At 40.6% G+C, this 72,089-nt stretch overlaps 1 protein-coding gene across 1 annotated transcript; it reads right to left on the bottom strand.

The window, feature by feature from the left end:
* Positions 1 to 19,405: 19,405 nt before the first annotated feature.
* On the bottom strand, positions 19,406 to 23,655 carry LOC124258307 (cell death abnormality protein 1-like). Its single transcript, XM_046692391.1, has 5 exons — positions 23,568 to 23,655; positions 23,016 to 23,327; positions 22,433 to 22,705; positions 20,062 to 20,334; positions 19,406 to 19,730 (listed from the first exon to the last, which is right to left on the bottom strand). Exons 1-5 carry the CDS (start codon positions 23,629 to 23,631, stop codon positions 19,597 to 19,599), a joined length of 1,056 nt encoding a protein of 351 aa, XP_046548347.1. The 5' UTR covers positions 23,632 to 23,655; the 3' UTR covers positions 19,406 to 19,596.
* Positions 23,656 to 72,089: the final 48,434 nt, after the last annotated feature.

Genomic DNA, 72,089 nt, shown 5'->3' with positions numbered 1-72,089 from the left:
AAATAACAGATATCTTATATTTGATGCCCATGTTACATAACCAATATTATCTAAATTAGGTAGCATGTTATATGACTTTCTTGGTGGACGCTGTTCATGCATTTTCAGTATTTTGAACCAGTATTTTATGCAACGAAGGTGAGAGTTTATATAAAGTGGGTATCTTCCACATTCTCCATATACCATATAGTTTGGTGTGGTAATGTTAACATTAAGGAACTTCTTACATGCCAATAGATGTATCTTTTCAATCGGTTCAAAAGTCTTGAAACCCCATATCTCCGCCCCATACAAAAGCATTGGTTGCATCTGTGCATCGAAAAGTTTAAAAAACATCTTTGGTGTTATTGGCGCTAATGGATATAGTGATGAAAGCAGATACACCAGAGCCTTTTTTGCTTTTGCTGATAAGTCAATAGCAGTTTTACCTATATTCAATGTATAATTAAAAAGTATTCCAAGATATTTGTATTCAGAAACTATTTGCATTGGAATGCCGTTATGAGACCATTTTTTGCCATTAGCGATTGGTCCTCCCCTTCTAAATACAACAATATTTGACTTATCAAGATTAACATCTAATTTCCATTCTTTCGAGTAATTCTCCAGAATGTCTAATTGGTTCTGTAAACCTACCACTGAGTCCGATACTAATATCACGTCGTCAGCAAACAGTAGCATTAAAATCTGCAACATATCAGGATATAGTTGTACACCATGTTTGCCTTTATGAATATTTCATTTTCCAATTCGCTAATGAAGAAGGAAAAGAGAATAGGGCTTAACAAACATCCTTGCTTCACACCCAGTGTGCACTCAAAATAGTCAGTGAATCCCCCATTGCTACGCACACAAGCCTTTACGCTGGCATAAATACCTCGTAACATAAATAACATTTTCCCATCTAATCCCGCCTGCTTTAAACAAGCCCACAATTTCTGTCGATTTACAGAGTCAAATGCTTTCCTAAAGTCAATAAATGCTACATATAATTTACGTTTTCTTCTTATTAAGTACTTTTGCACAATTGCATACAATGTAAAATATGATCAGATGTGGAATAACCTTTCCTAAAGCCAGCTTGTATTTCAGGAATTTTATCTCTAATATTAGCCCACATGTTTAATCTTTTGTTGAGGATAGATGTAAACAATTTACCAATACTACTCGTCAGAGATATGCCTCTGTAATTGTCAGGGTTATTGATGTCACCCTTCTTATGTAGAGGTACTATGATAGCCTGCGCCCAGGTTCTTGGAAAGTATCCAGTCTTAAAGACATAGTTAAAACATTTATGTGAAAATGGCAATATAATGTCTTGGGAAGCTTTTAACATCTCCACTAAGATCTTGTCCGGACCAGGTGATTTTCCGTTTTTAAGATTTTCTATGGCATCGACAATTTCGGTTTCGGTTATTATTGAATCAAGGATTTCAGCATCAAGTTCTGTATAACCACTGGTCTCCAAACTAGCCTTAGATTCCTGCAAGCTAACTGTATCATTACATTCATATTCTTCATGAAAATGTGAAAAAACAGAACGGAAGTGTAACAACCACTGGTCAGTTGTTATCTTACAAACCACATTATCTTTACTTTTCAAAGAACGAATCTCCCGCCAAAATTTATCAGAATTTTGAGTGAAAGTGCTAAGTTTTTTCAATCGGAGATCTCTTGTTTTGCTCTTATATTTTCGACATGATTCTTTATATTTATTTCTCAAAGTACATAAAGTCTTTCTGTTGTAGTCGTTTCGTAAGTCTAAATTTCCTAAGCCCTCCCTCGCTTCACGCTTTGCAGACCTACACTCGTCGTTTAAGGGTTGGCGTCTTAAAGTCTGACATCTAAAAGCTGGTCTTTTCATACATTTGGCTGCATCCAGTAGATGACTTACGAACTGGCTAAGAGCACCATCTAGATTAGTATCTATATATTCAGTTAAACTGTGAAAAAAGGCATTAGCTTTGCCTGTTAGGCAAGCTATAAAGTGATCTGATAAAGCACTGTTCCACCTATACGTTTCCGCGAAATTAAGTGTTATACCTGGTTGTTTATCTGACAGCGAATTAGGAGAGTAACAAAAAAGCTCCAAGGGCTGGTGGTCAGATTCAAGACGTTGACCCACATTTAACATAGCTATTATGTCGAGCTATTATTAAACTCAGCTAAAGAGATAAAATAGTCATTTACACTACTTCCTTGTGCACTTATGAACGTAAATTCACCTTTAGCATCGCCAGGTACTCTGCCATTAACAATGAACAATCCATATGTGTAGCATATATTTAACAATTTTCGACTAAAAAAGCGTTTATCACACTATTGCTGGATTTCCTCTCGCTGACAGGACTATTATCCCCATCAATAAAGGAAGAACCAATAATATCGTCAGCCTCGTTTTCAGCCTCAGGTGAATACGGATTGTTCTCACTTGCAGTTCTAGCATTCATATCGCCACAAAGAAGAATTGCACAATTACTGAAGGAAGAAATATTTTCAAATAAGAATTCCTCAAGCTTATCGAGTGCACAAGAGAAGTTAACCGTGTGATAATAATTTGATCCCGTGGGAGGGATGTATACGCAGATAAGTATAATATCCTTGGTAAAACCAAAAACATTTTTGCCAATCTTTATACAAATAAAGTTGTCCACCCCCATCGTGAGTATCTGGAAAGGCTCACTTTACTCGATAATCTTATGTTGATTTTGTTGTAAAGTTATGTAGACTGTGATACATACGCATACACCACCGCATAAGCGACCATATTTTGCCAGTTTAACAGCAGGTGCAAAACATATATCGAAGTCCGCAAACCAATGCTGTGGTGTTGTACAAAGGAAGGTTTCTGTTAGACACACAATGTCAAATGAACTTATATAGCTAGCAAAGTTTGAGTCTTGATATTTACCCATGAGTCCGTTTACATTCCATGATAGAATGCGCAAGTTTACCCCCTCATTGACAGACGTAAATGTGTTGCCATTACAGAGGCTAAAGTCATCAACGTTATCATTTTCACAAGTATCGCTGTTAAAAGTTTCCTGGTTACTGACACCCGAGCCTTGGCCACACCCCTATGGCTGTGAATTCCGTTCTGGCGTGGTGCGAGAGCTAGGGCGTCGTGTTGTCAGCGTTCTTCGGGTTGTAGTGGATTCATCGAGTTGATTTCGGGTTGTACGACGTGTATCCGGTTCAGTAACTAATTGCCATACTTGAAGTATCCCCTGAGACCCGTACCTTCAAGTTCCTTGAGCTGCTGTCTTTGTCTGGCTGTTAGATCGCTAGATATTCCATATCCTGCATTCTTTAGTGACGTTCTCGCTTTGAGTGCCTCAATTTTGTCTTCCGTGTCCTTGAACTTGGCGATCAATGGGCGTAGTCGATCGGAACCTGGACGTTTAGCCCCCAGTCTATGAGCGCGACTAAGATCCGACGCTTGCCATTTCTTTATCTTGACGAATTTATTCATCAAGTTGACCACCTTCTGTTTGCACATCACATAATCCTCATCACTGCATTCGGTTACACCATAAATGATCACGTTGTCACGTGTATGGGGCCTTATGGGATGCGTTCTCAGAGAACTGCTTTCCATCATAATGTACGTGATGTTGCCATAGCTGATGTTAGTGATTTGCCAAAGAAGCCACCATGGTTGTTTGACCTTCCACCAGTTTATCTTGATGTCCTGGAACAAGCAAATGAATTTGATCCGGCGCCTCGTGTTAAAGCTCTTGCCGAGGAACATATCCGAAGTTTACAGTGGATCAATGCAATGCAGATTTACACTGATGGATCTAAGTGCTCAGTGTCCGGTCGTGTTGGTGCAGGTATCTTCATAGCCACTGATAAAAAAGAAATATCTATACAATTAGCTGATCACTTATCTGTATTCTCTGCTGAACTTGCAGCAATCATTGAAGCTTAGCGGTGGATTCATTTTTTGAGACCTGTATCAGCGGTCATTTTTAGTGATTCTGTCAGTTCTTTACAAGCAATTCAGACAGGTGCCTCTTCAGCAAGACAAGACTTGATCAATATTATCCTCGATCTTTTTAATGAATTAAGTAAAGATCTTTTAGATGTTGAGTTTTCATGGATACCAGCTCATGTTGGAATATTTGGAAATGAAAAAGCTGATCATTTGGCAAAAGCTGCATTAGATTTTGATGTCTCAGATCAGGATGAGACAATATTGCCGTCTCCTGTAGAATTATGCACCGTCAGTAAGACCCATGCTCGCCGAAATGGCAACAGAGATGGACCTCATCCTTAAAAGGACTTCATCTTTATGGCATTGAGCCTTTATAGCTAAAGCAAAATTATCCAGAAACAATCGTGAGAAGAGGTTCTTTAACCAGACTTCGCCTTGGGCATTGTGGTCTTGGTGCATATCTAAACATTATTAATAATGATATTCCTGCAAATTGCACAGTGTGTAATCGCTAGATGATGTGGCTCATTTTTACTGCATTGTCAAAAATATGTAACTCATCGTAAGGCGATGGTGGGATCTTTGACAGCGCTTAATATTGACATCTCATTGACTGGACTGTTGTGTACAAGTAATAACACTCGCAATGATGTTCAGAATGTCATTCTTGCTTACATTAAAGCGTGTGGCAGCTTAACTACTTTGTAAAAGTGTATAAACGTAGCAAACCTTTATGATGGCCAAGGTGTAAATGGGCCCAGTTGCCCGAACACATATCAAACTTTCAATTATCTATCTATCTACCATAGGACTCATAAACAGAGCAAAACCTTCTGTAAAATGAATCACGTTTTAATTCTTTGCTACATGAAATTGCTATTTTCATGATGCGTTTCTTTTTGGGGAGAGGATATGTTATAGAAGAATCAGGACAAATGTTTGATTACAAGTTTATGCATCTGAAATGCACACAAGAGGGATTATTTGTCAGTCAAGACACGGTGCGTCATTTGCTGCATTTAGTAGTGGACGAAATGAGAGTACGAGAACACCCAACTGCATGTAATATTCCATAGACATCGGGAAGCCTCCCTGCATGCGAGAGGCTACCTCACTAATGACGACGTCTTAACAGCGGGAACCTCCATTACCTTACCGTGGACCTGTCCTCACCCCTCGTCATCGGCGTGAACGTCGACAGTTTACCCTACAACACCAAAACTGGCGATACAGGCAATGGTGAACTGTTCTGTTCTGCGGTACTGCGTATCAACTGCAGATAGCAGAACAAGAATATGGGGACGACGTGGCCAGCGTTACTCAGACCAATGTGTTATGGAAAGAGACTCATGGGGAGGTGCAAGCATCATGGTATGGGATAGGCCTGAACCAGAGAGCGGGTCCTGTGGTGTTCCAGAACCTTGGTCCAGGTAGAGGAGGCGGCATCACAGCGGTGCTCTACATCAACCAAGCTCTCAGACCCCATGTCATACCACATTTTCCAGCATGATAACGCCTGGGCCCATACTGCCAGAGCTGCACGGGACTTCCTACAGCAGGACGGTGTCAACATTATGCAGTGACCAGCCCTTAGTCCTGATTTAAACCCAATTGAACATCTTTGGGATGAAATTCGGACTGAGACTGAATAATGTCATACCAAGGCCGAACACAGCGGATTTATTGTGCCAGGCCTTTCTCAGAGTGTGGTTCCAGGTGCCAATGGCGTTCATCGATCGATTGGTGCTCTCCATGCATAGACGCTGTGCTGCAGTTATTACCGCTCGTGGTGGTCACACTAGATACTAAAGTCAAGAGTCTGAATGGACTGCAAACGTTCACGTAATGTCTTGAAATTGTATCTTGTGAAATTGAGTTATTCATTGATGTGTCAGGATATTGCACACAATAAATGTTTTTGATCCGCTTATTATGTCCATTTCTGTAATGATTTGATTGCTGTGCCTATCTAATTTTGAATTCGTACTGACTTTTCTTTTTGCTGCTGAGTATATTTAATATTCCCGTAAATCTAAGTAGCAACAGGCGCCAAAGCTACGTCACATCATCACATCACATCATTAATCTTTATATAAGTGTCGGCTTACAATTTCAAACTATTCTTCCGATTATTATTTATCCGTAGTATTGCATAATCCATATAATCTATGAGGTCAACAGTCACATTTTTTCATATAAACACCGTCCTCACTGTCCTACGCATATATGGCTACATACATAAGTCTTCCCAACTAAACAGAAGGCTGCCCTAGGTTTACACACATAGTGTAGTGTAATGTCTGTCCACTTGTAGCCACTAATTCATTTCGAGTCTTAACCTGTGCACACACGCCTGGCTATGCACAACAGACGTGAATTGTATAACTAGGTCAGTGGGTTAGTAGGCCTACCTTTCAAATAATTTTGCACAACTATAGTGTAAACCATGCTTGCAAAAAAAAATCACTAAGCTTTACAGTTATTTACACGTGCAACCACAACAATTAATTTAATAGTAGTTCCATTAGCATATTCCCACAACCACTACGACCACCACAACCACAACACACCACAACGACCACCACTACCACACACAACCACTACACACCACCACCACAACAACCAAACACCACCGCCACCAGCAGCACACCACACACTATCGCCACCAGCAGCACAACCACACACTACCACACACCTCCACACACCACCTCCCCCCACCACTACAACCACCACCACCACCACAACCACTACAACACACCACCACCACCACCACACACCACCATCACCAGCACAACAACCACACACCACCTCCACTACCACCGTGTCCATCACCACCATTATCACCACACACTACCATACACCATCTCCACCACCACCACCACCACCACCAACACACACTACCACACGGCACCACCACCACAAAAAACACCACCACCACACACACCACCACCACTACCATCACCAAACATCACCACCACAACCACCACACACCACCCCTCCACAACCACCACTAAACACGACTATCACAACCACACACCACTGCCACCACCACACAAACTACCAATCTCACACACCACTACTACTACCACTACACCACTACCACTACCACTACACACCACCATCACTACTCACACACCCAACACCATCAATTCCACTAACAACCACTCAATACCATCACACACTAACAAAACACACCACTCACAACCACAAACCACCACCACCACCACACACTACCACGACCATCACCACCACACACCACTGCCACCACTTACACACCACCACACACCACTACTCACGCACTATCACTCACTACACACCACCAAGCACCACCACACACCACCATCACCACTACAACACACTCACGACTATCAACACCACTAACAACTGCCACTACTATCACTACCACACACCACCACACACCATCACTCATGATAAACTACCACCACACACTGCCACCACTATCACCACCACACACCGCCACCACTATCAACACCACTACTTTAACAACTACAAGTACTTATCACACACCAACACAACACACTACCACCACCACTACTCACCACCACCACTATCACCAATGACACCACTACCACAATCACTACTACTCACACACCAACACCACTATCACTACACACTATCACTACTATCACTACTACTACTACTACTACTACCACCACCACCACAACTCACCAATACTACATACACTACTACGTACAAAATACATACCACCACCTACAACAACAACACACACCATACCAACTCCACCACACACTAACTCCAATTCACCAAAACCACCACCATGACACACTCCTATATACACCACCACCACTACTACACACCACTTTCTATGACGACCACCACAACTACAACACACCACAACACAACCACCACTACTACTACACAAACTACTACACACCACCACTACCACTACAACCACACACCACCGCCACCAGCAGCACACCACACACCATCGCTTTTTCACCAGCAGCACAACCACACACTTCCACACACCTCCCCCCACCTCTCCCCACCACTACAACCACTACCACCACTACAACACACCACTCACCACCACCTACACACCACTATCACTAGCACAACAACCACACACCACTTTCCACTACTCACCACCAGGTCTTATCACCACCATTATCACTCACACACTACTATACACCATCTCCACCACCACTACTACTCACTCAACACACTACTACCACACGCCACTACCACTCACAAAACACTACTACCACACACCAATCACTACTACTATCACTAACATCACCACCACAACCTACCACACACCACTCCACATAACTACCACCACCACGACCATCACAACTACACACCACCGCTACCACCACAAACCACCACCTCCACCACACACCACCACCACTCACTACTACCACTCACCACCACACACAACCACCATCACTTACCACACACCAACACTATCAACACTACTAACAACCACCACTACTATCACACACTAACACAACACACTACCACAAACTACAAACTATCGCTACTCACTACACACACTCACTGCACTATCACCACCACACACCACCGCCACCACCACACACCACCGCCACCACCACACACCACCATCACCACAACACACCACGACCATCAACACCACTAACAACCGCCACTACCATCACCACCACACACCACCACACACCATCACCATGATAAACTACCACCACACATCACCACCACCATCACCACCACACACCAGCACCATCAACACCACTTACAACCACAAGTACCATCACACACCAACACAACACACCACCACCACCACCACCATCACCACCACCACCACCACAATCACCACCACACACCATTATCATGACAAACTACCACCACACACCACCACCACCACCACCACCTCAAAGCAGCACCACCACCACCTCAAACCACCACATTCATCACCACACACCACACACCACACCCACGACACACTACCACACACACACCACCACCACCACCTCACACCACCACCACCATCACCACATTACTATCACCACCACACACCACCGCCACCACCACATAAACCCACCACCGCCACACACCACCATCATCAACACCACTAACAACCGCCACTACCATCACACACTTAAATACCACACACTACTCACTACTATCACTACCACACACCATCACACACCACTACCACTATCACTACCACACACTACTTACTGCTACTACCACTACTATCACTACAACACACTACCACTATCAACACTACATAAAACTGCTACTACTTATCACCACTACACACACTACTACACACAATCACTATGATAAACTACTACTACACACTACCACTCATCACTACTCACACACTAGCACTATCAACACTACTCAATAACTACAAGTACCATCACACACCAACACAACACACCACTACTTACTACACTCACTTATCACTACTACTCACTACCACAATCACCACTACACACCAAATACTACCTATCACTCACACACCACTACTATCACCACTACCACACACAACTACACACTATTATAATGACAAACTACTACCACACACCACTCACTCACTACCACTACCACCCTGTAAAGCACCACTACTACCAATTTCTAAACCACTACTCACTATCACCACACCCACTACTACTATCACTACTATCACTACCACACACTACCACTACTATCACTACCACACACTTACTACCACGACACACCACTACTACCACACACTACTACTACTACTCTCACACTCACCACTACTACTATCACTATTATTATTACCACCACATACTACTCACATGACTACTACCACACAAACCTACCTACCGCCACACACTACTCACTATCAACACCACTAACAAATCGCTACTACTATCACACACTAACACAACGCCCTAGCACTAACATCACTACTCACACACTAATCAATCTCACACTACAACTACCACTATCACCACCTGATCACAAATTACACACCACCACCACTCACCATCATCACACACTTACACTACTATCACTAGCACACACCACTACTACGATACACCTACCACACACCACACACTACTACTACTACCACTTCAAACCATCACTACTATCACTACACACTACACACCACACTACTCTCAAACCACTGCACTACTACACACTACTACACTACTGCTACACACACTACTATCAATCAACACTACTAACAACTCAAGCACTACTATCATCACACTAACACAACACATTACACAAACTACCTTATCACTACCTCACATCACTTCACTACCACTGTCAGTACTACCACCATCACTACCACACACCTGTACCACAAACTAACCAAACCACGACATACTACTACCACACACTAACACTACTAACACACATTGCACTGCTCACTACACTACAAACTACTACCTCCACTATACGCACCTCACTCACTACTGCTATTTCACTACTCACACACCTAACAACAATACTATCAACACAACTAACAACCACTCACTACCATCACACTAACACAACACACCACCACAACTACAAACCACTGCCACCACTACACACCACTCTCGCGACTATCACTACTACACACCACTGCTACTACAACATCACCACTACACACACCACTGGCCACTATCACTACCTACACACACACTACCACGACACACTACTACTCACACACTACTCACTACTCACTAACACTTACACTACTACTCACTATCACTACATTACTTATCACTACCACACACCACTGCTACTCACTACTACACAAACCTACTCACTTACTCACACACTACTATCATCAATACCACTAACAAATCTCCGCTACTACACATCACACACTCACTAACACACTACTACCACTATCACTACTACACACTATCACTTCACTACCACAGTATCACCTATCACTACCACACACCACTCACCATCATCACTATACGCTACTACTACTACACTATCACACACCACCACAAACCACAACCAACCACGACACACTACTACTCACACACATCACTCACCACCACTCACACTACTACAACACTATCACCTCTGTACCACCACTACTATCACAAATCACACACCACCGCCACTACTTACACCCACCACCTCCACTTTCACACACACACACTACTACCACCACACTACATACCAGCACTATCATCAACACAACTAACACTACTCTCACACTACTCACCACTATCACCACACACTCACCACTACTATCACTACCACACACACCACTACCACCACCACTACAAACTACTACCTCCACCACACACTACCACAAACACTATCACTACTACTACCATCACCACTTTACACATCACCACACTACACACTACCATCACTTTACACACCAACACCATCAACACAACTAACAACCACTACTACTATCACACACTAAACACAACACACAACACTCACAACCACAAACCACTGCCACTACTACACACCCACTGCGACTATCACCACCACACACCACTGCCACCACACTACACACTACACACACACCACTGTCACTATCACTACCACACACCACCGCCACTACTACACACCACCATCACCACAACACACTACGACTATCAACACTTACACACCACCACACAATCACTATGATAAACTACTACCACATACTACTTACTCACTATCACTACTCACACACGAGCACCATCAACATACAATTAACAACCATATAGTACATATTACACACTAACATAACACACTACTCACTGCCACTAACATCACTACTCACTACCACTACCTACTACTACTACTACTACAATCACTACTCACACACCAATACTCATTATCACTATATACACCATCACTACTATCACTACTACACACTACCACACACACTATTACTATGACAAACTACTCACTACACACCACTACTCACTACTACCACTCAAACCACTCAAAGTACCACTAACATTTCTTAAACTACTCACTCACCATCAACACACACTACTACTACTATCACTACTATCACTACTGCCACTACTACACACACTACTACCACTCACAACACACCACCACAACCACATGTATCACTACACACACCACTACTCACTACTATCACTACCACACACTACCACAACCCCTACAACCTATACACACTACCACTATCAATACTACTAATAAATTCACAACTACTATCACACACTAACTACTAACACACTACCTACTACCACAATCACTTTCACTACACCTCACCACTATCACTACCACACGCCACCACTACCACTACTCACCTTCACTACACACACCACTACTCACTACCACTACACAACTACCACTAACCACTACCTATCAATACTACCTACTAACAAACCACAACTACTATCACACACTAACACAACACACCACCACTACTACCAATATCGCTACTCACACAGCAAACCTTACATCAATACCACTAACAACCACTACTATCACACACACTAACTACAACACACCACCACTACAACTATTAAACCACTACACATGACACCACTACATCGCTATCACTCACCACCACAGTACTATCACAAACTACACCACAAACTACTAACACTATCACTACCACACACACCACTCACTGCTACTCACTACACAACAACCTACTACTACCTACACAAACTACCATCACTCACTTTAACAACTGCTACTTACTATCACACACTAACACAACACACCACACCAATTATCACCACCACACACTACACCATAACCACACACACCACCATACAACCCCTACAACCTCCTACATACACCACTACCATCACACTCTACTAACAACCACAACTACTACTCACACACTAACACCAACACACCACACACCACCACAATCACCTAACCACCACTATCACTACCATGCACTCGCCACCACTACTATCACTCCACTCACACACCACACACCACACCACCACTACCTACAACCACCACCAACCACCACCATCAACACCACTAACAACCACAACTACCATCACACACCAACACAACACACCACCACCACCACTACAAATATCACTACCACACACCAACATAAATACCTACACACTACTACACAAACACCACCACTATCATCACACACCAACACAACACACCACTACAACCACAAACCACTGCCACTACGACACACCACCATCACGCCATCACTACTACCACAGCATTATCACAACCACTTACAAAACCACCAACACTATCACTACCACACTACACTACCACCACACCACTACACACAACACTCACTACCACACACAACCACCACTATCAAACTACTAACAACTGCTACTACTATCACATCACTAACACAACACACACCCTACTCACTATCACTACTACACTACCCACTTACAACTACCATACTATCACCACCATCACCACCACACACCACCATTATCACTATCACACATTACCCACCACTACCATATCACTACCTACACACTCACTACACACCACGACACACTACCACCACACCACACACCACTACACACACTACTACTACACACCATCACTACACACCACCACTACTATCACTACCACTACACACTCACTGCCACTACCACACGCCACCACTACTACTACCACAGCACACACCACCATCATCAACACCACTTATCACCACCACACACTACTACTAATCATCACTACTACACCACTACTACTACTACACTACCACACACTACCAGAAACCACAACTACGACACACTACTCACCACACCACACACCACCACACACTACTAATCCACTCACTACCACCACCATCACTTCACACTACCACCACTACTATCACCACCACACACTACCACTACCACTACCACAACTACTACTACTTCACCACATACCACTCACTCACTCACTACTACTACTCACTATCACTACTCACTAACACTATCACTACTACACACCAACACCATCAACACCACTAACAACCTACTCACTACCATCACACCACTACTACAACACACCACCACTACAATCCACAAACCACCACTATCACTACACACCACCACGACGATCACTCACTACACACTACCACTGCCACCACTACACACCATCACTACCACCACACAACCAATTAACATCACCACCACACACACCACCGCCACTCACACACCACTCACCACACACCACCATCACACACTACTCACTAACAACTGCTACACTACCATCACACACTAACAAAAACACACCACCACCACCAACACCACCACACACCACCTCACCACCACCATCACTAACACCATCACCAACACCATCACCACCATCACCACACGCCACCACTACCATCACCACCACACACCACCACACACCATCACCATGACAAACTACCACCACACACCACCACCACCACCACCACCTCAAAGCACCACCACCACCACCTCAAACCACCACCACCATCACCACATACCACCACTACCATCACCACCATCACCACCGCCACCACAACACACCACTACCACCACAACACAACACCACAACCACCATCACCACCACACACCACCACCACCACCACCACAACCACCACACATCACCACCATCAACACCACTAACAACAACAACTACCATCACACACTAACACAGCACACCACCACCACCACCACCATCACCGCCACCACCACCACCATCACCACCACACAGCAACACCATTAACACCACTAACAACCACCACTACCATCACACACTCTAACACAACACACCACCACAACCACAAACCACCGCCACCACGACACACCACCACAAACCACCACCACCACCACACACCACCACCATCAACACCACGAACAACCGCCACTACCATCACACACTAACACAACACACCAGCACCACCATCACCACCACACACCACCACACCACCACCACCACCACCACACACCACCACCACCATCACCACATTTCACCACTACCACCACCACCACACACCACCACCACGACACACTACCACCACACACCACCACCACCACCACCACCACACACCACCGCCACCATCACCACACACCACCACTACCATCACCCCCACACACCACCGCCACCACCACACACACACCACCACCACCGTCACACACCACCACCATCAACACCACTAACAACCGCCACTACCATCAGACACTAACACAACACACCACCACCATCACCAACACACACCACCACCACCGCCATCACCACCACACTCCACCACCATCATCACCACACACCACCACTACCATCACCACAACACCACCACAGACCACAACCACCACACACCACCACCACACACCACCAACACCACACATCACCACCATCAGCACCACTAACAACCACCACTACCATGACACACTAACACAACGCACCACCACCACCACCACCATCACACACCACCACCACCACCGCCACCACCACACACCAACACCATCAACACCACTAACAACCACCACTACCATCACACACTAACACAACACACCACCACAACCACAAACCATCGCCACCACCACACACCACCGCGACCATCACCACCACACACCACCGCCACCACCACACACCACCACCACCATCACCACAACCACTATCATCATCACCACCACACACTACCGCCAGCCACCACCACCATCACCCCCACACACCATCACCACCACCATTACCACCACACACTACCACCACCACCACCATCACAACCACCACCAACCAGGTGGCATGTGTCCTTACTCAAACGGACGACTTGTGTTTTTTCAACATGGCGTCGGACCACGCTACAGAGGACGCGAGGGGGATTCCCCCTCGTGACGTCATTAGCGTGGTTGCCTCTCGTATTCAGGAAGGCTACCCGATCTCTATGGAAGTACGTGCAGTTGGGTGTTCTTCTGCCACTACTAAATGCAGCAAATGACGTTTGGACAATATGCTGATAATGATGCCATTTACATGGGCCAGACAAGACACAATTTCTGAATACTGCAAGCCCAACATGAAACAAATGCATATGCTTTCATCCATGACTTCATCCAAGATGCTAAACCTAAACAGAAGAAGTGAATAACTACTGGTTGACTTTTTTCAAACGTATTTATAAGATCCTTAAGTCCTAATTAGGTGATATTAAGTCCTAATTAGGAGATATTAAGTCCTAATTAGGAGACAGTATCACCTAATTAGGAGATCTAAAAGGGAGATAGCGGAGATCTAAAAAGGACCGCCAGTTTCGTCGATGGGGTAATGTGGGTTATTAAATAAATGACAGTATGCCAAAGTCTTTGATATGATAAGTAAAACCTGTCACCCAGAAAACTACATTTAGGGGATAGATATAGGGCGGTAATACAGGGATATGAATAAATATTTTGTCTGACCTTAATTGAAGAAATAAATTCACATAAATACCTATGCTAGTTGTTGGGAGATGTATTATAAAGCTGATATTTAATAATAGTGGACCTACAGACAAAGAAAAAGGGTGAAAGACTTTACCATTCAACTAAATGTTGTGCTGGGAAGGAATCGGTACGGTGGTGTCATGGTGCTCATGTGTGTTGATTTCATAGCACATTTTAAGATATGGTTCCGATGTAGGGTTATGTCCAGTATGAGTAAACGAGGTGAGGGGTTTACCTCATGTTCTTGATATGTTGTCAGGTCTGCGAATTTGTGGGTGGGGAAGATGTGTGTTTTACGTTTTGTTATAATTTCTTTGCGGAGTTTTTAATTTTTTATTGAATGAAAGCGCTGATAGCTGTGTATATGTTGTGGGTTGGAGGGGGGAATAGTTGTTCGAGGTTGGCATGTTTAAGAGTATGAGTATGGGGCTGTGAATTGAGCTGTTGTTTGTGGATGGTGCATGTTTTATAAATGCGACTTATGTCCTCAGTGGTGTGGCAATGATTGCAATTATCTGTGTGTCTTTATTTATTTATTTATTTTGAGTAGATAGGAGTTTTTGTAGGAAATGCCACTGTGGATTCGAGAAAATATTTTATCCAGGAGGGTCGTGGGAGACAAATTTTGGCACTTTGTTAGCTGCCAGTAATTACCAGGGCCTAGATTTTCGAAGCTCTCTTAGCGCTAAGATAGTCGTAAGTGCCATACATTAACATTAACTTCCGACTGTCTTAGCGCTAAGAGAGCTTCGAACATTTAGGCCCAGGTATGTAGGAGTCATCAGGTATCCGTTATATTGTGATAGATTTGTTTTTGGGAGGGTGTTGACGTGGGTGATGTTATGGATTTTGTTGTCACTTTTCGCTATTTCTTACGAGGGAGGACCACTTGCTGGTAGAACAGCCAGGTAATCAGAGAGTGGTCCTCCCTCGTAAGAAATAGCGAAAAGTGACAACAAAATAATGATCGTTTGTTAAACAACTTTTTTATTCGGGTGTCCAAAATTATGAGACAAATCATTAGAGTTGGTCTGTCGATATTTCATGCGAATGTGCAAAACTTGGTTTTGTTGTATTTATTAGATTTTGTGTTAGTGAGCAATTCATCGGTCTCAAATGAAGTCAAACAGACTATAAACTAAACTTACACAGCATTCACCTGATGAAGTAGTATTATCTCTGAAACGTCCTGATAAAGAATAAAAAAAGTATAGTTATGAAAAAAAGTCATGTATTCATATAACTCCTTAGAATGGACCCGTGAATATCTGGGTTCTAATTGATCTTCAGTACCCCATGCTTGTCGTAAGAGGCGACTAACGGGATCGGGTGGTCAGACTTGCTGACTTGGTTGACACATGTCATCGTATCCCAGTTGCGTTTATCGATGCCCATGCTGTTGATCACGAGATTGTCTTGTCCAGACCCCAGTATTTACAGACTGCCGCCATAAAGGTGGAATATTGCTGAGCGTGGCGTAAAACTAAACTCGCTCACCAACTCCTTGGAATAATCAAAATGAACTATGTCCCGTTATATTTTTAACATGATGTTACCTCATTTGCAAAACCTTAACGCAACATCTAAAACTGATGATTATTAGGACTAATACGTGCTTACATATCAGCATGCTGTATGCCCTCATTCTAAATACTTAAATCCATAGGTTGTCAACTGGTAACATTTTTTACGGCTCAAGATGAATGAAGGCTTTTCATTATTGACGACGTCTCAACGTTCCAGAGTTTGTGAAACAGCAAACAAAGTGGTGTAAAACTTAACCTTCACGGAAAAATGACTTCACGGTCTACAACTAAGATGCAAGTATATTTATGCATCTACACCTTCGTGGCACGTGGCACTCGTACATCTGCAGAAATACTGGATGCACACAACGGAGTTGACGGAGGTTCATTCATGCCTTCCAATCGGGATGTACATGACTGTAAACTGACCGTGTGACGATCAACTACATAATGGACAACAGTACTTCACTGACATCCTAGACGTCTTCATGGACGACATTTCGAGGGCACAACGTCCACGTAACACTGATAATTTCTTACCTCAAGAGACAGCAACAACTCTACTTTTCGTTGGATCTTAAATGTGGTTTGACTAAGTATTCCGTTTCGACAATTCCTGACAGGGATTCCACCACCACCCATCTCTCCATGTTCCTTTTAAGTACACCAACAGTTCAGAAGGAGACTTGATTAAGCTTCAAGTTTTGATATCAATGGCAGCAGTAGTATAATATGACAACTGCCAGACAACACATACAAAATGCTTAAATCTTCAACATTTTATTAGTAACTTAAATACAATAGGGTTACAATAGGGTTACAGCAAAATGAATAATGATGGCGTAGAAGTCTTAAAGAGTAATTCAAGTTTCTGTTGCAGTACAAACTTAATTGCAATTTCTAAAAAAACCCAAAACAATAAAGCTAAATATAATGTCAAATTATTGCCGAAGACTAAGCATAATGTCATCCTAACTTCAAGCTGAAATTTTACATTGTCGTCTCTGCTGAAATATATCTAACACTGATGTCGCCAGCATCATCTCTCAGATATAACATGCCACTGGAATCGCTTACGATATTGTCAAATGACGCAACAGTTTCATATTCATGAGTACTTTGAAGAGGAACACACTTGTCAGGCGTATCGGCGCAATTACCATCCATCAAGTGGTTCTGCATAATGGATTGCTCGCGTGGTCTCACATAGCCAGGTGTAGCAGCAGATTCACTCCTGCTCCTATGTGTCTCAGTACCCGACATTCTGTGTTCAGACTGTTCTAACTCGGATTCGTCTATCTCCCAGTATCTATGGTATTCAGTCACGCCAGAGTCACGTACACCTGATGGGTACGATGGTGCTGTTCCGGGATTGCCAGTCTCACCGCGGCTTGTGTGCCTGTGAAAGGATAACAACAATACAGAATCAGCGGAATGAACATGTAACAGATGGGAACAGTCATGTATTAGTGTTGGATTCATGAGTGTTGTCTTAAGTGTGTGACGTAATAATTCTAAACAGATATGTTTGATTGGCATTAATGAAGTTGGTGATATAGAGATGACAACACTTTATGGATAATCAACTTCTTCATTTTTTCAATAGCGACGTTTTGGTATAGATTCTTATACCGTCATATGCTTGAAAACGGTATAAGAATCTATACCAATACGTCGCTATTGCGAAAATATAGAAGTTATTCATCCATAAAGTTTTGTCATCTCAATTATAAACAGGTGTCATACACTCCAAACCTGCACTGGAATGTCATGCACGCGGGGTAACCCTGATTTTGTATTGACATTGTAGGTAAAACGCACCCTAAATAATGACGTACCTGTATCTGGATTGGTGATGATGTCGACATTGAAAGATCAGTATTATTGTAACCAAAACAAACAGTAAGCCTGAAAATGCATAACCCAAAGTTCTATCCAGTGATATTGGCACAGCCTCTGAAAAGACAAATGAATCAAGTGTTGTCAGAAGCTGTATGAACAGTGTCCAGTAATATCGAGGGACAATTTGCAGCCGACATACAGTACTAAAATATACCATTACAAGGAAAAGGAAACATAATACTACAGTCGACTGAATATGTTTTCATTTGTTATCGAACTGATATTTAACATAGTGATAGATAAACGGGTATTTCTGTAATTCGGCTCTCAGTAATGTGGACTTTGGAGATGACCATTGAATAATGTGGTGGTCACATGCTGTGAGACACTTGGTTTTGTATACCAAAACTGACTTCTCTAAGACTAGATCATAATAATATTATACCATTTGATGTAGGAACATCGCCGCATAGACGCTGCCCTTTTTCGCAGCTGACACACTGCCCGCTCGCGCTTTGACAAACCGAGTCCTCACAACTTCTACTGCATAGTTTGTCACAGCGCTCGCCATAGAAACCTCGGAGACAACCAGTCAAACAGACACCTGTTGTTTCATTACAACTTCGGCCCATGTATTGTATACAGTGAGTGGGGCATGGTTTGTCACACTTGTCACCCCATGTTCCATTTGAACAGGCATGTCTTGGAGGAAAGGGAGCTGAAACGTGGAACATAAAAGATGAGGTGGAACTTGAGTTGTATTGGTTTCAGGTCTATATTTTCATAGATTCAATCCAAATATGTGCCATATGTTTATTCAAATGGACGAAGCTGTGTCAGTTATCTGATACTGAATGCGTTGGTTGAATCCCGAATCCCATCAAAAGTACTAGAATCTGTACTTTACTGAGAAAGTGAAATCCCAGGTAAAACGTGTTAAATTAGCATGTTCCAAAATATTTATGATACAGGTAATGCAGCATCGCTTGGTGTAATCAATATTTTTACAAAAGCTTTCGATATTGCTTGGCGATTGGGATTGTGGAAAAAAATGCAAATGATTGGTATAGAGGGTAAATCCGGAATCTTGTTAAATCAATGTATAACAATATAATAATGGTGTATCATACAGGAGGACAATTTGTCACCATTATTATTCTCCATTTTCATAAATGAGTGAGTGAATATGGTTTTACGCCGTTTTTTTGCAGTATTCCAGCAATATCACATCCGGGGACACCACAAATGGGCTTCACACATTGTGCCCATGTGGGAATCTAACTCGGGTCTTCGGCATGACGAGCGAACGCTTTCACCACTAGGCTACCCCACCGCCCCTTTTCATAAATGATAATGAATTTCATTTGCTTACTTCAGACTGTAATGGTGTAAATCTAAACTATATTGAAGACGAAGATTTGGTGATATTTGTAAAGTTGTTAATTTTATTATATGCGGATGATACAATATTATTTGATGAATCATCCAAGGGACTGCAAGATGCGCTAGACACATTTAAGGACTATTGTGACTCATGGAAGCAAAAACTTAATATAAACAGAAATAAAATAGTAATATTTGGGGGAGGACCATAAAAAAGCAGAAGAATTAAATTTAATTTGGAGGGTAAATTACTTGAAATAGTTGATAGTTATACCTACCTGGGTATAACGTTCCATAGAAACTGAAAGCCCGTATCAAGTATTAAAACTATAAGCAAAAGTGCTTCAAAAGCTATGTATAATTTAGTGAAAAAAGCTAGAAAGTTAGACTTGCCTTTAGACTGTTTATTGTTAGCATTTGACATAATGGCACTACCTATCTTGGCCTATGGTGAAGAAGTCTGGTCTTTCGAAAACCTTGAAATTTTGGATAAAATACATTTAAAATGATAAAGACACATTAGAGGATTAAGACATTCAACCCCTCGTCTTATGCAGTATGGAGAACTAGGAAGATTCCCTATTAGAATTATGATATATAAACCATTTTTAAACTTTTGGCACAAGCTAACTCACCAAGAAGGTGTTTTTAAGCTTTCCAACTTAATTCACAAATGTTTATCACTTCAAAGAACAATACATATAAAAGATAATCCTGGCTCTCGCACGTTAAAAATATATTCGACAATACTGGACTCTCGTATGTTTTTTGAAAATCCCTCAATTTGCACAGCCCAGTTGCTGGTCTCAAAAGTTGAACATATTCTTAAATTTCAGTTTATCCCAAACTAGCACAATGAAATTATTTCTAGTCTCAAGGGAATTTACTATCAACACCTGAAGCCATTTTCTAATTTTGATGCATATCTCCTTCCAAAACGTATTTCTTTACCATTATTGAGTTTTAGAACATGTAACCATAGTTTACCTATTGAGACGGGCCGCTGGTATAATATTCCAAGAGACGAGAGAATGTGTCAGCTATGCATTTCTAAACACATCGCAGATGATTATCATTATATTTTTCATTGCAAAGCACTAGATACTTTGAGGAAACGATATTTACCCACCCATCTAACCTCTTTTCCCAATAAAACAAGCTTACGAAAATATTATCTGTAACACTATCTCGAGACATAGTCAATCTATCAAAATATATCCTACATCTATCATCTCACCAATGTTAATATGTTGTTTTCTGCCATCTTGAATTTGAATTTGTATTTGTATATATGTTTACAATATATGCTCTTGTACCACCAAGGTAGTTTATGAGAATAAGGAATTGAATTGAATTGAGACACGTCTACTTTAAGTTTGATTTTGTATACCAAAACTGACTTCTCTAAGACTAGATCATAAAATTTATTATACCATTTGATGTAGGAACATCGCCGCATAGACGCTGCCCTTTTTCGCAGCTGACACACTGCCCGCTCGCGCTTTGACAAACCGAGTCCTCACAACTTCTACTGCATAGTTTGTCACAGCGCTCGCCATAGAAACCTCGGAGACAACCAGTCAAACAGACACCTGTTGTTTCATTACAACTTCGGCCCATGTATTGTATACAGTGAGTGGGGCATGGTTTGTCACACTTGTCACCCCATGTTCCATTTGAACAGGCATGTCTTGGAGGAAAGGGAGCTGAAACGTGGAACATAAACGATGACGTGGAACTTGAGTTGTATTGGTTTCAGGTCTATATTTTCATAGATTCAATCCAAATATGTGCCATATGTTTATTCAAATGGACGAAGCTGTGTCAGTTATCTGATACTGAATGCGTTGGTTGAATCCCGAATCCCATCAAAAGTACTAGAATCTGTACTTTACTGAGAAAGTGAAATCCCAAGTAAAACATGTGTTAAATTAGCATGTTCCAAAATATTTATGATGTAATGAATCATCGCTTTGTGTAATCAATATGGATGCCGATAATATGTAAGTTTCCTACCTGTTGGAGCTATTTGAACTGCTGTTGACGGAGTTTTCTGTGATGAACAATTTCCACAGTCGGGTCCAAAACATCCCTCTTTGCACTGAACACATTTGCCGTCAAACTGATCACAATTCCCATCCAAACACCCTGTGCTACAACTCACTGCACATGTGTCTCCGTACAATCCACTGATGCAACCCTCAAAGCATTCTCCATTCAGCTTATCACAATGAACAACGTCTCTAAATGTAGCGCATCCAGGTGGGCATTGTTCCTTACACATCTCGCCCCATGTCCCGCCTCCGCAATGGCCCTTGTTGGTGGTTGCTAGAGAAAGCATGACTCATTAACTTTGGTTACTATGGGTATCTATAACGAAGTATACAAGGGACAAAATCTGTTAGCCTGATAAGATGCAATGAGACTGAGAAACAAAATTTTAGGACAAATACATGTAACAACTTCAGCAGTATCAGTTAATATCAATACCATGAGTGTTAATGTCTACGCGGTTCTAAAGATTTCAGTGAACCCATATACATATGTACATATTCAAATGGAACTTACCCAGATATGCCGTTGAAGTAAGCAGATACAGCAATGAACAATTAAGTCTTCTCATAAAAGCCATGGCGAATTACAATGTAAAGCGAAATCACATACAATTGACAAATATATCCTTTCATGTCCTTTATGTAGCTGACGCATATGAATCGAAAATAAGGAAACAGAACGTCACGTGTTTGCTTGATCGAGCTGGATAGGGAAACTGTTGACATGGTCATATTAGAGTCAAACATGAAGTATACTTTTAAAATTTGATTGACAAACTCTTCTGATAACTTATAATTCTTAAAATTCTGATAACTTAACATCCTCACCGTGAGGACCAGGGTTACATCGTCGACAACAAGTCGTAAGACCTAACTAGCGGGATCTGGTCAGGCTCGCTGACTTTGTTTGACACATAACATCGTTAACCAGTTGCGTAGATCAATGCTCATCACATCGATAACTGGATTGTCTGGCCGAGACTCGATTATTAACAGACCGACGCCATACAGCTGAAATATTGCTGAGTGTGGCATTAAACAACAAACAAATGGGAACTTAACATACTATATACTGTTAATAGATACGCTGTGACACTTATTACTGGGATGACATGAGCTTATTCACTTCGAACATTATACAATGGTTTCGCCTGACTCTTGCGAAGTTCTACATAAAAGTATCGAAGGTGTGACACTAGGTTCTTCTTCAGGAAGTGTTCCTAACTTACTGTTTATCCTATGTTGTGTAAGCCATTCTAAAGGAAACAAACATAGAGTTGATCAGGGAAGCAATGTTTTATTAACATTTCGCTGTTAATTGTGTATACATAGGGATGTGTTTCTACAAGGTTTTCCGATAAGTTAAATATTGTTTGTTTATGGTTAGGCCTATACGTTGAAATTGAGATTGAATAATGCTAAAATATATAGAAGCAAATACGATAGGGTGGTTCTGTGGACGAAAAAATCATATAATTGTATTTTCGAGACAAAGTTTTAGTAAATATTTTATCATAATATTTTCATCACGTCTGCTGTATTGATACATCAGCGATGTTGGTGGTGATGCGGAAGTAATGAGGCAGCGTTGTATACGTGCGCAGACAGTGACGCAGTCATAAAATCAGACGCATTGATCAATTCAAATTGATAGTGTCTAATGTTTTGATTGTCCAATCAAATTCGAGTATTTGTTGCAGGTGACGTCACTGTGAAGAATCGTTTCCGGAGGTTGAACGATGCAAGGACCGGTCATGACTAATCGTAGTTTATTCTGTTCTTTGCCTGTCTCATATATGCCTGACCTATAGTTAATATTGCACCCTGCTAGCTATAGCAACAAAGTAGCAACCGGAAGTTCTAGCAATGAGGGCATGAGCGACTACCGTATGTATCGAGCCAGGGTACGCTCGCCTTGGTTATGTGTCAGTGGTCATCATATTATATACTCTGATTGTGCGTGTCGTTTTGACTGCACGTGTTTTAGCTTTTAACATTTCCAACAGATATAAAACACGACCCCTCCAAAACAAAACCCCCAAAACAACAACAGACAGGTACTCTGAAAAATATGTGACAAAATCGAGTACAAAATCTATGCTTAAATGTGGTTTCATGTGTCGTATAGGCGAAATGTATCAGAATTAGTGATCTCATTGTGAATGCGTTGTCTTCAAATTGGGAGACCTTAGCGAGAGGTAATCAATGTAATTTGTGGAGTCTTTGACTCTTCGTTGCAAACTCTGGAACAGGTTTCCGATCATATTATGATCAGCCCGCACAGGGCGCCCACAGCAAACAACCATTTGTAAGATCGATATTGGAAACCAAACTTTGAGAAATCGAGAGCAAACAGCCAGACCACGGGATTTCAACTTACGACCAGGGTACCCGTGACGACCCGAGTTAAAACTGGTCTTCAGCAACCTATGCTCGTCGTAAGAGGCGATTGACGGGTAGCCAGGCTCGCTGACTTGGTTGATGTATGTCATCGTATCCCATTTGTAGTTTTATGTTCATGCTTTCAATCACTGGATTGTCTGGAAAAATTCAATTTTGTGTTACTTATTCTTTATCTCGAATAACTGAGTCACGTTTTATGTTCGGAAATTACCGATGTTTTGCGAACGCAATCGATTGAAGGGAAATATTGACTAATTGCCTAACTCTGGTACTCTTTATTATCATTATTATATGGTATTTATATGGCGCTATAGTCCATCCCATGTGCATGTTCAAAGCGCTATATTTTTTCCCCGGGACACATACCACAGTAGTTTGTCCAAGTTTACTGCACGTTGCTGTAGCCGCAGCACGTATTCATGTGGCCACCATGTGTTCATTTACCAACGAATACGTCGTTTCTTTTAAGAGCACAGGGTTGTATTGTACACTAGGGGTTGAGAGAACACTGAAAGAGTCTGCACACAAAGTTGACTGGTGTCTTCGCAGGAAGGCGACTTTTGGGGGCGTGTAAAAACATGGGCCGTTTTTCGAAGAAGAAGAAGAAGTTTATTCTCATAAATCACTTTGTGTGACATAGAGAACATACAGGTAATTTACAATATGAACAGTGTGAATTTATACATGGCAACAATAACAAAAAAGAAATTACAATTATGCACATAATAAATCTCATTTGTACAAACATAAGCCCTCCTTGATGTATCTGGCTAATTTCACGGCGGGTGGTTTATAAGTGGATTTCATAATTGAGGTGAATTTATCTATTGATGGACAATTACAAAAATATTTGGTCAGATATTTATTTCTTAGGGTTGCTAGACATGGACATGTTAAGAGGAAGTAATATTCGTCGCCCACTGCTTCATTACATATTGTACATTGTCTGTCGGATCTCACAACGTTAGTCCATCTTCCAGTTTCTATGGGTAGTCTGTGGTCAGCTGTTCTCAAACGTGTGTACCATATGCTAAGATTTGGAGATAGTTCCATAAGATAAGAATTTAGATGAGGTAAATCTTTATAAAGATTGTAATATTTACCTTTTGAGGAAGCATTTACTGTTGCATTCCATGACTGATAAAACTCGTCAATAAGAATCCTTTGACTTTAGTTTGTAAAGCATTAGGAGAAACAATATACTGTGACATCCACATATGATATAAGCCAGTATCCCGTAGGATATTTTCTATTGCCGTCAGCAGGCTAAAGTTATAATTAGGCCAGGTTGACTTCATGGTATACATGAGAGAATATATTTTGTATGACAGCTTGTCTGGGAAGATTAACATTTTACACCAATGACAAAGCATTCAGATTTTTACAGATATATTTAGCGGATATCGACCCAGCACGCCGTATACAATGTAATCAGGAGTTGTCATTTTAACCTTGAGAATGAATTTACAAAACTTTAGATGGGGACGTTCTATGATTTGTTTATTTTCATATCCCCACACTTCTGAAGCATACAGTAATACGGGTTGTACAAGTTGGTCAAACAGCTTTAACTGGCATCTCTAACATTCTTATATTTCTCAATACTGCATACGTGGCTCTGGAAGCTTGGGAATGTAGTCGTTTAATACCTTTACAAAAACGTCCATTATTGTTAAACAAAATACCAAGATAAACGTATTCTCTTACAACCTCAATATTTCCATCATCAAGTTTGAACATGGGAGTTTTTTTACAACTTCCTATAGAGAATATTACAACCTTAGTTTTTGATATATTAACTTTCAGTTGCCATATTTTGCAGTATTCTGAGAAGATATTTAATGCATACTGAAGATCACCACTGGATTCAGCAAATATTACAGTATCATCTGCCTGTAACAATAAAAACAACATAATGTACAAACCTATATGATCTTCAAACATACTCTGAGTTGACTTCAAGCCAATATGATTATGTTCGAGATCATTCAAATACAGGGCAAATAAAAAAGGCGACAAATTTTCGCCCTGTCTGACACCAATATTACAGGAGAAAAAAGGGGATTCAATCCCATTATGTGCTATACAAAATTTTATATTTTGATACATGTCATGGATAATGCGAAAACATTTCACACCAATATTATTCCTAATCATTTTTTGACAGAGACCATAGCGCCAAACAGTATCAAATGCTTTACGAAAATCTATAAAGATACAAAACAATTTCTTCCTCATATTTTGGTATATATCTATCAGAGCTTTAAGAATATATATATCATCTATTGTGGAATACGATTTCCGAAACCCAGCTTTTGAGTCACTTATCAAATTCGCCTTATCTGAAAACCTTTGTAGGCGCTTGGATAGGATTGCTGTGAACAGCTTGCCTAAGCAACTAACAATGGATGTTCCCCTGTAGGTATCGGCGTCGGCTTGGCTACCTTTGTTTTTAAATATGGGCTTTATGTAACCATCTGACCAAGCTTGGGCAAAAACCCCGTGAACTAGTACCAGGTTAAGCAATTAAACATAGGCTGGTAGCATTACATCAGCAGAGGCTTTGATATATTCGTTACGTGCATTATCTGAACCACAGGCTTTGTTATTTCTTAAATCTTTAATACATGACATAATTTCAGCATCAGTGGTCCGACTGTCTAACACGGACATGTAAATTGAAGAGACATCATTCGTTTCTATATTATTGTTATGTACATCGGTATTCATTCTTTTAAATGGTTAAATAATGTATTGATTTCAATTTCACACGGCTGGTTTTCGCTTTTACCAAATGATTTCAAGATACCCCAAAACGTTTTAGGGTCACTGCTTTTCGTCTCGCGCAGCCGCTGAGTACTTTTGTTCTTAAATAATTTGTAAGACTTTCTAATAGTTTTTCTATAGTGTTTACTGGCCGAAATGAACAATTCTCTTTCGACATTGCCTTTGTGTAACCCATATAACCTTTTGCGCGTATGGTAATTCTTTCGAGCCAGTTTACATGATTTATTAAACCACGGTTTATGCTTTGCTTTACCCCCTTTTGGAATAGCTTTACACCAATATGTATTTTTGGCTGCGTCTACAAGAGCTTGCGACAAGACATTCGTAATTTCATTAACACGAATTGATACATTACTGGTATCAATAGAGTCAATTAGCACATCGATTTCATGTAATGCATTACTATCTACCTGGTTTACACAAACATCACATTTACAGGATTCCTATGGATTCAGTTTTACACGTGTAGTACCCTTGTCACTGACTTGTGTGTATGGTTACATACCTTCAACTCACATCTAAACTTAAAAGAAGAAAGAGCACAATGAACATCTGACAATATTCCATCAAAATCACATATTTCCAAATCCACAATGATAGGAAACATTTCAGCCGTAGCAACACAATAATCAACAACACTGGCATTCTTGCAAATATGTTTTCCGATATCCCCGTCTCTCCCAACTCTCCCAGTGACAATTGTTACGAGTGGAGAGATCACACAACAATTTAAAATAGTTTTAATAATGGCAGTCTATACATATGTAAAATGTGCAAAACAAGTATCATGGTATATGTTAACAGTTATACTTTGGTTATCACAAGGATATTCAATTGTTCCTGCTCCATCACATTCCTCAGAATAATAACACATAGAATCCTTCACATGAAATTCACTCAATACCGACATGGCATATTCAAGTAAACAGTTAAACTTGCCGACATGGCCAGTCCGTTCAGTTCACTCCCGACCTGGGCACTGATCACTTTGAGTTTTAACTTCCTTGAGAAAATCAAAAGCCTAAGCTACAATTATATAACCTTATTGTTGTTTCATTACCCCAACTTACATATAGACAAAGGAGAGTGGTCACTGGTAAGCATAGCTCCTAGACATGGTGAACAGGTATTGTAGGGAATATAAATATATTTTAGAATCACTTCTAATTTATAAATTTATATACACAGATTTATAGATATATATTTATATATGTATTTATATGTATAAGAGATTATCATAACACAATATACACACCATTGTTTTTACACACATCCAGACGCTTATAGCCATAAGAGTTTACAGTTTTGTCCATGGTTTGTCTCGCAATGTTGATGTTATTTTCACTCAGTGTTTCCACCTTAGAGTACATTAAAGATTCGTCTATTTGGTCATTATCCTTAAAAAGTCATCAAAAACTATATAATCAGGTAAGTCCTTAGTGCGAGCATTAAAGTCACCAGTTATGCACACATAGTTGGTAAGTGTAGACATATTAACAATATCAAGTTCGAGTTGCGTAAAGTGTCCTTTATCTGCATATTTACTGTTTTCTGGCGGCATATAATCACATCCTAGGATTAAATCAGATGGGAGTTTGAGATAAGCCTTGGAATTTTTACGCCATAGAGGTATATCATTTGTCCTTGGGATCACAGATATTTAGTCTCTTAGATGATTTGTTATAGCTACTATGATTCCTCCCGATCCATGGTTTGACAGGAATTGAGGACGGGTATTTGTGTAAACACAGAACCCGGGGATATCGGTGACATCGATTTCACACAGTTTAGTCTCAGTTAGACACAGAATATCATGAGTGAGTGAGTGAGTATGGTTTTACGCCGCTTTTAGCAATATTCCAGCAATATCACGGCGGGGGACACCAGAAATGGGCTTCACACATTGCACCCATGTGGGGAATCGAACCCGGGTCTTCAGAATGTTGAGCGGACGCTTTAACCATTAGGCTACCCCACCGCCCCAGAATATCATGATCGTTGATGGTGTTAATAAAGTGGGGGTTGAGGAGTTTCGATTTGATACCACATACATTTAGAGAGAGAACAGAAAGAAAGTTACTTGATACAGGTTTAGGTACTGTATGTTCAGCGTCTCCCTATGTGGTTTATATTGCTGTACTGCTTCTGGACTTCGTGCGTAAAGGGTGGACATTTGCAACAATGGGTTCGGGTGTTTATACAAGAACCCTAATCCCAGAGGAAGGCGACAACCACAAGACGTTCATGTTCATGTTATTCATACATATGTACAAAATGTTATTATAATTATTTTTATCTCACTTCCACTTCCACTGTCCTTAATTATTTAAATATGTACAAAATAACAGTGTATCATGGTATCATTTTATAAAATATTTCTCTTTCCACTGTCCTTCTTAATCATTACAATATCTACAAAGTATCATCTAACATGCTAATTTAAGAACATATCATGCACGGTCTGCATACCCATACACAGTTATCTGGTTGGAATCCAACTCCTACTTGAGATCCTCAAGCTTCCTTTGCAGATCTCTGTACTTATTTTTCTTCGGTGGGAGGCGCTGAACGGCGGCATATTGCACCAAGCTGATTTCCGTGGATTTCTGCTCTCTTAATAGGAATAGAAGGAATTGGAAATTTTTTGAATGGGCCTTGTCAACCAACTTCTTAAAGCGCCCATGCCAACCTTCAAGGTTGTTTGTTCTTGGGCCCGTTATGGTGTAGTGGTTCCAGGTTATCATCGGGAGATTGCCCTCTGTCCAGGTTGAGGTGACATGGTCTGCCAGACTATGGCATCGTTGGTCAGGGATGTTCCTGGTTGGTTGTTGTGGAAAACCCTAAAACCCTGTCGTCGGTTCCATAGTTGAACCATGATGAAGGGTTCACCAGCATCTGTTGTGTGGAAACGGTCAGGAATGGCCAGGTCTCTGCGATGAGTCGGCAAGGGTGGAAGTGCTGACCGACGTGTTCGGTAAAGGGTGTGTTTCTTGCTCTGGAAGGTCGGCATTGATTGCACCAGTGAGCGGTTGGCATCGAAGTGTGTTCACGTAGAAATTAGAACAAATTTAGTCGTCACCCTTACGCTAATCCACCGTTAATCTCCCGGTAAGTCCTTACATAAACATTACTGTAACTACACTAAACATCAAAGGGTGCCGTGTTTCGATTCGTGCGAAAAGCTAAAACTAAAATGTCGCGAATGAACCAGTTGACTCCAACGTTTTTACACCCGGTCCCAGGTGGGCTCGATCCCAGCATCTTAAACTCGCTGGATCTAGCCTGGCGCCTAAGTCAGCTCGCCCACCACGCCCCCGTGCTTCAAACAGTTCAAAATGAACATTTGAGGTGTTCAGTAAGATAAATACGTTCTCAACTGGTCCCTTGGGACCAAAGGGTTGATGTACCCTCTACGGTTGTTTATGTTCGTGCGCTGAGAACATGAACAAACATAATGAGTACATCAACCCTTATCTTACCTTCATGCAAACTACTTTAATATTACCCGCTGCCACGGTAACCGCCGAACTCTCCACACAGAAGCTGTATATGACGTATGCAGTACACGGAGTTCGAAAACCGTCCGATTAACTGTTTTTGAGTTCACTATGTACACATTTATTTGACCGACTTTCCCTGCTTTATTTGAACAATTTTATACATTGAAAGGTCTGCACACTCAACTTAAAACATAATTAACTATTTTTATAGCAGATTTAGCTTTTGAGAATATGTTTCACTGATTTTAAAAATCCAGTCGAGAGGCATACGCCATTTTGCTTACATGTCATATTGTCGGTAGTTAGATTATCGATCTCAAAATAAAATAAAATAAAATGATATTTTTTACATTTAACATGGCGGTAAGATAAATATGTTGTAAACTTCTCCCTCGGGTAATACTGTCGGATGTACGCCTCTTTGTAGCAGTATCATCCCTCACCTACCGGTTCGGACGACACAGCTACAAAAAGGCGTACATCAGACAGTATTACCTTCTAGAGAAGCATACAGGTTATAATGTCCCCTTCGTGACCAGTGAACAACTTATTATGTACACACATACACAGGTCTACATGCAAGTATTCACATGCTCTGGTATATGGAGAGATATTAAAATATCAAACCCACAGGCCAGGGTGCAGCAAATCATCCCTGTTATGGCGATCTCCCTTTATTTGCCGGCGGTCTAAAGCCCGTTTTTATGTTTGTATTGTTAAATATGATATCGCATATATTCTAACGTTACATAATAGTTATAAACAACGTCTGTGACAGTCTAGTTTTCTAGACTAACAGTCCTTTGATGACTGAATTTTATAAGCATAACAAAATGTATATATAATGTTTGCAAAACGTTTCTAGTCATGGTATGGCTGAAATACTGCCGATGTGACTCTAAATGTCACTCACCAAATCAGATGAAAGATGCATCTCCTATGCTCTCACACAGACAACAGTCTACGGTTGGAAGGACCGACGTTCCATGTAAAGACATAGCAGAAAGGTATGACATGAGATACAAGCTCTAAATAAACAAAGCTTTCAAAGCATGGTTTCGTCAAAAGGGACAACGCCACTCTGAACAGTAATTCAGGTATTTCACAGGGCGTCAGCTTGATATGGGAGTGAGGGTTTTTTGCCGCACATGCGGCTAAGAGGCTTATTTGTATGAAATAAGTTCCCCAGTACCCCTTAAAAACGGCGAGGGTCTATCGAGAGGCATCCTTCGATTTGCCGCCAGCCTAGACCCAAAGTTCTGACTACTGACTGATAGGGAGTCCCGGTGGTTTGATGGTAGAGCGCAGGCCTTGTTATCCAGCGAGACGGGGCATTGGCGGAAACTTTTGCAAGTGAAACAAGCACCGCCATTGCTAAGTTAAACAAGATGTATGGCCGTCGTTGCTAAGCCAAACAAAGATGCCGGCCAAGCAAGATGGCTGCCGAGCTTAGCAACGCTTGGATCAGTCTTCCCGGCGTTGCTAGGCGGTCACCCAGCCTAGCAACAGTCAAACTCGACAGCGCTAACACCGGGAGGTGAGTGTTGTCCATACTATGTCGGATATCTAGTGAACCAGGGAAACATTGATGTGGGATAAATGAGACAACTGACTGACTGACTGAGTTTGGTTTTACGCCACTTTTAGCAATATTCCAGCAACATCACAGCGGGGGACACCAGAAATGGGCTTCACACATTGTACCCATGTGGGGATTCGAACCCGGGTCTTCGGCGTGACGAAAATGAGACAAAACAAACTAACTAATTCTCTGGCTGTGGCCTGTCACGCGGGTATTGAATACAAAGCAAGCACACAGCCGTATTAGGGTTGCTGGCTGGTTGTAGCGAAAAAGATGTTTGAAACCAGTATTAAAACCGGTCACTGTTAAAAGTTTCAAGGGAACCAGTCTGTAGCTGAAAACAATTTTTAGAAGCCACTATCAATTATTTTAAAATCGGGTTACATAAGCTTGGAAAGCGAACGGGGTTTTCGGACTGGATTTAAATGTAGCCGTAATATTCGGCGACGACTTTATGGAGTGGATCTGCCATGAAATCGTCCAAGTAAGCTACGTAGAAGGTGGAGTATGGGGCGGTGCGTTCCCTGGTTGTCAGGCTATAATCGATTAACGTATCCATGAGACGTAACAGTTCGGTGCCCACGAGACCTAAACTGTCGTACAGGCTGGTTAATTTCCTTCGACTTATGACTCGACGCAGGGCGGCGTAAATATCGAGGCCACCCCGACGCGTCTGAACAACCATTTCTCGATCAATCTCCACATGTTGATAATGAGATACATAAGACGAATCTTTAATAAGAAGGGGCAATACTGTGTCGTGTTGGGATGATCATCAATTCCTCTCGGACAAATCCCCTACCCGGTCCGTCTTGCAAGTACTACAGATTCGGTTTGTCGTCTTTGATGTCCACTCGGTCGATGTGGTACGTTTTCATGGAACATACAGGGTCTGTGGCGAGACGTTTATCCCCTCCTTTGAGTTCCCGGGCTGGTATCCATGATCACGTACAATTAAGGTTGCTGCCGTGCAGTCGATCATCGTCCATGGATCGCATGTCCAGCCACAGTACGTACTTGGTCGTCAGCTACTCTACCAGCTTCACGGAGGCGAGACCGAGGTCCTTGACGATTGCATTGATTTCCAGCGGGCACTTGATCGCCGGTAACTTTTCGATCTCGTCCCACTGATGGTAAGCGCGCATGCATTGGCTGAACAGCTGGTTGGGCACTTCCTCGACGGTCACCTCAACTTTCATGATCTCGGGTTCCAATACTTTTTTGTTGACTCTTCCAAATGACGAAAATTCTTCCACCGGCAGGATAAAAAGATACCCTTCATCGATCGCACAAATACGTTCAGGTTAATGTTCCACAGGGTGTCGCTCCTGTTCCCAGCACGCGATCGTACAGAATGGCTAACATGCTCGAATACTGGTTGCAAATCTGTCGAGCCAATTCCGGATTCATCACCTTGTCGAACTCCAGCGAAATATTGTTGATGGTGTAGCGACCCTCCTCTCGCCGCTCTCCGTCACGATCACGAGGCTGTAATCATTAAACGCGAGTTTGTATTCCAGCCTGTCGCCCAGCCTGGCTTGGTTAAACGGCATGTGACCCTCCAGCAACTCGAAGTCGAGCGGAATGCAGAATCGGTTCCCGAATGCCTCGGCGATGACCACGCTTTTTTTCGCCATCGTGGTGAGTTTGGCTTGGTCGAAACCGTACCCCACCCGCAACCGAGTTGACGGACACTCAGCCAGACAAATCCCCAGGTACTTCATGTTTTCTCAAAATTTCGTTACCGCTGATTTTGATGGTCGTTTTCTTAACGATGGCGCGACCCAGGTTCCCCACGACTTCTCGCTGATCATCGTCGGATTCCAAACTGATCTGGAAGGAAAGGCGAGCTGTGTACAACCCCAATATGTAGCCTTCCCCAGAACGATGACGTCGTCCGCGCCCAGGTTGGGAAACCACACCAACAGCGTTTGGTTCTCGTCGATCGTGCTCGAATTGTTGTTGATCGTCACCGATTGTCGCACGGCTTTGAAAGGATCGAGTTTTCGTCCGTAAGCCAACGACATCGTTTATATTGAGGGTATGTTTTCATATCTTCAATAGAACCATGGCTGAAGGTGGTGATGATATTCCCATGGACGATTTGGGGGGCGATAGAACCCCCTTGCTCGACGATGAGGAGACCTCGTTCACGCAATGAGACATGGGTGACGATCTGCTAAAAACGACCGTGAATGATTATTACGATGCCCTGAAGCAAAAAGAAAATATAGCTCCTCTTTATCGCGATCCTTCCAAGTTAGAACTCGATCATTAAGGATACTGCGAGTGAAAGATGCTCGTGGCATCGATCTCATGCACGCCCGTACGAGAAAACCTCTCGCTTTGTCCACACTGGCCAGTCGCCACGGTGCGGACTTTATCCGTGACAAATTATAACAAAAAATAAGCGGGAAGTTCGACAAGGCTTTAGGAGATGCCAAAACCGAGCTCGATGCTGTGGCGGGTGCAGTCGGTCGAAATGATTTGAGAGACGTACCACAACGTGCTCAGGACGCATCGAACGACGTTGAAAAAACCTATTGGCCACGTACCTGAATGAACGCTTGCCCGGGTTCGAATTTACCTTTTGGGAACTACGAGGGCTGGACAAGGCCATGCGAACCATTTACAGATTGCTCGTGGACAACATAGCCAAACTGGACTCGCTCGATGAGCATATCGCTCGTGAAAAAACAAACTCGACAAAGTGGAGGACCAGTTGGAGGAGGAACTTGGAAGAGGAAAAATTGATCCAATTGGAAGTGGTGTCCTCATTCCGAGATGAGCTTAGATACCAGATCAGCTGCGTGCGTGAAACCATCGACCGACAGTTGAATGAAGACACCACGTTAGCCAACAGAATCTGAAATCTGTTCCGGGAACAAGGGATCACCATCGCCAGCGTTCTGACGGCTTTGGGCATCATCGTATGGACCTTGGTCTTAACGCTGATAGGCGGCGGCAGTACGACACCAGCACCAGCACCACCCAAAAATGGTGGTGACGTCAGAGACTGGATAAATATACAGTTGAAATCGCTCGAGAAAGCCCTGGCAAGACTGGCCGGCAAAGCCACAGAAGCCCTGACCGGCATCTTGGGCAGCATCGTGTCCTGTCTGGTGGGCTTGTTGTCGAAAATGGTCACGTGGCTCGGTCAGAACCCGTGGGCGGTCGTCGTCCCCACTAAAGAACTTTTATCCAAATGAGACACAATCCGGCGTCGATCCGACCGACCGCGAGCGCCGTTTTGCGTGGGGATGCTCCAGCTTTTGAACGGTGAAAGCAACACAGCCTTTAAAATTCATCTACGATAATCTCGCCATTCATTACTCGAAAGAGCAAAGTCCTGACGTAATAAACCTCGTTTCAGTAATTATTCTCTGATTTCTTTCACAGTGCTTGCTCCACTACTTGGCATTTCCGGAACAAGAGCAAACTGATGGTTGGCGTTATTCAGTAGTTCTTCTCTGATTTCTTTCACGGATCACGCTCCACTGTACGGAATGCCCAACCCATGGTTCATACCTGGTATACGCCAATCCATGTTTGGATCGATTTCGAATACGTTGCAAATCCATTCGTACACACGACGATCGTACGGATTGTTCGTCGCGTTCCACACCTTGTACTGCGGAATCGGGGTGTTGATTTCTTTCAAGATGCGTATATTCTGGTAGTACATGTGGAAATAAAACATGGACCGACTCAGCCCATCACGACACGTGTCGTTCAAGGTCACGCTGCAACCCGTCGTCGCGCACCACATGGCGAAATTGAATTGATTCTGCCAGAACTGCATCGGGTTGTGAAACCATGCGTGGACTGCCTTGACGTTCGTGACCGGAAGCCTATACTTTTCAAATACATCGATAAATCAAGCTCGAAAGTGGAAACACTCCTTCGCATCCCCCACGATCTTCATGTGCGTGAGATCGGTAGCACTTAAATTATCGCTTTTAGGATAAATCACTCCCGTCTTGTACTTTGGTGTAGCCATATTGAAAGTATAACGCAGTGTCCTGTATATGTGTAACATGTACGTCACGCTCCCGGGAATCACAAACGGCGAGCCCGTTTAACTGCTGCATGCAATCGACAACACATCGGGGGACCTCGAAGTCGTGCTCTGTGATCTCACCTACTGCCCGCGATGGGCGAACATCAAGGGAACAACAAGCAATTCATCAATGGCAATCGCAACGAGTTGTCCGATGGTTATTACAGCATGTGCATGCTCAACGACGAAATATTCAAACCCATGGGAGCCAGCCTCAAGCTCAATGAGTGGAATGGCACACTGATGTTCACGAATGGGGAAAAACCCATCCGATTCGGTAGGCCCTTGTCGAGAACGCTCGAGTTTCAGTCGAGCAACGTACAACCCCGAGACACTGTCACAGGTTCGAAATTACCAAGCCTCGTGGTCTATCATGACATGTTCGTCCTTCGTGCTTACCTGATCGAGATGAACGAACACGTCATGATAGACCACGAGGCTCGGTAATTTCGAACCTGTGACGGTGTCTGAGGGTTGAACGTTGCTCGACTGAAACTTAAAAGTTCGTTCATCTCGATCGGGTAAGCACGATGGATGCCCTTCCATGCTGCTGAGATCTGTGCAGGTGAAAACAGAAAAGTGCAACGATGGCAGAACGGAATCGTTTCCGACCTTTAGTACAAAAAGTTAACATGGGGAAACATAACGGAACGACCGTCCTTTGCGGACGACCCCATGGTCGAAGGCAAAATATACGGTTTAGAATTAAGAAACAACATGTACAGGCGAGCGGAAGTCCGCAGTGGTGGTGGTGGTAACCTAGGAGATTCAGACGATGTCCTCACCAGAGGTCTCTTAAAATACACCCAGTACAATCTCGTCCTCAACGAAAATAACAAACGGATGATGGTCCCGGCATTCGGTGGCAATCTAGGCAATTTAGACAATGTTGAGACCCGAGGTCTCTTAAACAACCACACGTTGTACCAGTTCGCCCTAACCGATGATAACCAATGGACGTTGATCTCCTCCCAAATCGACTGGCTACTCAATATCACCCTCGTTTGTCCCTACGTGTTTGTGGAGTCGAAGGATCATTATTTAACAAAAGTCCTCAATAAGGGGATTCTCATCCCGGCTTACGTGCCCTCGCGACGAAGGAGTGTGATCATGAGCCTCATCCCAAATAAAGCGGGTCATTTGCTAGTGAGTTGACCTGATAGTCGAAATACGAGTTTACAGTCGGTGCTCGAATTCGAAGACACGACCGATTTCACGCAAAGGATTCCAAACAATTCTACGCTTTATATCGAAGTCTTTCTCGGGGAGGCATCACCCGACCGAGATGTTGAAATTATAACGGGAGTAAACCTCCGTTGGCCTTGAAAACATCAAAATCACGTGTGCTCGATTTACATACAGAAAAACGTCAATGCTTACGCAGGTCTCGAAGGAGTCACAATTAACTTGGAGAATACAATCACGCTCACAAGGATTTTTCTACCTTTAAAAATCCATCTCATCAGCTTAAAGTTTAAGCACGAGAAATTGTCTGAGAATCAATTGAAGACTCTTTCATAATACGAGCATAACCATGGGAGGCGTGTCAAACCTGAATCAAATCGCGGGGACATGCTAGGATTCGACCAACCCGGTACGGAAAACGCCTTGTACATCCTGCACTTGCAAAACAACGTGTACCAACGTCGAGAAGTCATCGTCAAATTGAACTTGATCATCAATATCATCCTGACCTACCCCTATCTCGTCATTGATGAGGATGGTGATGTCATCGAACTGATAAATAATGGGGCTCTACTTGATAGTTTTAGTCAATTCAACGAAAAGACAGTGTACGTATCAATGTTACTAGATCAAACGGGTAATATGTTAGTCACCCGTCCGGAACCCCAATAAAAACTGATGTAATTGAAAAAAAATCATAATTATGAAATCCAAGAAACGTGGATCAGAGCGATACAAGGTTCTATAGTTATTATTGAAGTTTATCTAAAAGATGACCCCGCAAAAGATGTACCAATTCTAAATGGGTTAAAAATACGCTGGTATGATCGCTATCATTATAAACGTTGTCGTATTTTTATACAACCAGGAAGAGCCCCCACCACAAGCCTCGAGGGGGTCATGGTTTTCCTAGAGCCTCTCATTTTACTCGACTACATTAATTTATCCGAGCACATGCACCTCATCAGCTTAAAGTACATTCATCAAATATTGACTGCGGATCAATTGAAGCTTATTTCCTACCTTTTAATATACTCGAGATGGGATTGTATCCGGCCATGGACGAAGTGGCCCAAACGCTCAAAACCGTGGATGGATTTCGTTTGCGACAGATCAGCGAAATTAAACACCAATTGGAACGAGAACGCGACGTGCGACTCGGATTGCACAAAAAAAACCATCGGGCCGTCAATGCCATCGACGGTGTGGACACATCTCTCGTGGCAGCAACCATGGGATTAGGCGTAGCAAGCGTTGGCTTATTAGCCACCATCGTGGCCGCACCCATCATACTCGGGTTAGAAATAACCGCCGGGGTATTGGGGTTGGCGGGAGTAGCCCTTAAATTCATTTCACGTCGTCTGCAATGGAAAGCGCTGAAGCATGACGAGATCAGGGTTCTGGCCGAAGCCAAGTTAAACACGATCGACGATCATATTTCCACCGTGATCACCAATAGCAAAATCTCCGCGGAAGAGTTTCGTTTGGTGATGTCGGAAATCGCAAAATACCACCGAATAAAAGAAGAGATTCGAACCAAGACTCGGAAAACCGCTGACATCGGCGTAGACTAGAAAAAAGGCTCATAGAACAAGGACAACAAATCATTCAAACCTTCCTTACCAAGAACAAAGATCTCATCAAAGATTCACCTTAAACTGTTTTGTTGATGTAAACATAACCTAGTAAAAAATAATAAACCCCCATATTACTACTACTTTTCAAGAAGCCCACAGTAGGTCAACCCGACCATAGGCAGTCAGGCGAGAGCAGCTAGGCAACAGCTACTGTTTAGATCAATGCACATCAAGCAAACTGTTTTTTGTAGATTTTAACATTGCTATATATAACTCATACGCTTTCCAAGCTTATGTACTCCGATATTAAAGTAGTTGATTGTGGCTTCTAAAAATGTTTTCAGCGTCTGGTTTCAAACATTCTTTTCGCTACAACCGCAATACGGCTGTGTGCCTTGCTTTGTATTCAATACCCGCGTGACAGGCCACAGCCAGAGAAATAGTTAGTTTGTTATGTCTCATTTATCCCACATCAATGTTTCCCTGGTTCACTAGATATCCGACATAGTATGGACAACACTCACCTCCCGGTGTTAGCGCTGTCGAGTTTGACTGTTGCAAGGTTGGGTGACCGCCTAGCAACGCCGGGAATATTGATCCCGGCCGCCACCTTTGTTTGGCTTAACAACGACGCCCATACAGGGCCGCCGTTACTAGGCTGGACCATCATCTTGTTTAACTTAGCAACGGCGGTGCTTGTTTCACTTGCAAAAGTTTCCGCCAATGCCCCCGTCTCGAACTCGCGTCACTAGATTATGAAACCTGCGCTCTACCATCACACCACCGGGACTCCCTATCATCAATAGTCGGAACTTTGGGTCTAGCCTGGCGGAACATCGAAGGATGCCTCTCGATAGACCCTCGCCGTTTTTAACCCCCCCTCCCCCCCTCTATTACTACTAGGCCAGATAGATCTGAACGAAAATTTGTTTTAACGCCGCTTTAAACATTTACTTTAAAGCCTGCAGGCTTAATATGGGAGGAAATTTTGAGGTGACGCATGTGTATGTACTGGAGTCTTACCCTTGATCATAAGTTTGGGTACGTTTTTTTGAGACACACCTCTGTACAAATCGACTGAGTCTGATGACGTTGCAGAATGTTATTACTGTGGAAACAAGTTTTGTTTATGAAAAGATAAACGGTACGTGGAATAATTTCTATAGCAGCAAATCAAGATCTGTTAAACTCACTTTGCTTTTGGTACTTTGGTACCATTCTGGATAACAAAACCACTGGAGCAGTGAAACAATTTCAGCACGTGCATAGATTTATTCACTTACTACACATGCGCACCGTTAATTGAAAAGGGCGACGTATCATAATGTCTCCTCGTCGCGAATTAAAATGTATTTTGATATAAATTTTAAACAGGGCGACAATGCAACACCGCCTTCGAGTTGGCAGATGCATTTTAATTGCATTCATATCTACTAGGACAGAGAACGAACAGTGAAAGAAGGATAATTCGAGCAAGACCAATTTAGCTTAAAAAAAGCAACAACTACCCAAGTGTATCTGTATCCAGTCATACGAAATGGAACAATGATATCCTTAAAGGTCACATGCAACCAAAAAATCAAACATAATTAAAACACAATTATCACTTATTCATGACATATAATATACATTGCTGGTTATGAAAAAAACATATAAACAAAATTATAAGCGTACAATCGCAAATCAAAAGTGCAATATTGTGCACTTGGGTTTACTTCCCAAGAAACGAAGCAGCCGGGATACCGAACCCAGTCAGAGCGGGTGGGTGTGCACTCAAGTGTAACGGCTGGTTCATTTGCAGATGCCCTCACGGCTCATTGTGTGTGTATATATAGAGATTTTGGTTTTTGTAAATACATGCTTATTTTTGTGTATAACATTTTGCAATCAACAGACATCATAACATGTCATGTGTTCAAGTATCACACCTGCCTGTCTATGTAATTACATAATGTGACAGAGACCGAACTCGGGCCATAAATCAATGCGTTTTGTTTATGGTGTATAGCCTGATTAGTGTTAAGTTCAAATTGCATGTGGTCAGTGATCGCAGTTGTGTATTGAATATTGTCATTAGCAGACAGGCAGGCAGACACACAGGTGTCAATAAAACAAGACATTGAGTTTTGTCTGTGACAACGACATATCTATATCACAGTTAGAAATTCTGTCAACGCTAAATAATGACATTGCTTTTAAGTATCGAACTGAGAAAGTGACTGGGTAAGAAGAACGTGTGGTGAAATAGACAAATGAAATTATATAAATAGTTTATTTACTGTCATAACATATAGAAAGCTCGCGCCTATGAGATATCAACAAAACATTATGAAAATAGCTCACACCAAAGCCTTCACCGAGTATTCACCGGAAAACCCGCTTCCAAGTTGCGCGAACCTATTTCACTGCGCACGTGCTATGAAAAGTCGGGGGAAAATTAGTGAATCGTTTGAACTCCGATTTCGCGCGGTTGTTTTCATCGCGTTATTTTTCAACTTTATAAGTTGAATTTGCATTTTTAATGATTTGTTGCGGTAAGTCCACACCGAAAGGTATCAGAATCTGCAAAGTTGTGTTTTACGTTGCATGTGACCTTTGACCTAGACGACCTGCTGCATATGAGAATCAATGGAAACTACATAAATCTAGCCTTTCAAACTGTTAATTCAGTATCGCTAAATAAGTTTCTGGGGCTTGATTTTGTAAACTGACTATAGAAAATGTTGCACTATTGTAATGCAAATGAGTATACCCGAATACATATCAGACATAATGAAAGTAAAGTTTCAGAACAGCCATTTTTGCTTCAGTGTTTTATCTTGATTCGGGATGACTCACACACACCAGCAGGTTGTTTTCGTTCCTTTCCTCAACAGATCGTGTCAGCATTGAGAACATTCGTGAATGATTGGCAGAGAGAGTGAATATTTAATGTATACAGGACAAAAATAGTTAGGGATATGTGTAAATTTTGAAATTATGAATAATGATGTATTTATTCATTGACACATTGATAAAATATCAATCATAAAAATACCAATATCCCTAAGTTATTTTGTCCAGTATATTTGTTTATGTTATTTAACTCCAGAGAAATACTCTTGTTTACATATTGAATAATCGAATAACCTAATTTGGACATCCAGGGATACACAAGACGCGCACCGATCTACGAATTAAAATACGATGAGCACCAGTCACTGAGCCTAACCAATCGGTCCGTTGCTCACCCCTTGCAACCAGCACCTGTTGATGAATACCATTTCTAACATAAATGTATGTGCCTTTAGTACACAACCCTTCATTCATATGTGCAGTGAAAAAGTGCTGCTATTGAAAATATATATCTATCATACTGATATAATGTTTATTGTTTTCTCAAGCACACAGACTCAAATGGTCTACTCCCATTTGTGAGAACTCCCAGTTGTGAGACAGTGGAACAGGTACTTAGCAAAGAAAACACACCTTACTCCCCTATCTGATAGAATGGATTAACCCCAGCTAATTATGGATTAGCTATTTAACTGAATCTTGTGGAGGTAACTTAATGAAACTCAAAAGATAAAGTAATTAACCTACTCAGATAAATGGCTTTAAAAAATAAACACTTTGTGTAGGTAACTTCGTGATCATTTGAAAGAGAACATAATTTACCTACTCAGATCTAGCAATAACTGTTGTAACAATAATTAATCCAAATGTATGTATTAACCTTTGACTGCTCTTTCCGATCACCATTATGGCAGGCCTTCAACAAGTAGAATATATCACCAGTTCAGGATAATCTTATTCAGTAATTCAGTATCTATTGAAAACAATAAATGCTCTTCAACGAGCAATGTCTTCTGTGTTAATTAACTCATAAATGAACTATGCCTCCTGCGGGTACTCTTCAGCAACAGGACTGTTCCCACTTTCATCGTAGGGATGGGGAAGCACCACCTGTGTGCACTGAACCATTAATTAATGTGTCTCACAACTGGGAGTTCTCTCAAATGGGAGGACACCACTCAAATGCATGAGATTACACCACACGGGGCGTAGAAATACTTGGTACGCGTTTTTTGGTGTGTCATTGTATATATCATAATACATAATCACAAAATCTTTTCAAGTTGTATACAAAGCAGGACACATCAGCACATGTGATATTTCCTTGTTGAATAATGTATCACACATGATTCCTTTGACATCTAGTCATGAAAGGAACACGTGACAGAAACATGACTTTCATATCCCCGTTATCTGTTTCCCGTGAAGTCCTGGCCCAGCTGCCCTCGTGCCGATATGTCCCATCAAAAGCCCTTTGTGACCGTGTCATGATAATGTTTACTGTAACTGAACGGTAATTAAATGCACGAACCATCATCCAGTATCTTGTTTCTAATCTGTTTTCATCAAAACGAGATGATGCACAGTACACGATGATGTGTTCAAGCGAACAGTTTGGAAATGTGTTTGATAAGAGAGAAGCAGCATAATAATGTTTTACCTACATTCGGCCTTCGATATACACATCTGTATGTGTTAGAATGAACTGTGATGTTTGTCAATGTGTGCTTATAGGAGTTCCATGATATTATGATTAATAATACCAAATATTGTTGAATGATGTTTGCATATAAATGAACTTAATAAACAATACGTGTTAAAATGTACTGTAATGCTCTGAGTAGAGAATCAGTAGACTAGGCAATGTTTTACTTTAGCTTGTGTGGTGAAATGTTTCGCTGCATAACCAGCTCTAAGACTTGTAGTAACCGTGCATTTAGAATGACATTCATAACATATAGTAACGGGCGTATCCGCTGTTGTCGTATACAGGAAAGTATTCAGCCTCGAAGGTAATTTTTGTATTGCTGTACTGAGTGGTTGCCAATGCTGTCAACATATAAAATAATGACTTACAGTGGCACTCCATTACAACACGTTTCAAGCTTCAGCAAGTATTCCGGATCTTATTGTATAGCTTATACCCATAAAAACTGGTGTCTCAAGCCCATTCACGTTCTCCATCCTTTGCAGGCTACCTCTCTAACACGCGACTCATAGATCTAATGAACGTATATTAACCTATAACCATTTGTTGTCATTCAGTTCCAAAAAAAAGTCAGGCTGGGTGAAATATAATGTAGAAGGTATATGAGTGAGGCAGGTACATACAAATCATTGGCATTTTCTGGCAAAACGCCAGGAACGAATTGAAATCTTGGTAAGCATACTCTCCCAAAAGAGAAACGCATAGGTGTTTATTCACGAATTTAATCTGATATTTTTAAAGTGAGATAACATATGTAATTCTGGATCAGTTGCAAACAAATGTCTGTTAACTTGTATAGCCGATATGATTTTGAAGGGCGTTCCAAGTTGGACATTGTCTTCAATATCTGCTAGGGCCACGAAAACTACTCTGCATCGTCTCTGAACGGGCTCAATAAGTCTTTGAATTCGACCGTGTGGAATTCTGGTCCTTTCCTCTGGCCCTGGCAATGCCGACAGTAGATCTAACGTCTGGGGCGCCGGTTGACATTTACGCGTCGGTCGAGGTCATCCTATAAATGTTCGATTTGGAAGGCCATTGAAGCACTGTAAGTAACGTTTTCATTCTGATTACACTGAATAGTGACTTGTGAAGAGTGTGAGGCCTGGCATTATCTGGCTGGAACAACTCCCTCTCTCTGATTGGAACCATGTGAATCCTTAGGATATCATCTTTGTACTGAGTGAGTGAGTTTACTTTTACGCCGCACTCAGCAATATTCCAGCTATATGGCGGCTGTTTGTACTGAATATCAGCAACACGTCACAATATAATTCTGGAAACTCAAAAGTCCAGAAACAATCTGTACTGTAATTGTTTCTGACAAAGGATTTGACAAAATTCAACTTGCAGCTGTCATAAATATATGCTAAGGATGAAAAAACGAAAAATAACCCTCACAATTTAAAACCGCACGTCCAAGGGCGGGCCCATGGGCGAGAATGTTTAGTTTCGCTCAGAATACATGTTGTGGAGGTTGTAAATGAATGAAAGTATGTTAATAGGTATTATGACAAAAAGAAATCATTTTGACTTAATTCTGCTAATTCAGAGCGTTATTAAAAAAAATTCGCCCATCGGTGGAAAAATTTGCCCATGGCCGAGAATGTTAACTTTTGCTTAAAGTACATTTTTTTTTCATGTATTGGAGGTTGTAAATACATGAAAGTATGTTTATAAGTATAACGACACAAAATTTAAATTATTTTGACTTAATTCGACAAATGGGTGAGAATATTTACGTTTGCTTAAAATACATGTTTCTCCTGTTTTTTTGGGTTACAAATGTATAAATGAATGAAAGTATGTTTTTAAATATCATGGCACAAAATTCAACTCATTTTGACTTAATTCGACTAAATTAGAGCATTAATAAAATATCTCGCCTATGGGCGAAAATATTTTTATTTGCTCGTTTTTCTTTATATTGCAAATGTATGGTTAAAATACATGAAAGTATCATGACAAATAATTCAATTTAACTAAACTTCATTCACCTGTGTTACAGTAATAATATCTCGCTCATTTTGGTTCGAAGAAAATAGGCCTAGAGAACTGTCCTCTCCTCTAAACTGATTTCTTGGTTAAAATACAACAGAGGTGTGTCAATTAGCACCACCACATGCATTTCAACATTTTTAGCGTTATCATATCAAACGGACATCGCCTTCTTTATGTTTCAAGTTGTAATATGAGTGTTCCATTTATATTATTATATGTTATATGGGTATTTAAATAGCGCTACAGTCCATTCCATCTACATGCATACTCAAAGCGCCTTTTGTTTTTTCCCCCTCTATCATTGGATGTCAATCTCAAGGGCACATCGTATATTCCATCTCAACTCCCGTCTTATCCTACATATTATACAACGATGACGTGAAAGTAAACTGGTCTAAACAAGCGTTTAATTACGACATCTTCTCTTGAATCACTAGTGTGTAGTATAGGTGTAATGTTATGATATAAGGCAATTTTGCTGTTGAAATGAAGCCCCTTTTCTACATTCCCAACATAGCCTCAATCAAAAGTGTTTGGTGTCTGTTCGGTCTAGCTGAGCCCGGGCTATTAAACAGAACTCACAGAAGGATTCATAAACTAATATTATATCTACCAACATACCACTTTATAAAGTATCAAAGCGATGTATTTTGTACAACAACAAAAACACGCTCTTCAAAGTGAAGCTCTACATCCTCTACATAGACTCTTCTGCACAAGAATTCGGTCAAACTTGGCCCGGGCTGTCAAAAGCAAACTTAAATATGACAGGTGTATCCTGAATTGTAGTTAGAGCCATTATTTCGTAGCATTATTCAATGCCATATTTGATTCTGCACCATACCTGAGCATGGTCGGCTGCAACCTCTGTTCCCTTGCATGAATAGTGTGGAAAACATTCACTCCAAAGGTATTACAATTATAAGTATCTTTAAGTATTTGGTGTGTAGATTTCGCCCTCACAAGGGATCTATATTATCATTCCACTAGTCTAAAGGATCTTTTTAGTAATGTCAGTGCTCATTTTATTCTTGGCTATTTAAGAGAAATTGAACTGATAGATAAATTTTGAAATCGGTATGTGTTTTAAGTTGGATTGATATTATGCCCAACTGAGAACATAGATGGTGGTGACAATAAGATGGTTAAAGTAGTGTAAAATATGTCCTTCTTCCAGTGAAGCAGAAGTCCATTGTTGGTCAAAGTACATGATATTGTCTAGTGTTTTAGAATTTTGATTGGCATGAGTATTTTAAAGATTGGCAAGCATGACCTACAGCCACTGATAACCAAAGGAATGGCGTAAATCCTGCTGGAAAATCATGTAGTAAGCAAAAGCTCTGTAAGTAACCTTGATCCCCTGTAAGGTGTCAAACTTTGGTTGTTAGTGGTTTATAGTCTGGTTTTAATAGGTAAGAATGAATATATTGAATCTACTGGCTTCTTATCTTAATTATGGTCAGGTTGGTTTTATTTTAAAACTGTGATATACCCAACTATTTTTCTGTCTTTTGTCGACAGATATTTTAGAATGATTACCTTGTTTTCATCGCTACATGTCTGTAATATTGCCGACGCGAAGTAAAATGTAAATTCACTCACTCACTCAAGTATATGGATCTTATCTGAGTAGACGTCTTGGATTCTGGACTTATGCCTATGATAAAGTTGTGGAATCACAAGGCGTTTCCACTGACAATATATTAATATACAATCATGATTCAATTGTATTTATCAAAGGAAATGGGGAAGGTTTAAATGCTCTATTTGTAGATTGTTCATTTGCTTTTGATTCAACAGTCCATGGTTCAGTTAGCATTTGCATATTTCTAATGAACCCACTGATATTAATAACTACGATAATGGGACTTGCTCTTATTGAGAAGGCACTGAAAATTGTAGTTTGTGGTCTATGGCTCAGGACAGAAACAGGACCAGCCAATCTTTGTTGACATTTAGAACAAAATTCCACACGCAGTTTTCAGTCAGAATGGGGTCTCACTACCGCTACATCATATGAACAACGCAGAATGTCTTCTCGTCCGATATGTATATCATTGATTAAGTTAGGCGATGACCTCTCTTTAGATTTCTCTTGTCTTTGTGCATCACTGGGTCATAAAAATAATAACAATATACCCAAACAAAAACAAAAACAACATTGATCAGATGAATGAACTAATATTAGGTTAGTATAGCTAACTAAAACGTCATCATCACCATAAGAAGATTTATAAAGCACCACATCCAGTCCAAAAGTAGGAACAACTCCAGAATGAAAAGTTAGACGCTGTATGTTTTCTTATAAAAATATGTCTTCAGTTTAGATATGCAAATCTTTAGATTGTTAATTGCCCTTAACAGACAGATACGTTGGAGCTAGGTTACTGCGACACTTGAAATCAAACAGGTTGAGTTTGTATTGGATTCTGTCTGATATGGGAAGCCAGTGTAATCTCTGTAGAACAGGAGTTATGTTAGAGTATTTCTGTGACCTGGAGACAAGTCAAGCAGCAAAAATCACATGGCATTTGCAAAAGTTTAGTTAGGGAGTCATCTTAATACAACCTCGGCAACAGAAGTCAAAATCAAGAATGCAAAACAGACAGAGCATACAGCCGATCCTACTTTACGTCAGAATGGAAAGTACACAAGACATTAGAAATTGAGGGGCTTGATCTGTCCAAAAAGACATGAATGAAATACATATTTCGTTGTCACGCCATCACATGTTTTGATTGGCTAGAGTTGGCAAAAGTTCAGGCAGTGTATTACTTTCAGAATACATGTCCATTACTATCACACTTATAGTATAGTATACAGCATCTCTCGCTATAAGCGGTAAGAGATCGACTGACAACATTGTGACTTGCAAGGTGCATCTATTTGGATAGGCTCGTTTTGATAGAAAGTTTTGAGCGACAATAAATATCACTGCATTAGATATCATGTCACATTACTTATTAATATATAAAACACAACACATGTCTATGAATGGTTCACACACGGCCCGTACATGGAGGGTTCAACCCGCGAAGATCCGGGTTAGAATTAGCCTTCAGTAATCCATGCTTGTCGTAAGAGCCGACTAACGGGATCGACTTTGTTGACACGTCATCGTATCCCAATTGTGTAGATATATGCTCATGCTGTTGATCACTGGATTGTCTGGTCCACACTCGATTATTTTTAGACCGCCGCCATATAGCTGTACTATTGCTGAATGCAGCGTTAAACAACATCCAACCAACCAACATGGAGTTTGTGAACTTGGCATCCTTGGCATCCATCACAACACAGGGGTTAAATAAATTGGATTGAAACGATGGTTAGGCCACATTAAATACATTTCTTGTTAATCATCACTCTTTTTTTAAAAATGGGTAGGCAGGACTGATGTTATTTTTCAATATGTTTTTTTGATTTTCTGTTCAATGTTTCTTGGAACGCCGGCAGCTGCATAAGAAAATTAGGGTCGGGCCAAATTTTAGAGTCGGGCGGTAAAGAGTAACAAGAACCTATTTTTATGTGGCCTTACAGGAGCCTATTTCAGATGTGATATGACGTAAGTGCTGCATATACGTCGAATTTAAAATGCTACCTTTTGAAACGCAGAAGGTATTCCCAGCTGAAGCCTTTTGTAGTTTAGGTGTCTCACGCCACGCGAAGACCCGAGCATTATTTGTAGTGACAAAGGAAAATCTTCACTCTTTAGAATGTAGCACGTTTATAAGTTTAGACATGCTAATAGTATTCATACGATTCATAGTAGCGGATTGAAACCTTTACTATTTGATTTCAATCTGTTTGTTATTGGTTTCGAACAATCACTGTTGCTCTGAGTCAACAATTCAAACACCGAGTATGTCACAACCAGACCTTACTCTACGCCGGTACTTATGAAATCAAAATATCTGCATGCTTTCCCTTTAAGGTGGTTCTTTTCAAATGACAAATATTCTGAATATAACGAATACAGGCTGTCCATCGTTAACGTTTTGTGCATGATAAAAAACATACTGACTCATCCGCTGCCTCACTTACTAACCACTGACATCACTTTGTGTCTAGTGTTGACTGTCCTTTATCGAATTGTGCATGTTATAGCGTAAAAGCAGAGTCACCCGCTCAACACTGACGAATAAACCATTCTTGCTAACCCTGTGTACAGAGCTGATACACTGAAAAAAAGACCCGGGAAACTTTATGAATTATGTTGCAAATGGGCAGTACAAGGTAGTTAATGTGGGCGAATACAAGCATATGTAACACACCTATTCACCTTGTGCAAGTGTCCTGTTTCATCCTCTGTTCAAACGGCTGTACAGTGGGTACTTATTCGGATGATTTGGATTGGACTGTTAACATTCTAGCGCCGCCAAGGCAACTTGAGTTGTATACTCCCCAGGAAGTTGAAAATGAATTGATTCACTGAGTAAAAATATCTAACATCACTTTTAATAATTTTTATTGTTAGTAATTACAGTAGTCTAGTAGGAGTTGTAATCTCATTAAATAGCCGGGATTACTCAACAGCATAAGCGACAATGAAAAGAAAACATGTCGAATACATCAAATACTGGTTATAATATGGCAATTACCTATTGTTAAACAATGTATTCAATATTGGTCAAGAATCTGTAACCTTTGGGAGTAGTATTTTAATTTAGAGATGCATCTGGATCAAATGGGGTCACATAACGTCCTACTCGTGACAAGGTAAAGAGAAGAAATACATTTTCAATAGCAATGATATTGGCCTTTAATCCCATTTACGGGCGTGTGCAAAGACAGTTGCTGCCGTCTGTGAAATATACTTGCAATGTATGAGCTGAAATGTGTATCACTATAACAGTTTTTAAGGTTCTGTAAATTCATTCCATTGTGAAAATGTATTCATATTGGTGCGCATAACTCGGGTGAATGCAGAAGTTAAGATGTCAAGTATTTCAGAAAAAAATACTTTAAACCAATAGGTACAAGCTGGAATGACATATGTTCACTACATCTAGCATCACCAGATTAAATAAATCTGAGGGCAAGAAATCTCTTATGTCAACTGAACACCAGTCAACAAAACAGCTACGAGTAGTTGCCTATCTACAAGACATTAAAATAGAGTTATAGATCATACAATGCATGTGTATTTCAATGAACTCAACGCTCAATCCAAGCTATGTACGGACCCTGTACATTTTGCAGTAGGACGTCACGTGTTTTCTCCCCTTTGTCTGTTGAATGGCAATGGTTATGTGACGGAATCATTTACAGTTGTGGGAGGGTTCACTCGATAATGTAACAAATGGCAACTGAAGGGTAACCGTATAAAGGTAGCTACTGGCGTCATTCACGGCTATACTTCAAGCTAACCTTCGATCACATTTGAACACAGTTGTAAGTATTACTGATTCGTTAACTTCCACCGTTTCGTTAAAAATGTGAACTACGTGTTCTGATTTACCACTCCAGTTGCATTCATCGAAGTGAATATGTTTGTGAAACCTCCACAATAATTACCTAGAAGTGGAAAGTTATATATCGTCAGTTACCAGTTAAAAACTAGAAGTATGTCTGTCGTAAACGCCTGGTAAAAACCCCATCGATTACGAGGTTTGAATTAAGGTTGCTGTGTGGGTTAATGGTGTACAGCGTAGCGGTTTTAAGATCATAAAACGTCGTATCTATGAATTTAACAACATTCGGGATAGTATTCCTCTGATGATATATATCACGGTTAAATTATCATTATTTTGATACACACACTGCACAAACACAAACTAAACCCGGGCACTTTCTTGATCTGTTCCAAGATGTCAACAGGGACTAAACCAAGGGCACCTAGAGCAATGGGGAGCCTGACGACAGTTTGCTTTTAGACATTTCAAAAGCGTTGCTGTCCATAAGAACAGAAAATTCAATGACATAAATAGATTCATTGGGTTCATCAATAAGAACAGGATCAGGCTTGTTGCCTGGAAGTTCTCTTTGGCTGTATATCGGCCTATTCTAAAGAAGTTTAAAAGCTATATTTTCCATGACGCCCTGTACATGTTCAGAGTCGTACCATGAATGGACTTCAGGGTCAGTGCGAGAGGTGCGAGAATGTAACTTGTGTAGTTTGTTTTTGAATCCCAGTTGCAAACCTTGGAACAGGTTTTCCGCTCCTATTATGATCCCTATTATGATATGGCGGCCTTGGCAAACAACCATATCTATGATCGATATTTGAAGCCAGACCAGGATACCCGTGACGATCAGGGTTAAACTGGTCTTCGGCAACCCATGCTTGTCGTAAGAGACGACTAACAGATGGCCAGGCTCGCTGACATGGTTGATGCATGTCATTGTGTCCCAATTATAGTTTGATGCTCATGCTGTCAATCACTGGATTGTCTGGTTGATATGTATGCTCCGTGACCACATGTGGTACCACCGTTAACAAACTGACGCATTAAATTCAGAAGACAGTGGCACTTAGACCTACAAACCGAGGGAATCACTAAAGGTCTCCAGACTATCTCTGCACCCCGGTTCAAAAAGCCATTTTGATCGTATCTTCCATGCTGCAAGACAGGGCCTCGTTTCACAAAGCTCTCGTAAGCCTAAGATACCAAAAGTTTTCTCGTAGCATTCGTACTTCCTGTGTCACAGTATAGGAAGTACAAATGCTACGAGAAACGTTACGAGATCTTAGGCTTACGAGAGCTTGGTGAAACGGGGTCCAGACTTTCAACAGTCTAAGATCGCTTTGTTGAAAGAGGACATGCCTGGACATAACTGGATTCGACAGATTTCGTGGGCTTCCTGTTGATATAAACTAGTGCTCAAAAGAAAGTATACAGTGTGTTTGACCAAACTTGAAAAGAAATGAAAAGCATATCTAAATGAACATTTATTTATTTTCAATAGAGTATTCAATGCTACAGCAAATGTACACAATTTCATTTCATACAAAGTCGAAAGTACCGTTTGACTGACACTGAAAGACACGTGGTATCATAGTCTGAATTCTTAAACAAATCAACATGGCGGTTTTTCTGCAAAATGTCATCAAATGTTTAATCAATAGTGTGACCGCAGTTGGCTTCAGTACACGCCAAAAAACGTCGACGCATTGATGACGTAAGACGACGAATGACGTTAGGCGTGATCCGTTGCCATTCATGTAGGAGACATTGTTCCAGTTTTTGAGCGGTGACAGGTGGCACTCGTAGTCTTCTGATTTGTCGATCCAGTTAGCCCCATAAGAGTTCTATCGGATTCATGTCGGGAGAACATGCTTGCCACGGCAATAGAACGCTGTTAGCGTTATGCAGAAAGTCGTTTGACAGTCTTGCTGTATGAGGCCCTGTTGTATATCGTGTTGGAATACCACGTGGTTCTGGCTTCATAAATGGCAATACAACTGGTCGCTAAACTTCATCTCTATATCTTCGAGCATTCAGGTTGCCATGAATAATCACAAGTCTCGTCTTGAGATCGCTGCAGAACCCCCCATCTTCCCCCTTCCCCCAACCATCACGCTACCGGCTCCAAACGGTCGGACTTGCTGAGCGCAATTCGGCGATGAGCGTTTGTAAACACGAGTCCGGCCGTCTAGATAAAATCTACTTTCGTCGGTAAACGTCACACATCGCCAAATACGCATCTGCCAACGTCGAAATGGCCTGACCCATGTCAATCGATGACGTCGGTTTTGAAGAGTCAGATGCTTTTCGCGGTAGGGTCGACGTGCTCGAATACCATGTTCTCTTAGTCGCCGGTACACTGTACGTCGACTGACACGGTGTCCTAGTGCCGGCGCTACCGTTGACGTCGCCGTTATAAAACGATTTCTCAGATGGATTGTGCGGATGTGGCGATCATCACCGGGCGTTGGCACATGTGGTCGACCACTCCTTGGCCTGTCTGACGCATTGCCTGTTAGTCTCAGTCGTTGCATCAGTCTGATGACAGTTTCTCGGGTGCAGCCGAAGGTCCTGGCAATGACGGGGTGGTTAACTCCTTGTTTGGCCATTCCGACAGATCCCTTATTATCGATTTGGCTCAAACGTGGCATACTTTTGTGTTCTTACTGTGTTGCTCACGTGTCACGCAGGCTGTTTTATACCGTCAGTAGGCGCGTGCATTTCGTGTTAAGTCAGAAAATGTCGTTCGTATTTTTTGCGACGTCTAGGCAATTTGTTAACCTTTTTCGCCGTTTGTTCCCGGAAAGGATGGATCTGCACGTGTGTGACATGGCATAGGGGCGTGTCTCGCTTAGAAACAGGGTTAAAAAGACATATAGGTGTATAGACCCAAACCGATTACTATATAAAAGGAAAGGGATGTAAGGATATTTTATTTTCCACCAATCGGAGGGCCCGAGTCAGTTTGTGCGTGTGTGACAAAGCTCAGTATGGCTTTTTCACTTCATATTTATATTTGTGAATTTCTATGTAATATTTTGGGGGTTTAGTGTTTTTTTTAGCACATGATGATATGACTGCCAGGCTATGTGTTTCTACTTTATGAGGATTTGTTACACTGACTTGTTCACACTCAGGTACATGCACATTATAATTATACCGAACTGTAAAATGGATCAGCTTAACAAGGGTGGAGGATGAAATTCAAACTGCCCAAGGAGTATGGGCAGCGCCTTGTATCAACACACATAGTAAACATGCTTCTTGGTGCAAAATTATTGTCTCCTGATCTAGCTCCTGACGGACCAAAGCGGTTAAAATTCCTAATGTACACACACACATACACAGGTCTATATGCAAGTATTCACATGGTCTGGTATATGGAGAGATATTAAAATACCAAACCCTCAGGCCGAAGTGAGCAAATCATCCCTGGCATGGCGATCTTGGTCTATAACCCATGTTTATATTTTATTGTTAAATATTATTTTATATTATTATTTTATGGTTACATACTAGTAATAAACAACATTTGTGACAGTCTAGTTGAACAATACTTTGATGACTGGATTTTATAACTATAAATAATGTAATTATAATGTATGCAAACTTTTCTAGTCACGGGTTGAATGAAATACTGCCGATTTGACTCTAAATGTTAACTCAGTCCCTCAGCAAATCAAAGGAAAGATATATCTCCTATGCTCTCACACTTTGTGGAAGTGGACGTTTCTGGATTCGAATATGCGACGTTTCAAGTAAACATAGTAGAAGTATACGACATGTGATATACACTCCAAATATACAAAAGCATAACGATGCTCTGAACAGTATTTTAGTTATTTCACAGCATGTCAGCTTGAAGTGGGAGTGAAGCCGGGAGTGAAGCCGGAAGTGATGTACCGTATTCCTTCATTTAACGCCATGGTAGTTTCTTATACGCGAAATTATTATCTTTGCTATTAAACGCCAGGAGCTAGGAGTGTTTGAATTAAATATACTCCCAGATTAATCTCCCAGAAACCACAGTAGCTTCGACCCCCCAAAATATAATGAGGCAATATAGATTTGGACGAGTTGAGCACGTTTGTTTTAACGCCTCTTTAAACATTTACTGTACAGTCTGCAAGCTTGGGGATTTTGAAGTGATGAATATGTTTGTACTAGACTTTTAGCCTAAGTTTGGGTAGGTTTTTGAGACGCAGCCCTGCACAAAACGACTGAGTCTGATGAGGTTGGAGAATGTTTACTCATTCAGGACGTCGCCATATTTGTTATGCGTTTTTGTGATTGTAAACGTACCGCGTTGTATACAAAACAGGCACACACGAACATGGGATATTTCCTTCTTGTGCAATGTATCACGCACGGTTTCTTTTAGATCTAGTCATGAAAGGAACATGTGACAGAAACATGACTTTCATATCCCCGTTATCTGTTTCCCGTACAGTCATCATCCAGTATTTTTTCCTAATCTGTTTTCACCAACAGGAGATAATGCAGGGTACACGATTATGTATTCATGCGAACAGTTTGGAAATGTCTTGATAAAAAAAAGGCATCGTAATAATATGTCACCTAGATTCGGTATAGGATGTATACATCTGTACGCGTTAGAATGAACTGTGATATTTGTCAGTATGTGTTTATAGGAGTTCAATGGTATTATAATTGTACTAATATTGATGAATTACGTTTGCATATTAATGAACTTAATAAACAAGACGTGGTAAATGTACTGTAATGCTGAGTAGAGAACCTGCAGACAAGGCTATGTTTGACTGAAACTTGTGTGGTGGAACGTTTGGCTGCATGATAGCAGTCGTGCATTTAGAATGGCATTCATAACATATAGTAACTTGTAGTCTATAGGAAAGTATACAAACTCGAAGATAATTGCTGCATTGTACATTCTTAGTACATTGTTGCCAATACTGTCAACATATATAATGACTCTCCATTACAACACGTTTCAAACATTCAGCAAGAATTCAGGCTCTTACTGTATAGCGTACACCAGTAAAAACTGGTGTGTCAAGCGCATTAACGTTTTCAAGCCTTTGCAAATCTCACTGTCTCTCACGCTTCTCACAGTCTATAATCTATTGAATGGATATTGTACTATAACCAGTTGTTATTCAGCTCCCAGGCCGCGTGATATATAATGTACAAGGTATATATGTAATGCACGTACATATAAATCATTGTTCATTTTCTGGCAAAACGCCAGGAAGGTATTGAAAGTCTTAGTAAGTATACTCTCCCAGAAAAGAAACGCAAATCCGTATTTTCAGGGATTTGATCTACTAACGTTCAAGTAAAATTACACATGTAATGGTGGATCAAATGCTGCCAAATATCACAGTATAAAATATCAAATATCTGTTAATGTATCTCGTATAGAAAGTTCAATAAGTGAAGGCGTCCGTTCCCAGTTGTGCATTGTCCTCAATATCTGTTGTGGCCACCATGAGCCCCCCGAACTGCTCTGCGCCGTCTTGGCACGGACTGAATAAGTCTTTGAAATCGAGCTTTCCTCTTGCAATGTCTGCGGCAGTTGGTTTAACGTCACGAGCGCCGGTTGGCGTTCACGTACGCTTCGGTCGAGGTAGTCCTACAAATGCTCGATGGGGTTGAGGTCGGGCGATTTGGAAGGCCATGGACGCACAGTTTCATTCTGAAGTTATTGCATAGTGGCATATGCTGTGTGAGGCATGCCATTTTGGGCTGGAACAACTACCTCTGGCGGTTAATGATCGGAACCATGTGAATCCTTAAGATTTCGTTTTTGTACCGAATAGCAGTTTAATTACACAGAAAGCGCACAAAGTTAGATTTCTACGGGTAGGATAGGTCTCTCCACACCATATCGGTCAACCTGGGCAGCACCATTCTTGGCAAAACCTTCGTTTCGTAATCCAAGGTCTGCAACTTCGAGGCCGATCTTCCGTAGAATTTGTTTGTTGGTGTCGATCCTATAAACGACTGATGGTACTCTGGTGAACATTGAGGTGACGTGCAACGGCAAGCTGAGAGTCGATTCGATTTCGATTTACAGCATTGAGTCGCAGCATGACGATATACTTTCATTTAGCTAAAAATGCCAACCGTCTGTAAGAAAAAGGGCCTTATATGGGCATTTCCTCAGAATTGCACGCGCATATACCGAACCACTTTTTCTCCATGAGTTTCATGCAAGTTGACACTTTCGAAAGTAACCGTGCATTAAAGTTTCCGAAGATGCGCTTTTGCGTTATTTTGCGTATTGGATCCATGTGCACAAACCAGCATTACAATGTCGAAATTATAACAATCAAACACTGAGTTTGAAAGATATCTGACATTTCGTTTATCAATATCACGCATGCGTTTCTTTCTTGGGAGGGTATATTTCAATATCGAAAATCAAATATTTCCTTGGTATTATAGTAATTCGTGCAAATCCTGCAAATCAAGCCTTCAGAAAACCATTGCTTGCTTCGTTGCGGTAAATCAAATTTCAGAAACTGCTATAAAGGTATGTTAGCATAATGTGAATAATTCATTTTGACAACACATGTGATTCATAAATAGCCATGGAGATGGAAATGAACGCCTTTCCTTTCATGTGGACCAGGACATGAACACCGAAAACAGTGTTATAAATATTAAACATCTAAGGTTTTGTTTCCTTATCACGTGGTTCTAGCCCATGCCCAAACGTTAAACAGTACATTTATAGCATGTTGATATAATAGTAATCAAAGTGTGACAGGCGCTTGTTGTATGTACAGCTTGTATTTCTGGTACTAGTATTTAAGATAAATAGCTCAAGATATATTTTGGGGCACAGTATTTGCCCATTTCCCTTGAAAACAATGGCAATGCATTTTTGTCCGTTAAGGTAATTTCTAATGGGTTTGGTTTACATTATTATACCACAGAGTGTCACCCCTCTCGCCTAACGGTATTCTTTCCGACACCGTTCGGCATACTCCGGTGTTTGTGGCGAACCTAAGTTTTGAAATTATTTGTCAGAGAATTAGAGTTTGTACAATTTATGCTTTAGTGCAATAATGTTTCATCTATTATATACTGCAAGTGTGTTATCTTATGTATGTATGCTACCGTATATGTTTGAAATGCTTTGTGTTGTTTTCGCTGTCATTGTCTATTAATCCAAGAAAACTGTTCGAACGGTATCCAATTACATCCAGATATAATACAAATATTCCTGTTACTATTTGCCGATGACATCATATTGTTTTCAAGCACAATTAAAGGCCTACAAAGAGAGATTATTGAACTAGAGAATTATTGTGATAAATGGAAACTAACTGTAAACCAGGCTAAAACAAACATAGTTGTTTCAAAAATGGAGGTAAGCTAGCCAATAATGAAAAATGGTTCTTCAAGGGAAATAGACTGGAAACAACCACTTCGTATAAATACTTAGGTGTGCATTTTACCAATCATCTTTCATGGGCAGTACACACATCACAGGCAGCTATACAAGCAAAGAAAATATTAATAGGTATAACAAAATATATACATATTTTAGGCGACTTGTCTTACAAGTCTTTTTTCAAAATATTTGACCCCAAAATATACCCAATTTTGTTATATGGTGCAGAAGTATGGGGTTTTAAAACTTTTGATGTTATAGAAAAAGTCAATTTGTATGCATGCAAGATATTTCTGGGCGTAAAAACAGCCACGTCAACTTGTATGGTCTACGGAGAATGTGGAAGATATCCATTGTACATAGAATCAAATGTAAAAATTATTACATATTGGTTGAAATTATTAACAATGCCCTCACACAGATTGCCAAGAAAATGTTATGAAATGATGATACTATATGATAGCCATGGGAAACGTAATTGGGTAACAGACATAAAACAGTTATTATCATCTATCGGCTTCGGCAATGCCTGGCATGAACAATTTGTAGAATCTCATTCTCACTTTGTCTGTACAGTTAAACAAAAACTTAAAGATACATTCCTTCAAAATTGGATAACTAGTCTCTCATTATCTAATAAATGTTTTTACTACAAAATGATAAAAGATTCCATATATACAGAACATTATCTTTCAGTCTTGATCATAAGGAAATATAAATCTTCATTGGTGAGATTCCGCTGCTCCGCGCATGATTTATACGTTGAAACTAGGAGATACCAAGGTATTGAGAAAGAAAGTAGAATCTGCCAAATGTGCAACTTACACGAGGTCGAAGATGAGTTTCACTTTTTATGTGTTTGCCCAGCATACTTATCGTTAAGAAATAGATATATAAAGAAATATTATTATGTACATCCTGAAACGCATAAGTTTATATCATTGATGAATAATTCCAGTAAAACACATTTAGAAAGATTGTCCATATATATCCATAAAGCTTTTATTCTCAGAAAGAATGTTCTACTACCCGCACATGATTAAACACTGTACTACAGGCCTGTGGCCTTTCAGTATGAAATAAAGATTGATTGACTTACACTGGCTTGGGTACACTTTTTTTTCTATAAGCGCAGTGTAGTACAGTGTGCGTCTGACGTAACTCATATTGACCTTTTGTCGGGGTAAGAAATGTGAGCAGAAAGGGTGGAAATGTGAGTAGCGAAAAACAGAAAAACAAAAACTGATTTACCTGTGTATGTTAAAGTGCATGCGTATGTGATATGTCTGGCAAAACACGTTATTTAAGTCACAATTTGCTAAAGGAGAATGCCTTTTTGTGTGTGGACGAACAGCTTTGATTGCAGTAATTAAACACATGCAGTGCTACTTTTCATCCATACGTTAACGATACGGAATTAAAGGCACTGCTACCTTTGCGATAATATGTGAAATCTGTCTCGACAGTGGCATATTCATTTGTATTTGAAATTTGCGACAGTAGTACGTGTGCGTCGATGTTCTGCCGCCAGAACTGTTCAGATGTGTTTGGAAAATGCAATATCCAAACCATATGTAAATGTATTTGTTTCACTTATGGGAACTCATCCCACGACACACTGATGTAATGAGTGACTTTCACATATTTCAGCCATATTGTTACAATATAATACCCGCATAACAAATACATTCTTGCTGAATCAAAGTCTGTCAACGAAAGACTTACAATAACCAGATTATCACGTACTTGATATAAAATTCAACGAAACGACATAATGGAGCAGCAACCGAACGCTTGCCACAACACAACACAGTATTACAATACTTCTGCGTTCTGCACTGTTCCCCAGTACACGCTGACGTAAACATCCGAGTAGTCGGGGTCAATGATGAAATTTTTAACGGTATTTTTAAACGCTTCTTCTGACCACCAACCATTCCTTTGTCAAATCCGTAAATCAGTTGATTGGGTTGGATTGGTTGTCATACGCACAATGACAGTCAGTCAATCTGACCTCACCGCAAGCTTTAGGCAGGAGAGTGTAGATGCTTTGTTAACTGGTCTTTTAAGGACCTCGGCCAGGAACGTTGTCCTGCCATCCGATGTGAAGGAGTCTGCAGAGATAGCCGATATGGAAGTGGTTTAAAGGAGAATACGAACGAAAACAAAACTTTTGATATATTGTAAAGGATATTCTAAAAGTCACCTTCCGTGTTTAAAGTTGAACAAAAAGTACTCGTATTTCTGCCTATTATGGAAACACCCGACAGTTAATGAGCTGAGGGGGTATTTTATGACATGACGTCATATGTGCCTGTTGCTGATGGCTTCCTCTTTGTTTTTACCTCACAACTTAACAGTGTCCATGGATTCTGAAGCAGTAAGAGATGTTCCTGATGTCATTTCTGAAATGGATGTTAGACCGTTTCAATACGATCCGATTTTACATCTTGCAAGACAATCTTCGAGTGAAGATGAAGGAGCAGAATCAAGCGAAACGGAGGCACCGCTTGAGGTCAAAATAAATTTAAAAATAAACCATATCATTTAACAAAAATACTATTTGTCAGCAAAATTTGATACAGTTCCAACCAGCAAACCCACCCCTATAAATATATGAGCAGTCCCTAAGAATTTAAAAAAAATGTAATTGCAGTTCCTTTTGTGTCAAATGGGTGACTGCAGGGTGTCTGGGATTTAAAAACAAAAGAATTATGCTTCAGACGCGGGAAAATAGAAATTATCTGCTACAAAACTTACACTGGAATTATTTTGTTGAAACATATTAGGATCCTAGTTCTCATTGATAACGTATCAAGTCTCCATACAAGATCCAAGCCTGGTCGAGCAGAGATAATATTCGCAACGCAGATAAGTTATTCCCCGAAAACTGGTGAATTATAAAATACTAGTCAGGACAATGCATGTTTCCCCAGTGTTTGGTTATGGAAATAGTTATGGAACTCGGTCACAGCCTGAGAATGACATCTTGTCAGCCAATGAAAATACAGAACAACTTTCACGGCACATACTACTGACAAATAGCGAGTCTGATGCCAACGTGCGTAATTGGACAAAATGGAAAACAATGAAAGCAACAAGTACTTCATGATTTACGTTGTATTCGGCAATGTTTCGGTCAGACTGCAGCATTTAGGGCTCCAAACCGAAAAAGAACGTTATAGCGAAACATTTGAAAACTCACGTGAAATCTCTGATTGTGATGATATATATCTCATGGGTACCAGTCGAATTGCCCCAGCTACACAATGCCCCAGCCTATTTGGTCATTCATTCTAATTTGGTCAAATTTATTTAAAATTAATAAATATATGCCCTAAATGCATAGTTAACAAAAAATATATGCCGTAAATGCATAGTTTGTGTTAACTTTGATATTATGTTCTTCATATAAAGGTTATTAGGAAGTAATATTTCTGATAAATGTTCCATTAGTAAACTCATAACTATGTATATACTTTTATATGAAGAACATAATATCAAAGTTGACAAAACTATGTATTTATGGCCTATGATTAATCATTTTAAATAAATCGGGGCATTTTGACTGACCCCCTGGGGCAATTTGTAGCGGGGGCAATTTGTAGCGGGGGCAATTCGACTGGCAATCGGACTCGTGGGTACTTGTTCCTTCTTCAGCCTAGCTTTGGGATATTCATACCCCATGTGTGCATGTCTCTTTCATATGAGTCCGACTCGGAATGATCGGAGCATTTCTCCTGCCTAATTCTGTCTCTTTACTTGGAAAACGGAAGAAATGGTGGCTCTTTCCGTTGTTCGATGATTCCGTGCATCCCCAGGCAACGGAATACACCATCGTAGCATTTACAAAAACGACAAAAAACAACACGATTTGTATTACTGCAGCGCTTGTTCTTTGGCAATATAGCGGACGCTAGTCACATATGACGTCACGAGCGGAAATGTCACGTGAGATCCAGCGGACTATGCATAATGGCCGAAGCTCAGATAACAGAAACTGTTTTCGCGATAAAAACATAATAAACCATATTTTTGAAATAAAAACTGGGGTACATGTTTCTGATGACTTTATCTTTCACCCAGCAAATTGTTGCAATTGTCTAGTATTCTCCTTTAACTGCTTGGCGTGTGTTCTGTACACAGTCCAAGTCTTGCATGCATATAGAAGAGTGGTTGGAACCACAGCACGGTACACCTTCATCTTGGTAGTATGGCTGACTCCTCTCCTTCCCTACATAGTTTCAGGGTTAGCTAATTAAAGAATTACATCACATTTTATATGATCATAAGACAATATCTCCTTGCCAAAGAGGTTGTGATCAATTACCCTTCTAAATGGTAATTACCTACATCTCAGCACAAAATCTGCTGTATACGATTCTTACGTATTACGTGTGAGTACCAGATAGATAATTTGTGCACAGTATTTTAACTTTGGAAAACTTTAGGTAAACGTGAACGAAATGTGTGACAAAATTATTGCCTTCATTTTCAAATCTAATTTTCGTTTTGCAACATCGACATGCTGGATTAAGTTTAATTTCTGTTATATATTCATGAGTATTAACCAAGCTCCATCCACAGTTTTCATATGATAGGTGCGAAAAATATGAAAAGGCAGAAACACTAGGGTGAACTCTTATCACACCTGGTTAACATGTGAAGCACCCAATGCACTGTCGCTACCACACCCCTATACGTGCATACCAGTATGCTGGGGTATGATCGCCTGTTTGGACCAAAATTTAAGATAAACATGCCACTGAATTCAGGTGGTGCTTTTCAAATGCGCACGTGTATACATGTCACCTTGTGTATTTGCTCTATTATCATATACTGTACTATTGCGTTTGTAAATGTATTGACATTATTCAGACATAGTCACCATGACTCATTTATCTCCAGGGGATTAGAAACTTTTTTGATTCCCATGACATGATTTCAGTACCTCATAAGGCATGATATAGGGGATCGAGAACACGTGACTACCTCACTCACCCTCTACCGAGATCAAATAGAGCCGCCCTTGCTAAGTTTAGGTGTGGGGTAGCGCCACTGAGGGTTGAAACAGGTCGTTATGAGAGCCTGCATTTTAACCATAGATACTGTTTTAAATGTGTTAACATTATAGACGATGAAATGCACGTTTTACTTTTCTGTCCTTTATACGACACCGTTAGGACTGAACTATTTTTGTCCTGTTGTAGCAAGTTAGAGGGTTATAAACTTGTATCTCCACAGGAACACACTTATGCTTACTTAGAAACCCATACTGTCACCCATGACTACGTTTTACGTCTCCCGCTATTGCCACTAACTGCTTAGCGTCATACGCATGATGACGACATAGCTATAACCGTTAATGACGACACTCAGCTTTCATTGTACATCTGAAGAGCCGTTGAACGGCGAAAGATCTTGTGCAGATATAAAGGAGATTTGGCCAGAAGAAATATCTTGACTCATATTATTTATATATATATGTCTTTAGTTTTATGCAGAAGTGTCTCCCATAAATCGCTGAGCGATGATTGGTTGTACAAACAAGTGAGACAAAAATATAAATATCTGTCTGTCTGTCTGTCTGTCTGTCTGTGACGATCACATGAAAGAGTGCGCTTGTCGTGCCTGGGTCAAGGTTCAGACGATTGTATTAACATGTATTCAATACCCATGATTAGCCTGAGGAAGTCATGATTAGAGGCGGGGACACGTGGAAATAGCACACTAGAGCGAGTTGCCTGGATGACGACATTGTGAGGGAAAACAAGCCTATGCTGTTGATACTAGTTGTTGTGTAAGTTCATATTGCTGAACACACAAACAATTCTATCCTACCTATAAAATATTAGCGCCCCCAGCTGCTTTATCACCCGGAAAATGAGTGGTGAAATGTGTACTGCCTCAGTTCAAATGTATGTTGATTTTTAAGATACAGCTCTTGGAGTCATATTGCTGATGCTTTGTAACCTTGAACTAATAATTGTACCCCATTAAATGTACCCTGAAATTCAATTGCTTTATTTGGACAATTGGACCCGTGAAGAGCCATGCTTGGTGTAAGAGCCACTGCATTTGCGTGATCGTTTTCCCAAGCACCGACAATGTTTCCAATGTGGCATAACTCATGACTAACTGAAGCGTCTTATAATTACACATTACTAGACTGCCTTCTTTGAGTGACATTTTAGAAGTTGGAAGTCACATAGGACAAGTTTATATGGATGACAACTTCTTTATTCTAGAGCACGACGATACAGGTTCTTGTATCATTTTCAAGTAAGAATTGTACAGGGAGAGAACAGGTGATATATATACAACAAGACTAATTAACAATGATGATAACAAATAAAGGGTAGCGGAGGACAACGGGGATACACATAGAAGCCAGTAATGTTTATACAAGAGGCTAGGGTTGATTGATGAGCTCATCGTATGCACTGGGGATAAAGTAGCCTTGAGCTCTATTAATCAGTGGTCGGTATCGTTTGATGTTAATTCCTTCAGTTATCTTGCGTTTGGTAAAGTTTCTGGACTGCTTCCTAGGTCATGAATGGTTAAAACATGCATGCGAAAACAAGGGCATGAAATCGATAAAATGGGATCACATTCCTGGTGAAACCGTGCACAAAATACGAAACGCAAATCTGAATTTGTATTGAAGAGGGGCAGTGGGGTAGCTTAGTGGTTAAAGCGTCCGCTCGTCACGCCAAATACCCGGGTTTGATTCCCCACGAGTACATTGTGTGAAGCCCATTTCTGGTGTCCCTCGCCGGGATATTGCTGGAATATTGCTAAAAGCGGCGTAAAACTAAACTCACTCACTGTATTGAAAAACAATGTATCTGTTAATTAAGGGATAACCATGTGTAGTATCGAGACGCAGGAGAAACCACTAGACATTTAGGTTACTTTAATGTTTCTTAGCCAGAGACCAGCTGAAGGATAAACTTAAGACGTTTTGCAGTTCCGCTTATATCGAGGGGCGTTGAATTAAGGTATTAATTTGTTTAAAAGAGAATGAAGTGTAGCTGCAAGCTCAAGGTTTATAAGCACCTACAACGGACATATATGATGTAATTTGTCGGTTTTTTATCCAGTTCTTGTGTATTTTGTTTAAATGATATATGTACTGGTGAGGTATTGATATAAGCAGAGTTCTGCTTGTTTACCAAACCAGATTCTCTAGGAATGAAAATATGTTTAAACCAAAATAAAGGCCAAAACGTATGGTTCAAGTCAAAATATGGAATTGCATCATCATTGTCAGTGATGCCTCAAATTTACCATGTCCTGAAATTGTGTAGCCCAGGTCAAACGGATTTTGAGAAATATCGATTGATATTACACTCTTTGGTGTCATCTCAAAAAGAGCTATATTGTTCCTCAAAGTTGTGAGTGTTGTATAAATATTATGGTTACACACACATAAACGTACTGAAGATAGCAATATGAGAACATGATGTTACAAGTACATATTCTATTTCAGTAGCTGCTGCGACTTGCAGTGTGACGCATGGATTTGGAATGATATCGCCAACGCATTTGGGGATATCTTTTCTACTCTTTGCATTATCAGGTAAATTTGATTACTACATGTGATTCTTGCCATAAAAACGTTAATCGTGCTTCATTAGAGTCATCAACAGCTGAATAGATAGCTTTAGGTCAGTGATTTGCTTAAGTAAGTAAACAGTTCAGCTTCTCACAACGCTCTGGATTTGTGTACATATACTTGGTAATGGCATTCTAAAAATGAACCTTATAATAATTTAAATTGTGTACATGCAGTGTGTGAAACAGAATAGCAATCCCACCGACTCCTTCGCCTGGATGAAGTCGGCTTGTCTTAAATGTGAAACTCAGGGCTTTCTTTTTGCTGCTCAGGACCAGTCACTTCCGACTCGTAATCGCCAAAATGTGATTCTCAAAAAAAATATCAATATGAAATATCGACTATGTAATGAATTTGCAGAGACCGTCCAACACCTTGTCAGTGAATGCCCTTCCTTGGCACAAACAGCATATCTTAAACGACATGATGGCATGGCTCGTTGCTTTTACTACCGTCTCCGCCATGTCGCTTTGACTCCGCGGTCCATCGATGGTATGACCCGGAACATGTCCAGGGCGTCGCGTCATGTAAGATGATGCTTTCTAACTTTTGTGGAATAGGCCCATATACAGCCTGAGAATAATTCCTGCCAACAAACCTGATATTGTCCTTTTTCGATAAAGCCAATGAATTTATATATATCACTGAGTTTTCTGTCCCTTTTGACAGCAACGTGATTAGAAAGATTCAGGAAAAGCATGATTAATATGCGGACCTCGCCTTTGAAATGTCTCGCTTGCATCCCAAGCTGTCGTCATCCCATTGTTCTCTCTTGGCAATGCAGATGGCTGCAGATTGGGGAGCCTTCATATTCTCCCGGAAGCACAGCTTGGTTGGTTCGACTAGCCTGCAGTGTTTCCTGGGAGAAGACCCATCTTGGTGTCTGGGCTGCGTGTTTTTTCTGGGAGAGGTCCCTTTCACTGATGATGAGTCTCAAGGGGCCCTGAGCTGATAATGAGCCTGACTGTGCCAGGATAACCCGAACCTTCTCTGCAGCATTTTCTATCTTAATCTGTAAAACATAATTTATTTATATAGCGCCTAGCATCCATCTGTCTAGTTGCCCGCTGGAAGCTGAAATCACAACTTGATTATTATTAACCCGGATAACCCAAGCTGCCTGTGAGGCGCTCGAAGGTAAATAGTCATACGCCGAGGTGAGCAGAGGCAATTTTTAACCCACAAACTCACTTGCCTAAGGTGTGACCACATGTATAACATACACTTTGTTGTGGGACAGGGCAGGTCCTAGAAACTCTCAGGAGTCAAGGTGCCAAACACGGTCACCCATCCATGGACTCTCAACGATCAACGTTGTTTGACTTCAACTGATTTGTGACCTGAGTTCTATGCACAGGGCCACACACCACCACACTACCTTCCCGGTATTTTGCACATAAGGATTATTTGTCTATTAAATACAATATCAGTGTGTGTGTGTAAAGGACCCAAGCTCATATATGCCTATTGTTACGGTTTATACATTACCGTACCGTAATAAAAGTCTTGTTAGTCCCCTTAAAACCAGCAAACTAAAACACAAACAGGTCTATAAAATTCAGTTATATATTCATGACAATAATGGTTGTCAATCCCCAAACACACCCTCTCAATTAAAAATGAAGGGGGTGACAACTACATGAGTATATATTGAATAAACAAGGTAACAATGATTTCTAATACAATACTGTTGGATCAAAATCTAAAATATCGGGCCACAAACCTAAAATATTAACTCGCCAAAGTCTTACAAACGTTAGTTGCAGAAAATGCTAGTCTCAAAGAGGAAGTGGCTTGACTCAAACAAAAGATAAATTTCTTAGAAAGTAATAAGAAAAAACCCAATTTAATCTTCTTTAATTTAGACGAATAAAAAAATGATAATCCCGCTGAAACCGAAGACAAAATACATAATATTATGTCAGAAAAGATGAAGCTAGTTGTAGATAAGGACAAATTCTCAGCGGTTCGACTTCCAAGTAAAGCAACCAGATCCAGACTAGTGTTAGTGTCATTCGCTCTCTGCAGGGTTAAAGTGGATGTGCTAAAGTCTTCTAAACTCCTTAAAGGGGATAAGATTCGAATTACCCAGGATGACCAAGGCACGAGATGAGGGTAAGTTTGCAGTTTTGAGGGGCACAAACCTCTAGATTGACAAAGACATTTATAAATTCGACGACTCATCAGCTGTGCCTTAACTCCGACATGTAAAGAAACTGAAATCTGACAGACCCAGCACTAACCCTCAAACTCCTGCCCAGCGTGACAATAACAGTAAAGGTAATGTATAACGGTGTGGCCAAGGCCCTTTCTTCAGTGATATCATCCTTAACGTTTTGTGCTGGAACATAGAAGGCCTTAAAGGAAAACTACAATTACCCCCATTTGAATATTTTATGTCTAAGTATGATATCTGAGGATTTGTAGAAACAGTGGCAAGTGATAGCGATGTGTTTTCATTTTCAGGATATACACAAAGGACAAGGTATATGATAAGGGTGGTTTTTGGCCCACAAACAGAATTGGCTGAACACATGTTATTTGTTTAGAGACAAGATGGCTTTGCATAAAAAAGCTATTTTTTAAGTGATCTGAGGCCATAATGTCAATGCAGAGGGGCCAAAAATGGGTTTTATCAGTTCCCATGAAAAAAATAACAAGAAATCTGAAATATCAGTGTGCCATAATGACTTATATACAACTATCAGTTTATTTACATACAAATAGTATCAGTTTTGCAACAGGCATTCATGATGAAGAAACATGTCAACATCAATCACAAGGTTTTAACTTCAAGGGGCCCTAATTAGGGTTGCAATACATTGTGGACAGTAATTCAATTACTTGCCAATTGATTACAAAAAAGCTCATTATTCACAACTTTCTTTGCAAACAAACTATAGGTCAATTTTACAACATGTACTTATGGTAACCAATCATGTCCCACGAAAATCACAGAGGCCCATTTTAGGTCTAATTACGTTTTTGGCACAGCTTGATTTGAACAAGTAAGTGTTAAAGGTCAGTATTCACAACCGGTTTTAGCAAATATACAGTAAACATCTCATGCACAACATGTTATTACAATAACCAGTCAGATGTTGCACTAAAAATCACAGGTCTTGACCCCAAAGGGGCCTATTTCAGGTGAAATTACATTCTTGGCACAGCTTGATTTAACACCATGTAAGTGTTAAAACTCAGGATTTACAACATTCTTGCAAATATACAGTAAACATCTCATTCATAACATGTTGTTATAATAACCAATCATGCTTCCTTAAATATCACAGGTCTTGACCTCAATGGGGGCCATTTTGGGTGGAATTACATTCTTGGCACTGAGCTTGATTTTAACACCATGTAAGTGTTAAAAGTCAGTATTTACAACATTCTTGCAAATATATACAGTGAACTTCTCATTCTCAACATGTTGTTATAATAACCAATAATGTGGCACTACAAATCACAGGTCTTGACCTCAAAGGGGCCTATTTCAGGTGAAATTACGTTCTTGGCACAGCTTGATTTTGACACCAAGTAAGTGTTAAAAGTCAGTATTCAAAAATCTTCAAAAAGTAATTATTCACAACTCATTCACTGCAAAGATAAAACATCCATTTTCACTCTTCATCCACATGGTCCAATCTCTGAATCAGTTTCTGAATCACTGTCAAGAACTGCAGCATTCAACCGTGTATCACTAGACTTGCTGGAAACAGGCATATTGTCTTGGTGTCTGCCACACCCAGATCTTCTCTCAACTAAAAAAACAGATGACTTTATATCAAAAGAAAATTCTGTTTTAAAACTTTGATATTATAAATCTATTCAAGAGTAACATTACTTATTTATTTTCAAATGTCAGTAGCCTGGCTTGGAAGGCTTATGCAGATTTAATCACCACTGAGACATCAGTATTTCTGAAATTCTGTCACATTAAATTAGAAAATTGAAAAAAAATATTGGTTATTTTTTAGCAGACAGATTATGCTTGCCTTCCACCTCAAGTTTTAAGTTGTCATCTTCATGAAATGATACTCCTGAAATCAGTCCAAACAAATTTCTCTTATCTGAAAACAAATATTTGAAATCATAACAGAATTATCATTACGTTCAAGAAATTGGTGCTTTCTAATTTTTCTAATGCTAAACATGTCAATAGTATAGTTATATAGGGAAGGGAATTGACCCTTTAAAAGCATAATCAATTGTTGAGGCCACCTTTTGGATCAATTATAGATATAAGATAAAAACAACTGTTAGAGCACATGAGAACAAAGGTAATCAGTCCTCAGTTTCAATATGACAATTGAAACCAATAGTCATTGATTCTGTAAACATATTTTTAAGAAGAAATAGTGAACGCTTTAATTGATTATGTGACTTGGTTATCGGTAATTGACTGGCAGCCCACAAAATATCCATAAACTAATTATTTGTTTGATCAGTGCACCACTAGTTAACAGCCCAGGACAGTTTGTAAATATTTACTTAAAGAAATTACCATACTAACATTTTGAAATAATGCTTACCTTCTACAGGTTCTTTATTATGTGGTAACAAAGTGGAAAAGTCAGTGTTTTCAGGCTTAAACAAGATTTACATGATGTTAATTCAAGTTTGTTTGAACAGTGTAACTTACATTACCAAACTTAAGAAAAAAAAATTACAAATTTTTTATTTCATGTGCACAAGTTTGGTCAGCCAGTTTACAATGTTTCACTTAACTTTTGAAAAAAAAGGAGAAAAGAAAAAAAACATCAGGATTTGAACCTGCATGTCTGATAACAGAAAAAATGAGAGGCGATCACTGTAACCACTAGGCTACATTTTCTACTTTTTTCTGTCTGTCACTTTAAGCTTATATATTACACTTTGCAACAATGTGTCACTTGGCGTCTGCTTGCTTTTCATCATCTGCTAGACCTTGATACAATGTTCTTATTCTAATAATATTGAATGTAGCCTGATATATCCTAGAAAAC

This window comes from Haliotis rubra, unplaced genomic scaffold (assembly GCF_003918875.1).
Source record: "Haliotis rubra isolate DU_JTF1 unplaced genomic scaffold, ASM391887v1 Scf1171, whole genome shotgun sequence".
Taxonomy (NCBI): Eukaryota; Metazoa; Mollusca; class Gastropoda; order Lepetellida; family Haliotidae; genus Haliotis; species Haliotis rubra.
This window is presented reverse-complemented; position numbering and strand designations above follow the sequence as displayed.

Coding starts and splice junctions, on each gene's coding strand:
- LOC124258307 (XM_046692391.1), bottom strand. CDS start 23,631: ATGGCTTTTATGAGAAGACTTAATTGTTCATTGCTGTATCTGCTTACT. Junction 22,706..23,015: donor AGTTCAAATAGCTCCAACAG/GTAGGAAACTTA, acceptor TCCACGTTTCAG/CTCCCTTTCCTCCAAGACAT. Junction 20,335..22,432: donor CGATGTTCCTACATCAAATG/GTATAATAAATT, acceptor TCCACGTTTCAG/CTCCCTTTCCTCCAAGACAT.